The 72,089-nt window shown below is 42.6% G+C and overlaps 1 long non-coding RNA gene across 1 annotated transcript; it reads left to right on the top strand.

The window, feature by feature from the left end:
* The first annotated feature begins 18,135 nt into the window (after positions 1-18,135).
* Positions 18,136-64,265, top strand: LOC138674268 (uncharacterized). The gene is made up of 3 exons (XR_011320561.1): positions 18,136-18,242; positions 47,471-47,633; positions 63,931-64,265. It is a non-coding gene; the product is annotated as an uncharacterized lncRNA (long non-coding RNA).
* Positions 64,266-72,089: the final 7,824 nt, after the last annotated feature.

The following is a 72,089-nucleotide window of genomic DNA, read 5'->3' as shown; positions in this document are numbered from 1 at the left end:
TGACACCCCTGCTCCAAAAACACATCCCCAAAGACAGGCAGGTGTTTAGGCATAGACTGGGTATTCATTCACCCTTGCAAGCTGGATGCCCAAGCAGCACCCTTGACAATACTCACTCCACTTTACCACCTCCCGAGTCTGTCAATGTACCACAGAGTTGTGCAGAGTGAGCCAAGGCAGTACAAGAACCGCAGGAGAGGGCATTCCCTCTAGCACATAACAGTCAATATCTTCTTCGTGCATGGCCCCTACCTGTAGATGTAACCCTCAGACTACTTGAGTAAAATACCCCTGTCTTTGGTGCGGAGTTGATGGAGATTATGGGTATAGGTCTGGACAGTGTATGTGGTTTGAGGCCCTGGACAAACCTAGTGTCGGTCAAGTTAAACCCCACCTCACTTTATTTTTGCCCAGATGGATTTCAGAAAAACATGTGTCCTATTCATGGAGGAGATATGTACACCTGGATTGCTAACCTCCCCGCAACCTGGGCTCCTTAGTTTTCCGGCAGCTGCTTACAGTGAGATAGGGAAGGACACATGCCCACGAAATGGCCCTTTCTATGACACTAAAAACATTCTCCCCCCTTTGCACCAAACAACGAACTGCTTTCCAGAACAAGTTTCCCCACCCAACTGCATAGGTTCCTCAGATGACTCAAACCAGGTTTCCCTTGGTCCCGGATCTCCCGCAAATTGAGGTGTCTCTTTATGTCTCTGGCAAAGACGATGATCCACCCGGATAGCCAAAGACTTGGCCGCCTCAAGGTAACTGGAGTCTCATGCAGGGCTAAGGCATCTTTCACCCTTACTGACAGCCCCTTCACAGAACTGGCTACGGAACGCGGGGTCATGCCACTTAGTGTCAGTGTAAGTAGTGTGGCTAATGTAATGTATTATGGTGATGTACGGTATGTAAAGTGTTAATGCATAAGTGTGAGTATAGCATAAGACATGGAATAAGGATAATAGGTTTAGTGTATAAAAAAGGAAATTGTTAAGGATAAGGCTAGCCCATAGGGTGGACACTAGTGCTGATAAAATGGGGGCAATACCTGGTTAGAGGGAGTACAGTGTCAGTTAGTGAAGTGCCTAGTGAAGGCCAAGTGCAGGTGTGGTGGGCTGCTAGGGGCTGCATGGGCCAATTGTTCAAAGCAGTGGAAGGGCAAACAGAGTTATTATTATTATACATTTTTATAGCTCCATTTATTACATGGCGCTTTACATTTGAAAAGGGGGCAAATATAGACAAATACAATTAAACATGAGCAAAAAACAAGGCACGCAGGTACATAAGGAGGGAGGACCCTGCCCGTGAGGGCTCACAGTCTGCCGGGGGATGGGTGAGGATACACTAGGAGAGGGTAGAGCTGGTTGTGTGGCAGTTCAGTAGGTTGAGGATCACTGCAGGCTGTAGGCTTGTCAGAAGAGGTGAGTCTTCAGGTTCTTTTTTAAGGTTTCTATGGTAGGCGAGAGTCTGATGTGTTGTGGTAGAGAGTTCCACAGTATGGGGGAAGCACGAGAGAAGCCTTGGATGCAGTTGTAGGAAGAAGAGATGAGAGGGGAGTAGAGAAGGAGATCTTGAGAACATCGGAGGTTGCGTGTAGGTAAGTACCGGGAGACCATGTCACAGATGTATGGAGGAGACAGGTTGTGGATGGCTTTGTATGTCATTGTAAGGGTTTTGAACTGGAGTCTCTGGGCGATAGGAAGCCAGTGAAGGGCTTGGCATAGGGGAGAGGCTGGGGAATAGGGGGGAGACAGGTAGATTAGTTGGGCAGCAGAGTGTAGAATGGATTGGAGTGGTGCCAGAGTGCTAGAGGGGAGGCCAGAGAGTAGGAGGTTGCAGTAGTCAAGGCGGGAGATGATAAAGGCATGCACTAGTGTTTTTGTGGTGTTGCGGATCCAGGAGATACTTTTGAGTTTGATATTGCAGGAAGAGGCAAGGGCTTAGATATGTGGCTTGAAAGAGAGGGCAGAGTCGAAGAACTCCCTGAGGCACCGGGCGTGTGGGACTGGGGAAAGTGAGCAGCCATTGACATTGATAGATAGGTCTGGTGGTGGGGTAAAATGAGATGGGGGAAAGATGATGAATTCTGTTTTGTCCAAGTTCAGTTTTAGAAAGCGAGCAGAAAAGAAGGCCGAGATAGCAGACAGACAGTGTGGAATTTTCGTAAGTAAGGAGGTGAGGTCAGGTCCGGATAGGTAGATCTGCGTGTCATCGGCATAGAGATGATACTGCATATGTGGGATTCTATGAGCTGTCCCAGGCCGAAGGTGTAGATGGAGAAGAGTAGGGGTGCTAGAACAGAGCCTTGAGGAACACCGACAGACAAGGGGCGGAGTGAGGAGGTGGTGTGGGGGAGGGAGACACTGAATGTTCGGTCTGTCAGATCTGACGAGATCCAGGATAGGGCCAAGTCTGTGATGCCAAGAGATGAAAGGATCTGTAGCAGAAGGGAGTGGTCCACAGTGTCAAAGGCAGAAGACAGGTCCAGGAGAAGGAGGACAGAGTAGTGTCGCTTACTCTTGGCAGTTAGTAGGTCATTGTTGACTTTAGTTAGGGCAGTTTCAGTTGAGTGATGGGGTCGGAAGCCAGATTGTAACCGGTCAAAGAGGGAGCAGGAGGAAAGGTGGGAGTACAGTTCAAGATGGACATGTTGTTCCAGTAATTTTGAGGCATAAGGTAGAAGAGATATCGGGTGATAGCTAGACACAGAGGATGGGTCGAGCGAGGGCTTTTTGAGGATGGGTGTGATCTTGGCATGTTTGAAGGATAAAGAGAAGACACCTGTTGCGAATGAAAGGTTGAAGAGGTGTGTCAGGGTTGGGATGAAAACCGTGGCAAGGTTAGAGCTGAGGTGGGACGGGATCTGGTCAAGCGTGCAAGTGGTGAGGTGTGATCTTGACAGGAGGGTGGAGAGCTGATCTTCTGCCATGGTGGAGAAGCTGGTTTTGGAGGAACAGGGTTGAGCAGCTAAGAGGGGCTCTGGGCGCTGTGGGACAAAGCTTTCTCTGATTGTATTGATCTTCTGTTTAAATAAAGAGGCAAAGTCTTCAGCAGAAATGAGAGGGGAGGGAGGGGATTCGGGGGGACGGAGTAGAGAATTGAAAGTGTTGAAAAGCTGTTTAGGTTTGTGAGAGAGGGAGGATCTCTCCAAACCAGGGATTCAAGCTTCAGGAGGCTAATTTGCATATTCCAGGTGCCTTCTGGGAGAAGCGAAGTCTCCCTAAGCTAGAAGATCGTTGGGTACAGCCGGGACCAGCTGCTTCGAAAGCATCACCAAACCAGGGATTCAAGCTTCAGGAGGCTAATTTGCATATTCCAGGTGCCTTCTGGGAGAAGCGAAGTCTCCCTAAGCTAGAAGATCGTTGGGTACAGCCGGGACCAGCTGCTTCGAAAGCATCACCAAACCAGGGATTCAAGCTTCAGGAGGCTAATTTGCATATTCCAGGTGCCTTCTGGGAGAAGCGAAGTCTCCCTAAGCTAGAAGATCGTTGGGTACAGCCGGGACCAGCTGCTTCGAAAGCATCACCAAACCAGGGATTCAAGCTTCAGGAGGCTAATTTGCATATTCCAGGTGCCTTCTGGGAGAAGCGAAGTCTCCCTAAGCTAGAAGATCGTTGGGTACAGCCGGGACCAGCTGCTTCGAAAGCATCACCAAACCAGGGATTCAAGCTTCAGGAGGCTAATTTGCATATTCCAGGTGCCTTCTGGGAGAAGCGAAGTCTCCCTAAGCTAGAAGATCGTTGGGTACAGCCGGGACCAGCTGCTTCGAATTTTTGCCTGTAGGACATTATTGCAAGAGAGCTTGGCTGAGTAGATTACACAAGAAGGAAAACACACAGCAAGTCAGCAGGATCTAGGAGCAACATGGCAGATGTGACAACCTACATGGTGAGCTGCAGCATGTGCTACATGTTCACAGATCGACCAGAAGAAGAATCCAATTTCACCTGTCAGAAGTGTAGACTAGTGGCCCTTTTAGAAGAAAAGGTGCGGGGTCTGGAAGAAAGAATAGCAACTTTGAAACTCATCAAAGAGAATGAAGACTTTCTAGACAGAACAGAAGCATCTCTACTGGTCACAGAAGGTGCAAAAAGTGTCAGAGAACCTCCAAAAGCAGATGAGTGGAAGCATGTGACCAAAAGAAGCAAGAAGACCATGGAGAAATCACCAACCACACAACTGAAGAACCGATATCAAATCTTTGTAGAGGATGAAGATGGCACACCTAAGAATGAAGCAATACCAGCAAGCAAAAAAGAAAAGGGCACACAGCAACAAGTGACAGCAAAAAGTACAGCCAAGAAGCAACGAAGAGTGGTGGTGGTGGGAGACTCACTACTGAGAGGCACAGAAGCAGCCATCTGCAGACCGGACATAACTGCAAGAGAAGTATGCTGCCTTCCAGGTGCGATGATCAAGGATGTGACCGATAGGATACCAAAGCTCTTCAGCTCCAAGGACGTCCACCCATTTCTTCTGATACATGTTGGCACCAATGACACGGCAAGGAAGGACCTACCGACAATCTGCAAGGACTTTGAAGAGTTGGGGAAGAAAGTAAAGGAACTGGATGCACAGGTAGTTTTTTCTTCTATCCTTCCAGTAGATGGGCATGGCACCAGGAGATGGAACAGGATCCTTGATGCAAACAACTGGCTAAGACGATGGTGCAGACAACAAGGATTCGGATTCCTGGACCACGGTGTGAATTACTTGTACGATGGACTCCTCGCCAGAGACGGACTACACCTCAACAAACCTGGGAAACACACATTCGCCAGAAGACTCGCTACACTCATCAGGAGGGCGTTAAACTAGAAGAAGAGGGGACGGGAAGAAAAACATTAGACTCGAACAAAGACGACCCAGGAAAACATACTCAGAAGGGAGGTAAGAACATTTCTAAAACAATCCACAGTGAGGAGATTGGAACAAAACAAAATCCTCTAAACTGCATGCTCACAAACGCCAGAAGCCTGACAAACAAGATGGAAGAACTAGAAGCAGAAATATCTACAGGTAACTTTGACATAGTGGGAATAACCGAGACATGGTTAGATGAAAGCTATGACTGGGCAGTTAACTTACAGGGTTACAGTCTGTTTAGAAAGGATCGTAAAAATCGGAGAGGAGGAGGGGTTTGTCTCTATGTAAAGTCTTGTCTAAAGTCCACTTTAAGGGAGGATATTAGCGAAGGGAATGAGGATGTCGAGTCCATATGGGTTGAAATTCATGGAGGGAAAAATGGTAACAAAATTCTCATTGGGGTCTGTTACAAACCCCCAAATATAACAGAAACCATGGAAAGTCTACTTCTAAAGCAGATAGATGAAGCTGCAACCCATAATGAGGTCCTGGTTATGGGGGACTTTAACTACCCGGATATTAACTGGGAAACAGAAACCTGTGAAACCCATAAAGGCAACAGGTTTCTGCTAATAACCAAGAAAAATTATCTTTCACAATTGGTGCAGAATCCAACCAGAGGAGCAGCACTTTTGGACCTAATACTATCTAATAGACCTGACAGAATAACAAATCTGCAGGTGGTTGGGCATTTAGGAAATAGCGACCACAATATTGTGCAGTTTCACCTGTCTTTCACTAGGGGGACTTGTCAGGGAGTCACAAAAACATTGAACTTTAGGAAGGCAAAGTTTGAACAGCTTAGAGATGCCCTTAATCTGGTAGACTGGGACAATATCCTCAGAAATGAGAATACAGATAATAAATGGGAAATGTTTAAGAACATCCTAAATAGGCAGTGTAAGCGGTTTATACCTTGTGGGAATAAAAGGACTAGAAATAGGAAAAACCCAATGTGGCTAAACAAAGAAGTAAGGCAGGCAATTAACAGTAAAAAGAAAGCATTTGCACTACTAAAGCAGGATGGCACCACTGAAGCTCTAAAAAACTATAGGGAGAAAAATACTTTATCTAAAAAACTAATTAAAGCTGCCAAAAAGGAAACAGAGAAGCACATTGCTAAGGAGAGTAAAACTAATCCCAAACTGTTCTTCAACTATATCAATAGTAAAAGAATAAAAACTGAAAATGTAGGCCCCTTAAAAAATAGTGAGGAAAGAATGGTTGTAGATGACGAGGAAAAAGCTAACATATTAAACACCTTCTTCTCCACGGTATTCACGGTGGAAAATGAAATGCTAGGTGAAATCCCAAGAAACAATGAAAACCCTATATTAAGAGTCACCAATCTAACCCAAGAAGAGGTGCGAAACCGGCTAAATAAGATTAAAATAGATAAATCTCCAGGTCCGGATGGCATACACCCACGAGTACTAAGAGAACTAAGTAATGTAATAGATAAACCATTATTTCTTATTTTTAGTGACTCTATAGCGACAGGGTCTGTTCCGCAGGACTGGCGCATAGCAAATGTGGTGCCAATATTCAAAAAGGGCTCTAAAAGTGAACCTGGAAATTATAGGCCAGTAAGTCTAACCTCTATTGTTGGTAAAATATTTGAAGGGTTTCTGAGGGATGTTATTCTGGATTATCTCAATGAGAATAACTGTTTAACTCCATATCAGCATGGGTTTATGAGAAATCGCTCCTGTCAAACCAATCTAATCAGTTTTTATGAAGAGGTAAGCTATAGACTGGACCACGGTGAGTCATTGGACGTGGTATATCTCGATTTTTCCAAAGCGTTTGATACCGTGCCGCACAAGAGGTTGGTACACAAAATGAGAATGCTTGGTCTGGGGGAAAATGTGTGTAAATGGGTTAGTAACTGGCTTAGTGATAGAAAGCAGAGGGTGGTTATAAATGGTATAGTCTCTAACTGGGTCGCTGTGACCAGTGGGGTACCGCAGGGGTCAGTATTGGGACCTGTTCTCTTCAACATATTCATTAATGATCTGGTAGAAGGTTTACACAGTAAAATATCGATATTTGCAGATGATACAAAACTATGTAAAGCAGTTAATACAAGAGAAGATAGTATTCTGCTACAGATGGATCTGGATAAGTTGGAAACTTGGGCTGAAAGGTGGCAGATGAGGTTTAACAATGATAAATGTAAGGTTATACACATGGGAAGAGGGAATCAATATCACCATTACACACTGAATGGGAAACCACTGGGTAAATCTGACAGGGAGAAGGACTTGGGGATCCTAGTTAATGATAAACTTACCTGGAGCAGCCAGTGCCAGGCAGCAGCTGCCAAGGCAAACAGGATCATGGGGTGCATTAAAAGAGGTCTGGATACACATGATGAGAGCATTATACTGCCTCTGTACAAATCCCTAGTTAGACCGCACATGGAGTACTGTGTCCAGTTTTGGGCACCGGTGCTCAGGAAGGATATAATGGAACTAGAGAGAGTACAAAGGAGGGCAACAAAATTAATAAAGGGGATGGGAGAACTACAATACCCAGATAGATTAGCGAAATTAGGATTATTTAGTCTAGAAAAAAGACGACTGAGGGGCGATCTAATAACCATGTATAAGTATATAAGGGGACAATACAAATATCTCGCTGAGGATCTGTTTATACCAAGGAAGGTGACGGGCACAAGGGGGCATTCTTTGCGTCTGGAGGAGAGAAGGTTTTTCCACCAACATAGAAGAGGATTCTTTACTGTTAGGGCAGTGAGAATCTGGAATTGCTTGCCTGAGGAGGTGGTGATGGCGAACTCAGTCGAGGGGTTCAAGAGAGGCCTGGATGTCTTCCTGGAGCAGAACAATATTGTATCATACAATTATTAGGTTCTGTAGAAGGACGTAGATCTGGGGATTTATTATGATGGAATATAGGCTGAACTGGATGGACAAATGTCTTTTTTTGGCCTTACTAACTATGTTACTATGTATATGTTACTATGATCTGAGAGATGAGAAGTAAGTTTGTTTGTAAGCTGGCGAGGGTCTGCTTGTATGCAGTGAAGTGTCGGCAGAGTGGGATCGCTTCCATCTCCGCTCAGCGATCCTGGAAGCTCGTCTCAGTTCTTTGGTCAGGCTCGTCAGCCAGGGCTGCCTGTTGAGCGTATGAGTTTTGCTATGCATGAGTGGGGCGGCCAAATCGAGTGTTGCTGTTATTTTGGTGTTATAAAAAGTGGCAGCAGCATCTGTGTCATGAAGGGAGGCTATGTCTGTAAGAGGGAGAAGGGACTCAGAGAGTGTTTGAGGTGTTTGAGATTTCTGCGAGGGTGAGTGAGTTTGTGGAGTGGGGGTTGCGCACTAGGATAGGAGAGGGAAGAGAATGTCAATAGGTTGTGGTCAGACAGGGGGAGGTGTGAGTTAGTGAGATTAGTAAGGGAGCAGAGGCGGGTGAAGATGAGGTCCAGCATGTGGTCATCTTTGTGAGTGGCCTCAGAGGACCATTGAGTGAGGCCAAAGGAGGCAGTCCGTGATAAAAGTTTAGAGGCAGCTGAGGTGGAAGTGTCAATGAGGATATTGAAGTCACCCATGATGATAGTGGGGATGTCAGCAGAGAGGAAATGAAGTCGCCAGGTGGTGATGTGGTCGAGAAAGGTGGAGATGGCTAGTTCTGGGGGGCGGTAGATGATAGCCAGCTGGAAGTTGGAGGGGAAATAGATGCGGACGGAGTGCACCTCAAACGAGGGAAGAGTAGCGGAGGGTGGTAGCGGGATTGGAGTAAAGGAGCAGGTGTTAGACAGGAGCAAGCCAACTCCCCCACCACGTTTGTTGCTGGGGTGAGGGGTGTGAGAGAGGTGGAATCCGCCATAGGAAAGCGCAGCAGGAGAGGCTGAGTCACAGGGGGTGAGCCAGGATTCAGTAATGCCAAGGAAGGAGAGTTTGTTGGTGATGAAGAGGTCATGGATAAATGGCAGTTTGTTGCACACAGAGCATATGTTCCATAGTGCTCCAGTTAGGGGGAGTGGGGGGAGTTGGGGCTGGATGTATGGGTATGAGGTTATCATGATTGGGAAAATGTGCAGAGGATCATGGCAGGGTGTTAGAAATAAGTGTGGGGATGTGTTGAGGAGGGCCGGGATTTGGGGATATGTCACCAGCAATGAGGAGTAGCAGACAGAGCGTTAGAAGGTGAGAGCAGGATAGGACATGATGCGGCCGTGTGTGTCTGGAGAAAGAGGATTGTATGTGGAGGAACAGTTCTGATGAGAAGGTGAGATGGCTGGGGAGTATTGAGGGAGAAATGACTAGTTCTTTACTAGGTGAAGGGATTGCAGGAGATTGTAAGAAGGAAAGTAGTATGGGGGTGAAAGAGAAAAGAATCCGAAACATTGTAGTGGTTTGGTATTCTGTTACCTTCCAGTCAATTCAGTGTAATTCAAAGTAGATAAAAATATGTATTTTGAAACATCGAATTTGAAAGATGCATGGATCAGACTATGTCTGGATCAGACTCCTGGATCTGAATATATGTGCTAGTAAGGGGATTCAGCTGTGAGTGGATGTGGGTGTGTGTGGCCAGAACACATGTTCAGAGTTAAACAAAAGGTCATAAAAGGGGGGGGGGGGGTTAGACTGACCGCTCAGGGGTATGCATGGAAGGCAGCAGAGAAGTGAAATACATTATGGATCCAAAGTGAAGGGTGAGCTGTGCATACCAGAGAAAAAAATGCAGTTCAGATAGACATTCAGGGTCTAGGCAAAGCTGGAGACATTCAGTGCATACCAGAGAAAATGTACATTCCTACAGCATCTGGAGCGTAGGGCTCGGGCCAGGTACCAAGGAGCTGGACTGGTCTTCTGACATCACAAGGTTGGTGGACATGGAATTATGTGGGAGGCAGGTGCCAGGTGCACTGCTGGAGTGGACAACAAATCCCTGAGGCTGATGGAGTCAGCAGGCTTGGGGCTAGTCCAGGATGAAGGGGTGGTAGGATTTTAGAGGAGTTGTAGTAAGTAAAGAACGTGGTGTCCCATGCACTGTGTGCTGTGGCACCTGAGAACGGAAGCCTGGAGGCAGTAGAGGTGTGTGGCCTACAAGTGAGGGTGATGCACCCCATACTCTACAGCACACTGGGGCTGGGACACCCCTTGTCTGTACGTGCCAGCCAGAGCACAGCCGAACAGCAGCCCAGTATCCACTACCGCTTTCAGACACTTTACACATTTATCCTGCACAGAGGCAGTATAAGTGTCTGTAAGTGTCTGCTCTTAACATGATATATCATCACATAGCACATACCATACACAGGGGCTCAAGTTGTAAGGGGGCCACTTCTACTTCCAGAGCAGGTGTAATTGTGCATTATGATGAGCTAGTGGACTGCAAAGGGCCCACATATTGCTCTTGTTGTTGCACAATCTCTTCTCTCTGTGTCCCACCCTGGTATATTCTCAGAAATATATTCTTATAGTAAAGGGTTACAAACTTCAGACAAAAGAAAGGCTCCTAGATTCAGAAACACTTCCCCCACTGTCTAGATCTAAGTGTGTTTATTCAGCAATAAGCACCAGCACATTTTTAATTGTCTGTCTTTTTTTCATTGACTTAATGATCCATATGACTATTTAAAGCCCTTTTAATTTTTATATTTTGATTGGAAAAAAATGTACAGTAATTGCTGTGAGATTTTTGTCAGTGTATTTTACCAGTACTTTCTCTCTATCAGCACCCTCTGTCTCCCGATTCTTCTCTTCCTTAGGCCTCATTCTGATGTCCAAATTTTTTCAAGTACGAGAAAATCAGACTAATTATTCTGATCAGATTCTAATCAGAGTTTGATCACTGTGGTATAAGTATGAATTTCTCATACGTGGAGAAATTTAATAATAGAATGTCTCTTTCTCCATTCTGATGGTCCATGAAAATCAGAGCAAACTTGGTCAGAGGAAAAAAATTGGACATGTGCCCCATGGACTATCACAGGTACAAGTGCTATCCGTGAAAAACACTGATAGCACTCATACTCACAAATCGGATATCTGCCTTAGTATTTACCTATGTCGGTAAAAAATGTCATTACTCAAGATCAGTCACCAGCTCTTTACCAAGCTACTGTACTTGTGTCAACCTAACCAAGACAACCCATTATAAAAGAAAAAATCTGCCTTAGGTTATAGTCACACTATCAGTATTTGGTCGGTATTTTACATTGGTATTTGTAAGCCAAAACCAGGAGAGGAACAATCAGAGGAAAAGTATAATAGAAACATGTCACCACTTCTGTATTTTTCACCCACTCCTGGTTTTGGCTGTAGGACTTATAGGTCGGTCACCATATGGCGGTGTTGGTCTTTGTGTAGATTTTTTTCTGTAACGGCCCAGTCATCTGCTGAGGTTCTACTATACCCATAATTTGGGTGTGCTACCATAGTTGTAATCGGGGTTTATGGTCAGATATTTTTGTCTCCTCCCTCCCCCAGAGCTGAACCCCTATCTATGCCTCTGATTGAACTATAAGTGTGCAAGAGAGGAACAACAGCTGTAGATTGTCTGAAAAAGTCACTTTAGACATATGTGATGTATTGCTTTTCTCCAGCTCTTCATCCCTGAGTAGCATGGACAAGGCAAAGTAGGGGAGGGAGATTGAAGGTCAGACACATAAAGTCTTGATACACCGTCTTGGTAATGTGACTTAATCTACACTTCAGTCAGGAGTAATTTTGGGTTATATTATATAGAAGTTAATATGATGAATGGTATGCTGAATAAAAATAGATGAAGATGTTTCATACAAATTTATACATTGGTATTGTGGGACCTCATGGTGTTCTGACTACATTTGGCAAAATACCGGTAACAACCTTTTGGCATACCTTTGCCCATTCAATTTTATGGGTACATCAATGTACAGTTTAACTAAATTTTATTTTTAATCCATTGTCACATGCTACTGTTAGTTCTGTAAACGTGATTGACTGCTGTTGCATTCATGCAACAGAAGACACCAATTTCGTTATGTAAAGTGTTATGTGAATTGTTTCTTGCATCTTATGTAAATATTGTGCAATGTATCGCGTGTAATAATGTAATGTATAATGTAGATAGTTGACTGTATTGCAAGTTGAGACTAGCCCACATTGGGAGGGGCTAGTCTTAAGGAAAGTGACTCCTTCCCGTTAGGAACACAGATAGAGTTTGGAGTGCGAAGTAGCAGTGCTTCAAAAAAAAAAAAGGGTGACCCTGAGTGAGAGGAGATCGAAGAAGGAGGGATAGCATGATTCTAAGAAAAAATGACCGAAGAGACAGAGTGTCCTTCCAGAGAGTGGTCCTAGGAGAGATGTCATGAGTCCTTGAGCTTGTAATGCAGAAGGTAAAGAGCCTTAGGAGAACTGAGATACTGAAACTAGAGAAGTGTCCCGCGTGGTAGATCCAAAGAGCCAGTAGTAGAAGAAATAGAATGCGGAACCACTGAACAAGAATATGAATACTTGTGAATCAGGACTGTAGCATTGAAGCTGGGTTGTGGCGAAGCAGGGAGAAACAGTGTGCCTTGAAACCTCCTGGATTATACTACAGAGGACGGAAACTGTGTGGAATAATGCTTCATACTGTAAAGGAAACGTCCATAAGACTTTGTACTCGCTATCCCTTGTATATAACCCTTACCGAGTTACCATTCAGTAAAGAGTTTCTTTTGCAACAATGGTCTTTATCATTGAACTGTGAAACATCTAGTCCTGGCAAGTTCATCACACTGGCTACATGCAGCCTGCAAGGGCAGAAGGCCCTCACAGCACAAGTCCACAGAGCCAGCCAGGACCCACACTTTCATGTAATGTTGCGGGGCACTGAAGACAAGTGCATCACCCATGGTTACCACCCAGGGCCGGCTCCAGGATTTTGTGGGCCCCGGGCAAAAGAGTCTCAGTGGGCCCACATACCACGATTCATGATGCACAGATACGTCGGAGAAATATAGATATACAGGTCCTTCTCAAAAAATTAGCATATAGTGTTAAATTTCATTATTTACCATAATGTAATGATTACAATTAAACTTTCATATATTATAGATTCATTATCCACCAACTGAAATTTGTCAGGTCTTTTATTGTTTTAATACTGATGATTTTGGCATACAACTCCTGATAACCCAAAAAACCTGTCTCAATAAATTAGCATATCAAGAAAAGGTTCTCTAAACGACCTATTACCCTAATCTTCTGAATCAACTAATTAACTCTAAACACATGCAAAAGATACCTGAGGCTTTTATAAACTCCCTGCCTGGTTCATTACTCAAAACCCCCATCATGGGTAAGACTAGCGACCTGACAGATGTCAAGAAGGCCATCATTGACACCCTCAAGCAAGAGGGTAAGACCCAGAAAGAAATTTCTCAACAAATAGGCTGTTCCCAGAGTGCTGTATCAAGGCACCTCAATGGTAAGTCTGTTGGAAGGAAACAATGTGGCAGAAAACGCTGTACAACGAGAAGAGGAGACCGGACCCTGAGGAAGATTGTGGAGAAGGACCGATTCCAGACCTTGGGGAACCTGAGGAAGCAGTGGACTGAGTCTGGTGTGGAAACATCCAGAGCCACCGTGCACAGGCGTGTGCAGGAAATGGGCTACAGGTGCCGCATTCCCCAGGTAAAGCCACTTTTGAACCATAAACAGCGGCAGAGGCGCCTGACCTGGGCTACAGAGAAGCAGCACTGGACTGTTGCTAAGTGGTCCCAAGTACTTTTTTCTGATGAAAGCAAATTTTGCATGTCATTCGGAAATCAAGGTGCCAGAGTCTGGAGGAAGACTGGGGAGAAGGAAATGCCAAAATGCCTGAAGTCCAGTGTCAAGTACCCACAGTCAGTGATGGTGTGGGGTGCCATGTCAGCTGCTGGTGTTGGTCCACTGTGTTTCATCAAGGGCAGGGTCAATGCAGCTAGCTATCAGGAGATTTTGGAGCACTTCATGCTTCCATCGGCTGAAATGCTTTATGGAGATGAAGATTTCATTTTTCAGCACGACCTGGCACCTGCTCACAGTGCCAAAACCACTGGTAAATGGTTTACTGACCATGGTATTACTGTGCTCAATTGGCCTGCCAACTCTCCTGACCTGAACCCCATAGAGAATCTGTGGGATATTGTGAAGAGAAAGTTGAGAGACGCAAGACCCAACACTCTGGATGAGCTTAAGGCCGCTATTGAAGCATCCTGGGCCTCCATAACATCTCAGCAGTGTCACAGGCTGATTGCCTCCATGCCACGCCGCATTGAAGCAGTCATTTCTGCCAAAGGATTCCCGACCAAGTATTGAGTGCATAACTGAACATTATTATTTGATGGTTTTTTTGTTTGTTATTAAAAAACACTTTTATTTGATTGGATGGGTGAAATATGCTAATTTATTGAGACAGGTTTTTTGGGTTATCAGGAGTTGTATGCCAAAATCATCAGTATTAAAACAATAAAAGACCTGACAAATTTCAGTTGGTGGATAATGAATCTATAATATATGAAAGTTTAATTGTAATCATTACATTATGGTAAATAATGAAATTTAACACTATATGCTAATTTTTTGAGAAGGACCTGTACTACACAGGGCCTAGCCTTCCCCCTCATCCTTCTCATAGACAGATATGCACACACACAATACGCAGACATGCACACACACACACAATACGCAGACATGCACACACACAATACGCAGACATGCACACACACACACACAATACGCAGACATACACATACAGTACGCAGACATGCACACACACACAATACGCAGACATGCACACATGCACACACACAATACGCAGACATGCACACACACAATACACATGCATGCACGCATACAATGCGCAGATATTTACATACATATATTTGAAGACAAATTCACAAAAATACATAAATATGTACAGTCAAACTCACTGATATACACAGATATGCACATCATACAGGCATACCCAGACATACAGACAGACACAAGCCTCACTCACCTTCCCCAGGCTTGTCACCCATCAGGCTCCTCTGGCATGTGGCTGTGGAGGGAGCGCTGCTTGATCGATGGCCCTCACTTAAACAGACATGGCCACCCACAGTGCACGCTGCAGCTGTGTCTGCTGTTAATGATGCGGTCAGGCAGACACTGTGCCTTTAACTTTGCTTGTGTGTCCGCCCGGCTGCGTCATTACTAGCAGAGACATCGCTGCACACTGCACTGTGCGCGGCCATGTTTATTTAAGTGACAGCTGAGCTCAAGTAGTGCCGAAGCTGCTGGGGGAGCGGCCCGGGCCCCCTGGTATGCCGGCCACGAGTGGGCCCCCCAATTTGTTCAGGGCCCCGGCACTTGCCCCGGTACGCCGGGTGCTGACGCCTGCCCTGCTACATGGGGTGTGTTATATGCTACATGGGCTGTGTTATATGTTACGTGGCTGTGCTATATACTACGTAGCTGTGCTATATGCTACATGGCTGTGCTACATGCTACGTGGGCTGGGTTATATACTATGTGGCTGTGCTATATGCTACATGGAGTGTTATATGCTACGTGGCTGTGCTATATACTATTTGAGCTGTGTTATATGCTACGTGACTGTGCTATATGCTACGTCGGCTGTGTTATATACTACATAGCTGTGTTATATACTATGTGGCTGTGTTATGTACTACGTGGCTGTGCTATGTACTATGTGGGCTGTGTTATATGCTACGTGGCTGTATAAGATACTACATGGCTGTACTATATGCTATGTGGGCTGTGTTATATGCTACGTGGGCTGTGTTATATACTATGTGGCTGTGTTATATACTAAGTGGGCTGTGTTATATACTAAGTGGGCTGTGTTATATACTACGTGGCTGTGCTATATGCTGTGTGGGCTGTGTTATATGCTATGTGGCTGTGCTATGTGCTAAGAGGGCTGTGTTATATGCTACGTGGGCTGTGTTATATACTACGCGACTGTGCTATATACTACTTGGGCTGTGTTATATGCTACGTGGCTGTGCTGTATACTACTGGGGCTGTGTTATATGCTACGTGGCTGTGTTATATGCTATGTGGCTGTACTATATACTACGTGGGCTGTGCTATATACTATGTGGCTGTGCTATATTCTATGTGGCTGTGCTATATACTACGTGCCTGTGCTATATACTACTTGGGTTGTGTTATATGCTACGTGGCTGTGCTATATACTACGTGGTTGTGCTATATACTATGTGGCTGTGCTATATGCTATGTGGCTGTGCTATATACTATGTGGGCTGTGCTATATGATACGTGTGCTGTGTTATATGCTACGTGGCTGTATTATATACTACATGTCTGTGCTATATGCTACACATTTTGCACTTTTACAAATGTTTTAAGTTAATACTTTCTAATGATTACTTTAAAAAGTTTTCCATTTAAAAAATTGTCATATTCAATGTATGCAGTTTTTTCTTTGCAGCAAGTTCAGCTAACAATAAAATGCCTACTTGTAACTGAGGAAGAGGGAGTAGGTCACAAAAATTGGCATATAAGGGGTTGACTTATATAAAGCCCCTCTGCTGTATGGTGTTGTAGAATTTACAATAGCTATCACTCATGTAAGAAGTGAAATCTGGCATTATACTATACTATACTATTTCTCTGCTGTATCTGTGCATCATGAATCGTGGTATGTGTTAATGGGGGGGGGGCACTGAGACTCTTTCGCCCAGGGCCCTCAAAAACCTGGAGCCGGCCCTGCCATGTAGTATATAGCACAGCCCATGTAGTATATAGCACAGCCCACGTAGCATACAACACAGCCCATGTAGTATATAGCGCAGCCACGTAGTATATAGCACAGCCATGTAGTATATAGCAGCCACGTAGTATATAACACAGCCATGTAGTATATAGCACAGCCCACCTAGTATATAGCACAGCCACATAGCATATAACAGCCCACGTAGCATATAGCACAGCCACGTAGCATATAACACAGCAAAAGTAGTATATAGCACAGCCACGTAGCATATAACAGCCCACGTAGCATATAGCACAGCCACGTAGTATATAACACAGCCCATGTAGCATATAGCACAGCTATGTAGCATATAGCACAGCCATGTAGCATATAACACAGCCCATGTAGTATATAATGCAGCCCACATAGCATATACCACAGCCTCGTAGTATATAGCACAGCCACTTAGCATATAGCACAGCCCACGTAGTATATAACACAGCCCACGTAGCATATAACACAGCCCATGTAGTATATAGCACAGCCCACGTAGTATATAGCACAGCCCACGTAGTATATAGCACAGCCATGTAGTATATAGCAGCCACGTAGTATATAGCACTGTGGGCACCATATCCCTGTTAAAAAAAGAATTAAAATAAAAAATAGTTATATATTCACCTTCTGGCGGCCCCCAGATCCAGCCCAGGCCTTAGCGATGCTCCCGGCAGCTCCCGTTCCCAGTAATGCCTTGCGAGCCAATGACCTGTGATGACGCAGCGGTCTTGCATCATCCTACGTCATCTGGGGTCATTTTGCAAGGCATCACTGGGAACAGGAGCTGCTGGGCGCATCACGAGGATCGTGAAGGCTGCGGGGGCCGCCAGAAGGTAAGAATAGCACGATTTTTTTTTAAAATTATTTTTAACATTATATCTTTTTACTATTGATGCTGCATAGGCATCATCAATAGTAAAAAGTTGGTCACACTTGTCAAAATGGGCCCCCCCATCTCGCTAGGGCCCCGGCACTTGCCCGGGTGCGCTGGGTGCTGACGCCGGTCCTGAGTCCAGTGCTGTAGCTCACTCATCTTGAGGTAATAAAGATGCTCCTGGCTATGATTACTGCTTCTATGATTACAGCAATCGCTTCCCAGAGAGAACTGATCTATTTAGCTTGTCTGATTTCAGTCTGACTGGAGACTCACACACCTTTCTTTTGGATGTCCAGGACACAACTTTACCAATATCCCCTGGGGCTGAGCTAACCACTCTCTGTCTGCTATAACCATTTTAACCCCTATAGATGCTTGATGATTCTAAATCAACAGTGCAGCTTCTGCCACACTTGACTAGGTAGTAAGCTAGGTTCTGCTCCCATATTTCTGTAGTAAGCTAGGTTCTGTTTGTTTCCTTATCTCTATAGTAAGCTCTCCTATGCTCCCTTATCTTTGACCTTTTGCAGCACCTGCGCACTACAGTACTTTGCTCTGCCCTCAACAGGGCAGAGAAATACGCCTGTGCAGGAGCGCGGTGTGGGGAGCCTGTGTATATGATGCAGGGTCGCGTCATCCACAAGAAGCAAGCAGGAGGGGGGCGATCTTAAGAAGATGGGAGGTGCCGGACCAAGACCAGCAACAACCATCGGACCGGACCGCCCCACAGGTGGGTATAGTAAAACTTAATTTTCAGTTCTTCCGGGTCGAGTTGGGGGCTTATATACAGCATTATAGAATGCTGTATATAAGCGCTGAAAGGTGATGGCCGTCTCTTACATTGGCCAAAACTGCTGACAGGTTCCCGGTAAGTATAAAATATAAATATGGAAATCACTATGCAAGGTAGGGGCAGTATAGCAAAAGTTTGGGCATTTTCGCACCCGTTATTTGAGCTTCACCGAAAAGGGTGGAGCTGGGGTGGGACAAGGGCGATGCAGGTCTTGACACCTCAACTCATCTAGTTGATGACGAGACTGTTCACTACGTTCACATTTGCGTTGTGCGCCGCTGCGTCGGCGACGCAACGCACAACGCAAATAAAACGCACCAAAACGCACGCAAAAACACTGCGTTTTGTGACGCATGCGTAGTTTTTTGCCGAAATTTGGACGCAAGAAAAATGCAACTTGTTGCGTTTTCTGCGCCCGACGCTTGCGGCAAAAAAAACGCATGCGTCACACAACGCAGCACAACGTATGTCCATGCGTCCCCCATGTTAAGTATAGGGGCGCATGATGCATGAATCACCGCAGCGTTTCCCGACGCTGCGTTGGGAAACGCTAATGTGAACGTAGCCGTATTCTGTAGTCCAGAAATTTCACTCCGGTCTGTGACTGAAATCAGATTTCTAGTGTAGCGCACAGACGCGTACTTCAGTCGGCAGATGCGCCAGATTTTTGATAAGTCATGCCCCATCTCATGAATCGGTAGCATCTTAGTAAATTGCCAGTGTTGATGAATCGGGGCCTTCATGTCTATAGTTTTGTCCACATTGTGCATTTGCTGTCTTTCACAGGCTCAGTCACACACAGTAGTAGTCTGATGGTCCACAATTCAATGTTGCCTCGTTGGTTTGTTGTGTTTTAATACAACCCTAAAACGCTTCCAGAAAATCTATTTCGTTTTTGAGCATTGTTCATAGTTCACTTAAAAGCTCATAATGGGGTGCTTTGTACCTAACTGCAAAATACACTGTAAACATTAGTAATTTGCTGACTGCATCAATTGAACACACATTTAAATATGCATACTGACAGTAAAAGAGATATAAATCACACATTTTGCAAGACTTTGATTAAACTTCTATCGAACGCCTAGCTGAGTAAAATGCCATATCAAAGTCAAGATCTCCCTCAAGTGGCCAGATGCAGTACTGCATGAATCTTGTCTTCATTAGTCTTAAAAGCTGTTCTTTATCAGAAAGCTCTGATGATTGTATTGTTTTAGTGTTATACTCTTTATTTTGTAAATAGTTTGTCCCCAAAAAAATCTATAATAACATCTAGTTAAAATTAAAGACAGTATTGCAATAAGTATTCAATAGTTTGGTGAAATTGGCAAGGCTTGTAAAGCCAATAGAGGGCAACTGTTCTGGAAGGTCAGTAAGTAGACTTACCATTAAAATGACAGTAAGTTGTAAAACGTTATTTTTTATATCAATATTCTATTTGTAATAGAAACCGTTTTTGCATGTATTTCTACAAAGATGATTACCAATGGGTGTATTAATTACACTACATTAAATTAATTTAATTAAATTAAACTAATTAAACTACAGCAGCTCAGTCTGGATGCAGTTAATATAAAATAGGAAAGAAATTGTTTTTAAAGGGTTTCTTCAGTTGTAAATAGAAAGTAATGAGGAGATCTGCAAAGCAATCAAACAAACCAACAGTGCTTCTGCTTCCAAGATATCATTTCAGGAAGGATAAATAATACATATATGCTATTAGGACTGCAGAATGATTTCTTTTTTTATAACCTAAAAATAATATACAGTTGAAACCAGAATTTTACATACACTATATAAAAAGACACATCTGCATGTTTTTCTCAATATCTTGACATGAAATCAGAATAACCCTTTCCCGTATTAGGGCAATTAGGATTACCATAATTATTAATATTTGCCAAATGCCAGAATAATGAGACAGAGAGAGAATGTTTTAAGGCATTTTTATTATTTACTGCAAAGTCAAAAGTTTACACACATTTCATTAGTATTTGGTACCATTGCCCTTAAACTGAATGACTTGGGTCAAACGTTTGGGATATCCTTCCACAAGCTTCCTGACAAAACTGGTGTAACTGATCCAGGTTTGTAGGTCGCCTTGCTCGCACCGGCCTTTTCAGCTTTGCCCATAAATTTTCAATAGGATTGAGATCAGGGCTTTGTGATGGCCGCTCCAAAACATTGACTTTGTTATCCTTAAGCCACTTTGTTAGCATTTTGGCAGTATGCTTCGGGTCATTGTCCATTTGGAAGACCCATTTCCGCCCAAGCTTCAACTTCCTGGCTGATGTCTTGAGATGTTGTTTCAGTAATGGCACATAATCTTCTTTTCTCATGATGCCATCTATTTTGTGAAGTGCACCAGTCCCTCCTGCAGCAAAACAACCCCACAACATGATGTTGCCACCCCCATGTTTCACAGTTGGGATGGTGTTCTTAGGCTTCCAAGCATCTTCTTTTTCCTCCAAACGTAACAATGGTCACTCATTATGCTCAAAAGGTTCAGTTTTAGTTTCATCAGACCACAGGACATGTCTCCAAAAATTAAGGTCTTTGTTCCTGTGTGCATTTGCAAACATTAATCTGCCATTTTTTATGTTTCTTTTGGAGAAATTGCTTCTTTCAGCCCATGTTGATGCAGTACTCGTTTCACTGTGGATATTGACACAATCTTACCAGCTTCCACCATCATCTTCACAAGGTCTTTTGCTTTTGTCCTTGGGTTGATTATGCACCTGTTGGACCAAAGCACGTTCATCTCTTGGACACAGAACTCGTCTCCTTCCTGAGCGGTGTGATGGTTGGACATTCTCATCTTGTTTGTACTTGCGTATAATTGTTTGTACAGATAAACGAGGCACCTTCAGTTATCTTGAAATTGTACCCAAGGATGAGCCAGCAAGTCCACAATTCTCTTCCTGATATCTTGGCTGATTTCTTTAGATTTTCCCATGATGCTACACAAAGAAGCAGTGTGTTTCAGGTGTGCATTAAAATACATCCACAGGTGTGCCACTAATTAACTCAGATGTTGCCAAAAAACAGAAGCTTCCAAACACATGACATCATCGTATGGGCAATCCTGAATTGTTTAAAGGCATAGTAATCTTAGTGTATGTAAACTTTTGACTTTGCAGTAAGTAATAAAAATGTCTTAAAACATTCTCTCTCATTATGCTGGCATTAGGCAAATAATAATTATATTATTATATTATTATAACAGGAAAGGTTTATTCTGATTTCATGCCAGATATTGAGAAAAACATGTATATGTTTCGTTTTATATAGTGTATGTAAACTTTTGGTTTCAACTGTATATACTGTACATATAGATACTATAAAATCCTAAATGAGAAGGGAACAAAACTGAGCAGGGGCTATGCATTTCTAAAAAGCCTGGATGACTATGATTATATGAAAAGTTAGATCTACATTTTTTATTATCAATGGTATTGAGTCACTGCAGACAACTTCAAGAGGAAGAAAGGCTCAGAGTGATAACTAGCTGATATAATGAACGCACCGAGACAAGGAAGGTCTGAGCAAAACTGGGGGCTTTTTAGCACAAATGTGCGTTAAGTGAACCGCTCAATCAACAATTGTCCCAATTTGTACAAATGACAAATATCGTGAATATGATATTTATAACAATGTTTGTAGCGTCAGCACTGGAAACTTTATTCCATTTAAAAATGTTCAGAAAAATAGCATTAGATTTTGCATTGCAAATAAAAAACATAAAACCAGAGGCACCAAATCGCAAATAGAAAAAAATACTTGGATCATAAGAAAACTGCCCTTCCATCAAGCATCTGTAAGTATAAAATGCTGTATTGCCACCAAATCCTGGTACTTAATTATCCAATGAATAAACAAGTCAGCCAAACTTAATAATGATATCTGCACGAGGCATGTAAATTACGTCCCTTTATCAGAATTTGGGGGGAAAAACAATCCCTTTAAAAGCATCAGGGCAGTTTTATTACTGTGTTCATTATTAAATATAGTTAAAATTGCAATTTATTTCCTTAGAATAATGCAGATTTTTTATTACAGTAATTATTGTGTAATTGTGGTTAATTCGTTATTTTTATAACCTTTAAGTTATTTTTACAGTCACTGAATTACTGTGTATGTAAATGGATTTACCCTGCCCATGATGTTCTTTTTTTTTTTTTGCTTATTTCAGCCGTTCATATATTTACTGAAGCAGCAGTCGTTTAATGACTCCCATATTCTTCTAATTAATCTGTGGACAGTCTTCTTATTTTCGCTTGACTTAAACTAGGACTGGACAATCTCACACTGACCATTTAAAAGTACAGGATAACATTGCTCATCTGTATTACAGTTTTGTTTAAATATGCTTTCCAGACATTAATCTATTCTCTGTGCATTCTGGGGCTTTTTGGTTTTTAATTATATATATACTAGATGGTGGCCCGCTTCTAACGCATCGTGTATTTTAGAGTATGTATGTATGTACGTCGCTCTTGGCAAAGCCACGTAGTATATAGCACAGCCACGTAGTATATAACACAGCCACGTAGTATATAACACAGCCACGTAGCATATAACGCAAACAGCCACGTAGTATATAGAACAGCCAAGTAGTATATAACACAGCCACGTAGTATAAAACACAGCCATGTAGTATATAGCACAGCCACGTAGTATATAACACAGCCACATAGTATATAACACAGCCACGTAGTATATAACACAGCCACGTAGTATAAAACACAGCCATGTAGTATATAGCACAGCCACGTAGTATATAACACAGCCACGTAGAATATAACACAGCCACGTAGTATATAACACAGCTAGGCAGCATATAACACAGACAGCCACGTAGTATATAACACAGCCACGTAGTATAAAACACAGCCATGTAGTATATAGCACAGCCACATAGTATATAGCAGCCACATAGTATATAGCACAGCCCACGTAACACAGACAGCCACATAGTATATAGCACAGCCACGTAGTATATAGTAGCGACATAGTATATAGCCACCACATAGTATATAGCACAGCCCTCGTAACACAGACAGCCACATAGTATATAGCACAGCCATGTAGTATATAGCAGCCACGTAGTATATTACACAGCCCGCGTAGTATATAGCAGCCACATAGTATATAACACAGCCCACATAATATATAGCACGGGCCACGTAATATATAGCACAGGCCACGCAGTATATAACACAGGCCACATAGTATATAACAGCCCACGCAGAATATAACACAGCCCTCATAGTATATAGCAGTGTGGCACCATATCCCTGTAAAAAAAAAATTAAAATAAAAAATAGTTATATACTCACTCTTCGAAGCTGTCCCGATGCGCGCGATGCTGCCGCCAGCTTCAGTTCGCAGTGATGCATTGCAAAATTACCCAGATGACTTAGCTGTCTCGCGAGTAATTCCGCAATGCATCACTGGGAACGGAAGCTGGCGGCAGAATCGCGCGCATTGGTGGACGGCGGAAGGTTACATTAGCACAATTTTTTATTTTTTTATCATTTTTAACATTATATCTTTTTACTATTGATGCTGCATAGTAAAAATAGTAAAAAGTTGGTCCGGGATGGGGCAACACACTGCCACTGACTGGAGGGGAGTAGGGAGAGGGCACTCACTTGAGGAGAGTAGGGAGGGGCCAATTCACGGCCGGACTGTGCCCGTCGCTGATTGGTCACGGCCGGCCGGCCGCGACCAATCAGCGAAACGGGATTTCCGTGACAGACAAACAGACAGAAGTGATCCTTAGACGATGATATAGATAGATGCATATTGGCAGCTTACTGTGTACTCTGTAATTGTCAACAACCTGCCAATCAGTGGTGGGGAAGGGTTATTCATTTTAGCCTGACTGCCTGCACATGCAACCTAGTCAGGCAGAGATAATCTCCTGCTGATAAAACTTTGATTATATTGAAACTACAGCACACAGCCTAATTAATGATAAATCCCTGAAATCAAAGTGGGCATCTTCAGATTGTCAAGCTATGTAAATGGGTTGTCCGCTACTAGGACAACTTCTTCTTAAACTAAATGTTCTCCCCTGATAATCTTAATAAACTTATACTCACCTCCAAACGTGTTCCGTTCCATTGGTGTCGGCACTAATGTTCCTGTGATGTGGTGAAATGAGACGTGAAGCCTGGCGACCAATCAGCCCTGGCATCACAGTCTCCTGTCAAAATAAACATGAAGAAGTCCGAGATCAGCTGATTGCATGCCGGGCATCATGTGTCATTTCACCACATCACAGTCCCAGGACCACGAGTGCCGACACTGCTGGAATGGAGCTGGCACAGGGGGTTAGTATAGGTTTATTTTATCGGGCCCGAATATTTAGTTTAAGAAGGAGTTGGAAAACCCCTTTAAGGGTCTACCATTTAGATAATTTCCATCATTTGCGGACATATGCATTCTGTACAGCTGCATAAGGACCCAAGAGGTAAGGGGCCCACTTCTACCTCCAAAGCAGTAATCAGCTTCTGTCACTAACACATTATTGGACTGGTCCATATACTGTTCTTGCACAAAGGCCCTCTCCTATCTGTGTCCACATCTGATTTACACGCAAAGAGAGAAAAGTTGTGTGCAAAAGCTGGAGAACCACAAATGCTGGGCTAAGTCACAAGAAATGCCTTGTTCTGTAGCATGCATGCCACAGGCTGTTCACCAAATAGACCATTGCAGGGAAGCAGGGGCGTAACTAGACTCCAGTGGGCCCCAATGCAAAATTAGACCTGGGACCCCACCTGGATGTTGGTCAGATGTATGGTCCCTTGTAGCATTCTAGATCCTATAAAGACATGCATGTTCATCCCTTATGTAATAATGTCTTGTCCTGGCTCCTTTTTTTTAATAATCTCTCACAACCTGGGCCCTTTCAAGTAATAATGCCCCCCACCCTGTCCCCCTTCTGGTATAATGTCCCCCTTCTGGTATAATGTCCCCCTTCTGGTATAATGTCCCCCTTCTGGTATAATGTCCCCCTTCTGGTATAATGTCCCCATTTTGGTATAATGACATCTATTGTGGTATAATGTCCCCATCCTGGTATAATGTCCTCATTCTGGTATAATGTCCTCATTCTGGTATAATGTCCCCATTCTGGTATAATGTCCTCATTCTGGTTTAATGTCCTCATTCTGGTATAATGTTTCTCATTCTGGTATAATGTCCCCCTTCTGGTATAATGTCCCCCTTCTGGTATAATGTCCCCCTTCTGGTATAATGTCCCCATTTTGGTATAATGACATCTATTGTGGTATAATGTCCCCATCCTGGTATAATGTCCTCATTCTGGTATAATGTCCTCATTCTGGTATAATGTCCCCATTCTGGTATAATGTCCTCATTCTGGTTTAATGTCCCCATTCTGGTATAATGTTTCTCATTCTGGTATTGGGTCCTCATTCTGGTATAATGTCCTCATTCTGGTATAATATCTCTCATTCTGGTATAATGTCCCCATTCTGGTATAATATCTCCATTCTGGTATAATGTCCTCATTCTTGTATAATGTCCCCCATCCTGGTATAATGTCCTCATTCTGGTATAATGTCCCCATTCTGGTATAATGTCCTCATTCTGGTATAATGTCCTCATTCTGGTATAATGTATCTCATTCTGGTATAGTGTCCTCATTCTGGTATAATGTCCTCATTCTGGTATAATGTATCTCATTCTGGTATATTGTCCTCATTCTGGTATAATGTCCCCCATCCTGGTATAATGTCCCCATTCTGGTATAATGCCCTCATTCTGGTATAATGTCCCCCATCCCGGTATAATGTCTCTCATTCTGGTATAATGTCCCCAATCTGGTATAATGTCTCCATTCTGGTATAATATATCTCATTCTGGTATAATGTCTTCATTCTGGTATAATGTCTCTCATTCTGGTATAATTTCCCCATTCTGGTATAATGTCTCTCATTCTAGTATTATGTCCCCATTCTGGTGTAATGTCCTCATTCTGGAATAATGTCATCACTCTGGTATAATGTCCTAATTCTGGAATAATGTCATCACTCTGGTATAATGTCTCTCATTCTGGTATAATGTCACCCATTCTGGTATAATGTCATCCATTCTGTTATAATTTCTCCCATTCTAGTATTATGTCCCCATTCTGGTATTATGTCCTCATTCTGGTATAATGTCTCTCATTCTAGTATAATGTCCCCATTCTGGTATAATGTCCCCATTCTGGTATAATGTCCCCATTCTGGTATAATGTCCTCATACTGGTATAATGTATCTCATTCTGGTATAATGTCTCTCATTCTGGTAAAATTTCTCCCATTCTAGTATTATGTTCCCATTCTGGTATAATGTCTCCCATTCTAGTATTATGTCCCCATTCTGGTATAATGTCCTCATTCTCGTATAATGTCTCTCATTCTGGTATAATGTCTCTCATTCTGGGATAATGTCTCTCATTCTGGTATAATGTCCCCATTCTGGTATAATGTCTCTCATTCTGGTATAATGTCCTCATTCTGGTATAATGTCTCTCATTCTGGTATAATGTCTCTCATTCTGGTATAATGTCTCTCATTCTGGTATATTGTCCTCATTCTGGTATAATGTCCTCATTCTGGTATAATGTCTCTCATTCTGGTATTATGTCCCCATTCTGGTATAATGTCTCTCATTCTGGTATAATGTCCTCATTCTGGTATAATGTCTCTCATTCTGGTATAATGTCCTCATTCTAGTATAATGTCTCTCATTCTGGTATAATGTCTCTCATTCTGGTATAATGTCTCTCATTCTGGTATATTGTCCTCATTCTGGTATAATGTCCTCATTCTGGTATAATGTCTCTCATTCTGGTATATTGTCCTCATTCTGGTATAATGTCTCTCATTCTGGTATAATGTCCTCATTCTGGTATAATGTCCTCATTCTGGTATAATGTCTCTCATTCTGGTATAATGTCTCTCATTCTGGTATAATGTCTCTCATTCTGGTATATTGTCCTCATTCTGGTATAATGTCTCTCATTCTGGTATTATGTCCCCATTCTGGTATAATGTCTTTCATTCTGGTATTATGTCCTCATTCTGGTATAATGTCCTCATTCTAGTATAATGTCTCTCATTCTGGTATAATGTCCCCATTCTGGTATAATGTCTCTCATTCTGGTATAATGTCCTCATTCTGGTATAATGTCCTCATTCTGGTATAATGTCTCTCATTCTGGTATAATGTCTCTCATTCTGGTATAATGTCTCTCATTCTGGTATAATGTCTCTCATTCTGGTATAATGTCTCTCATTCTGGTATAATGTCTCTCATTCTGGTATAATGTCTCTCATTCTGGTATATTGTCCTCATTCTGGTATTATGTCCCCATTCTGGTATAATGTCTCTCATTCTGGTATAATGTCTTTCATTCTGGTATAATGTCTCTCATTCTGGTATATTGTCCTCATTCTGGTATTATGTCCCCATTCTGGTATAATGTCTCTCATTCTGGTATAATGTCTTTCATTCTGGTATAATGTCTCTCATTCTGGGATAATGTCTTTCATTCTGGTATAATGTCTCTCATTCTGGTATAATGTCTTTCATTCTGGGATAATGTCTTTCATTCTGGTATAATGTCTCTCATTCTGGTATAATGTCTCTCATTCTGGGATAATGTCTTTCATTCTGTTATAATGTCTCTCATTCTGTTATAATGTCTATCATTCTGTTATAATGTCCTCATTCTGGTATAATGTCCCCATTCTGGTATAATGTCTCTCATTCTGGTATTATGTCCCCATTCTGGTATAATGTCTCTCATTCTGGTATTATGTCCTCATTCTAGTATAATGTCTCTCATTCTGGTATAATGTCTCTCATTCTGGTATATTGTCCTCATTCTGGTATAATGTCTCTCATTCTGGTATTATGTCCCCATTCTGGTATAATGTCTTTCATTCTGGTATTATGTCCTCATTCTGGTATAATGTCCTCATTCTAGTATAATGTCTCTCATTCTGGTATAATGTCCCCATTCTGGTATAATGTCTCTCATTCTGGTATAATGTCCTCATTCTGGTATAATGTCCTCATTCTGGTATAATGTCTCTCATTCTGGTATAATGTCTCTCATTCTGGTATAATGTCTCTCATTCTGGTATAATGTCTCTCATTCTGGTATAATGTCTCTCATTCTGGTATAATGTCTCTCATTCTGGTATAATGTCTCTCATTCTGGTATAATGTCTCTCATTCTGGTATAATGTCTCTCATTCTGGTATAATGTCTCTCATTCTGGTATAATGTCTCTCATTCTGGTATAATGTCTCTCATTCTGGTATAATGTCTCTCATTCTGGTATAATGTCTCTCATTCTGGTATAATGTCTTTCATTCTGGTATAATGTCTCTCATTCTGGGATAATGTCTTTCATTCTGGTATAATGTCTCTCATTCTGGTATAATGTCTTTCATTCTGGGATAATGTCTTTCATTCTGGTATAATGTCTCTCATTCTGGTATAATGTCTCTCATTCTGGGATAATGTCTTTCATTCTGTTATAATGTCTCTCATTCTGTTATAATGTCTATCATTCTGTTATAATGTCCTCATTCTGGTATAATGTCTCTCATTCTGGTATAATGTCCTCATTCTGGTATAATGTCTCTCATTCTGGGATAATGTCTCTCATTCTGGTATAATGTCTCTCATTCTGGTATAATGTCCTCATTCTGGTATAATGTCCTCATTCTGGTATAATGTCTCTCATTCTGGTATTATGTCCCCATTCTGGTATAATGTCTCTCATTCTGGTATAATGTCTTTCATTCTGGTATAATGTCCTCATTCTGGGATAATGTCCCCATTCTGGTATAATGTCTCTCATTCTGGTATAATGTCTTTCATTCTGTTATAATATCTCTCATTCTGTTATAATGTCCTCATTCTGGTATTATGTCCCCATTCTGGTATAATGTCTCTCTTTCTGGTATAATGTCACTCATTCTGGTATAATGTCCCCAATCAGGTATAATGTCCCCCATTCTGGGCCCCTCCGTTCTTCTTCCACACAAAGAAACAAATGATTATTCTTACCTAACCCTGCTCCCACGCCGTGCTGAGTCGTTTTCTGTAGCCGATGCAGGAGTCAGCAGCTGACATTGACGTGCCGGCATGGACAGCGCATGACGTCACTGCCACAAGCCGCATATCACTGGTAAGCCGACGTGAGCTGCCAACCCGTGGTTGGCCAGTGGCGTGTATTGTAGCGCAGGAAGCTGGTAGGTCTCTGCGCCGCAAGACATTTCACCTGAATGTGCATCCGAGGACTCACGCCCAGGTGAAATTGGCTTTGGCGGCCCCCCTCTCACACAGGACCCTATGTGACTATGATCATTACGCCTATGCACGGAGGTGCATGGTTGATTGATTGCCAAAAGCTCTACATAGAGTAGAGAAAATAGCAAGTTGCATTGAGTAGATTTGATACCAACAGGAAACTGGACAGAATTAAGGTGCATTTACACCAGCTGACTGTGACCATTAAAAGACTATATACAAACTGATTGGCCGTCGTTTAAGACAGGATGAGCAAAGTTGTATCCACATAGAATGATCTTTAATATGATTGTTTCATTAATTTAGAATATAATTGCTATTGGCCACAAACCTCCTGTTTACACAAGGCAATGTGGTGGCAACAAAGATGATTTTAATGCAAGGATGATCCAATCACCCAATGAACAAGCACTTTCTTCATTCATGGGGGTGTTGCCGGAATGTTTATACCTGTAATTGGGAAACTATTATTCTAACCAACACTGATTCCAGATTATTGTCTCATCTAATGTCTGGATTTGTTTTGAAGAGGCATATTGTCACTCCGTTAATGGCGATAAAGGGGCAGGTCGGCGTACTGGGACCCGCACCTGTCCCTGCCACTATAATGGGGCCCTGGCTTTCCCTTATCTCAGGGGTACCTATAATGGTTAGGAGGCCTGAGCCGCCAGCATATCCCTGTCTCCTGTGCAGGCCTTATCAGTGGCCCCCTCTCCCCCCAAGGGAGGTGGACTGCACCAGTGTATAAATACGACAATTAAACAGGGTATACAGACAAGGTAACTAAAAGTCTCAAACTCGCCAAATGCTCACACAACCACAGAGGAAACACAGAGAAGGGAAGAGAAGGAAAAAACTAGGAAGGAAAACAGGTTTAACATGCAACCAAAACATCAGACACCAATCTCTGTAAATAAACCTCCAAGCTCCTAATACCACGCTCCTTCTCACTCCAAGCCAGGCAGCAGAACTGATCACTGACGACAGTTGTAGACAAAGCTGAGTCTATATAGAAGCGGAGATTACCAAAACCAAATCAGCTGAGAGACATAGCTCTCAGTAACTTCAGTAACAATATTTAACTCCTGCCCTGCTGGCACAAGACAGCCAGGTCAGAATTCAGGAGAAGAGCTTCTGTTCATCGTGTGTGAAGGGGGCCCAGAGTGCTGCGGTTCTCTGGAACCTCTCTGTCGCGGTAGCCCTGTGACACATATGGAGATAAAGAAGACAATGCTTTAGTCCTGTTACCAATAATCTTCACTTAATGCTTTCAATTAAAGTTTCATTTTTTCCTTGTGTTGAAATATAACACATTTCAGTTTTGAACAAGGACGTTCATCAGATAAAAACACAATTTTTGGGGATATATTATCATTACATCTATAGTGGCTTTGCAGCACTGGGGTCCTGGGTTCAAATCCTACCAAGGACAACATTTGTAAGGAGTTTGTATGTTCTCCCAGTGGGTTTTCTCCGGGTTCTTCGTTTTTCTCCTACACTCCAAAGACAGACTGATAGGTAATTTTAATTGTGAGCCCCAATGGGGACAGTGATGATGCCTGTAAAGTGCTGTGGAATATGCTGGCGCTATATAGGAAAGCATAATAAGCATCTATTTATTATAGATATAAGGTACAAGCACAATATGTGTCTATATACTGAATCATATATTGTAGCAGCAGAGCTTCTAATAGGCAGGATTATGTCAAAGAGTGTGTTATGCATAATGCATTTCAATAGAGGAAATGTTCTGTCTTTAGTGTAAGTAAAACTGAAAATAGGGCCTTGTTCTTGGGGTGGAGGGAGAAGGGAAAACGCTAATCAACTCCACTCTTGCTTATGAGGCTCATTATAAAATCTCCAAGGGAATCTCCCAAAATACTTAGAGAGCACCATCACCATCATAAAAATGGTATGGAGGAGCTGGGGTTGGTTGGTAAGCCTCTGCTAGGATAACTTACTGATTTCTGGTGTCTGACCACTGGGAACACTTAGCAATCCTGACAATGGGGTTTTGCAGAACCATGTTTGAACTGAGCAAAGATCATACATGAGTACTTTCTATGGGACTGCTGGAGAAGTTTTGAATACTTTGTACAAACCTTTTAGGTTTTGTTTGGAAATGTGACCTGCTTTGCCACATATGAGAGAAGAAATTTGGTTGTGGCAGAGTTTCAATTTTATCCACATATATTCAACAGCACCATGGCTCAGTGCTTAGCACTGCAGAGCTGGGGTCCTGGGTTCAAATCCCACCAAATCCCTGCAAGGAGTTTGTATATTCTCCCTGGGTTTGCATGGGTTTCCTCCGGGTTCTCCGGTTTCCTCCCACAATCCAAAGACATACTGATAGGGAATCTAGATTTTGAGCCTCAATGGAAACAGTGATGATAATGTGTGCAAACTGTAAAGCGCTGCGGAATATGTTAGCGCTATATAAAACTAAAGATTATTTATTATGATGATCAAATATATATATACATATTTAAATAAAAAAAATATATATACTTTATACGTGTGTGTGTGTATAATGTATAGAACAGCAGACTACAGAGGAGAAGCGTGACATAATGCAAGGTATTTTAACTCATCTGAGCCAAGTTTACACTGTGCTGATTGTGCATCTAAAAAGCATAAAAAAATCTGCACTGAGCGCAGGAAAGAAATGACAATTTGTTCTAGCCCTAAAGGGATTTAAACAAGCTTGGATAAACACAGGTAGATCCTGAGAATGAGCCATTAATGAGAAATATGTGCAAACAGATGAATAGACTGTTTTTTATTTAACATCAACGTTTTGGATTTGCAGCCATTAGGCCCAGGAGCTTACACTTCAATGCCATCTCCCTGTATCATTTTATAGACAATAGAAGCGGGCAGAGCAGCCTGGCATTGTGAGGGTTACTGTTTTTCCTCTCCATGCCCCCAAACCATTCTGCAGGCAGACCCTTTTATGATTTCAGCTACAGTGAAATAGCATTTTGTTCTATCCAATTAATCTAATGTTATGTTAAATGGCATTTAATTAAAAAAGATACAAATACAGTTAGGAAAACATCCCCATAAATCTTTAGTTATCTTGGAAAGTTTTATTCAACAAAGGCCATTAAACAGCAGACGCTCAACTGAATCAATGAGAGCGGCTTTATATACAGTAATTTTTGTATGTACTTTTTTTTTCCTTTGCCTATTTCCTGTTGTGCCACAGGCTCCAGCATCAACGCCACAGACAAGACCAAAGAGACAACTTGATAAAATGTACCCCAAAAGTCTACACCAGATTTACTGCACAAAATGTTTGATCCCTGGATGTAAATCTTAAAGGTGTTTTGGTGGAATAAGTTACTTTATGTCAATTTATATTTATATTTCTTATAATTAATATTAGTATTATATGGTTTAATATTAACCCCTTCATGACCCAGCCTATTTTGACCTTAAAGACCTTGCCGTTTTTTGCAATTCTGACCAGTGTCCCTTTATGAGGTAATAACTCAGGAACACTTCAATGGATCCTAGCGGTTCTGAGATTGTTTTTTCATTACATATTGGGCTTCGTGTTAGTGGTAAATTTAGGACAATAAATTCTGTGTTTATTTGTGATAAAAACGGAAATTTGGCGAAAATTTTGAAAATTTTGCAATTTTCACATTTTGAATTTTTATTCTGTTAAACCAGAGAGTCATGTGACACAAAATAGTTAATAAATAACATTTCCCACACGTCTACTTTACATCAGCACAATTTTGGAAACAAAATTTTTTTTTGCTAGGAAGTTATAAGGGTTAAAATTTGACCAGCGATTTCTCATTTTTACAACGAAATTTACAAAACCATTTTTTTTAGGGACCACCTCACATTTGAAGTCAGTTTGAGGGGTCTATATGGCTGAAAATACCCAAAAGTGACACCATTCTAAAAACTGCACCCCTCAAGGTGCACAAAACCACATTCAAGAAGTTTATTAACCCTTCAGGTGCTTCACAGCAGCAGAAGCAACATGGAAGGAAAAAATGAACATTTAACTTTTTAGTCACAAAAATGATCTTTTAGCAACAATTTTTTTATTTTCCCAATGGTAAAAGGAGAAACTGAACAACGAAAGTTGTTGTCCAAATTGTCCTGAGTACGCTGATACCTCATATGTGGGGGTAAACCACTGTTTGGGCGCACGGCAGGGCTTGGAAGGGAAGGAGCGCCATTTGACTTTTTGACTGAAAAATTGGCTGCACTCTTTAGCGGACACCATGTCACGTTTGGAGAGCACCCGTGTGCCTAAAAATTGGAGCTCCCCCACAAGTGACCCCATTTTAGAAACTAGACGCCCCAAGGAACTTATCTAGATGCATAGTGAGCCCTTTAAACCCCCAGGTGCTTCACAAATTGATCCGTAAAAATGAAAAAGTACTTTTTTTTTCACAAAAAAATTCTTTTAGCCTCAATTTTTTCATTTTCACATGGACAAAAGGATAAAATGGATCCTAAAATTTGTTGGGCAATTTCTCCTGAGTACACCGATACCTCACATGTGGGGGTAAACCACTGTTTGGGCACATGGTAAGGCTCGGAAGGGAAGGAGCGCCATTTGACTTTTTGAATGAAAAATTATCTCCATCGTTAGCGGACACCATGTCGCGTTTGGAGAGCCCCTGTGTGCCTATGCATTGGAGCTCCCCCACAAGTGACCCCATTTTGGAAACTAGACCCCCCAAGGAACTTATCTAGATGCATACTGAGCACTTTAAACCCCCAGGTGCTTCACAGAAGTTTATAATGCAGAGCCATGAAAATAAAAATAATTTTTTTTTCTCAAAAATAATTTTTTAGCCTGGAATTTCCTATTTTGCCAATGGTAATAGGACAAACTGGACAACAACATTTGTGGTCCAATTTCTCCTGAGTACGCAGATACCCCATATGTGGGGGTAAACCACTGTTTGGGCGCACGGCAGGGCTCAGAAGGGAAGGCACGCCATTTGGCTTTTTAAATGGAAAATTAGCTCCAATCATTAGCGGACACCATGTCGCGTTTGGAGAGCCCCTGATGTGGCTTAACAGTAGAAACCCCCCACAAGTGACCCCATTTTGGAAACTAGACCCCCCAAGGAACTTATCTAGATGTGAGGTGAGCACTTTGAACCCCCAAGTGCTTCACAGAAGTTTATAACGCAGAGCCGTGAAAATAATAAATACGTTTTCTTTCCTCAAAAATAATTTTTTAGCCCAGAATTTTTTATTTTCCCAAGGGTTACAGGAGAAATTGGACCCCAAAAGTTGTTGTCCAGTTTCTCCTGAGTACGCTGATACCCCATGTGTGGGGGTAAACCACTGTTAGGGCACACGTCGGGGCTCAGAAGGGAAGTAGTGACTTTTGAAATGCAGACTTTGATGGAATGGTCTGCGGGCGTCACGTTGCGTTTGCAGAGCCCCTGGTGTGCCTAAACACTAGAAACCCCCCACAAGTGACCCCATTTTGGAAACTAGACCCCCAAAGGAACTTATCTACATATGTGGTGAGCACTTTCAACCCCCAAGTGCTTTACAGAAGTTTATAACGCAGAGCCGTGAAAATAATAAATACGTTTTCTTTCCTCAAAAATAATTTTTTAGCCCAGAATTTTTTATTTTCCCAAGGGTTACAGGAGAAATTGGACCCCAAAAGTTGTTGTCCAGTTTCTCCTGAGTACGCTGATACCCCATGTATGGGGGTAAACCACTGTTTGGGCACACGTCGGGGCTCAGAAGTGAGGGAGCACCATTTGACTTTTTGAATTCAAGATTGGCTGGAATCAATGGTGGCGCCATGTTGCGTTTGGAGACCCCCTGATGTGCCTAAACAGTGGAAACCCCTCAATTCTAACTCCAACACTAACCCCAACACACCCCTAACTCTAATCCCAACTGTAGCCATAACCCTAATCACAACCCTAACCCCAACACACCCCTAACCACAACCCTAACCCCAACACACCCCTAACCCTACCCACAATCCTAATTCCAACCCAACCCTAACCCTAAGGCTATGTGCCAACGTTGCGGATTTGTATGAGATTTTTCAGCACCATTTTTGAAAAATCTGCGGGTAAAAGGCACTGCGTTTTACCTGCGGATTTACCGCGGATTGCCAGTGTTTTTTGTGCGGATTTCACCTGTGGATTCCTATTGAGGAACAGGTGTAAAACGCTGCGGAATCCGCACAAAGAATTGACATGCTGCGGAAAATACAACGCAGCGTTTCCGCGTGGTATTTTCCGCACCATGGGCACAGCGGATTTGGTTTTCCATATGTTTACATGGTACTGTAAACCTGATGGAACACTGCTGCGGATCCGCAGCCAAATCCGCACCGTGTGCACATAGCCTAATTCTAAAGGTATGTGCACACGCTGCGGAAAACGCTGCGGATCCGCAGCAGTTTCCCATGAGTTTACAGTTCAATGTAAACCAAAAATCGCTGTACACATGCTGCAGAAAAACTGCACGGAAACGCAGCGGTTTACATTCCGCAGCATGTCACTTCTTTCTGCGGATTCCGCAGCGGTTTTACAACTGCTCCAATAGAAAATCGCAGTTGTAAAACTGCAGTGAAATGCGCAGAAAAACTGCGGTAAATCCGCGATAAATCCACAGCGGTTTAGCCCTGCGGATTTATCAACTCCTCTGCGGAAAAATCCGCAGAGGACCAGAATACGTGTGCACATCCCGAACCCTAACCCTACCCCTACCCCTACCCCTACCCCTACCCCTAACCCTACCCCTAACCCTACCCCTAACCCTACCCCTACCCCTAACCCTAGTTCTTACCCCAACATTAGTGAAAAAAAAAAATTCTTTATTTTTTTTTATTGTCCCTACCTATGGGGGTGACAAAGGGGGGGCGGGGGCATTTCCTATTTTTTTTATTTTGATCACTGAGAGAGGTTATATCTCAGTGATCAAAACTCACTTTGGAACGAATCTGCCGGCCGGCAGATTCGGCGGGCGCACTGCACATGCGCCCGCCATTTTGGAAGATGGCGGCGCCCGGGAAAGAAGACAGACGGACCCCGGGAGGCCGGGTAAGTATAAGGGGGGGGGAGATCAGGGCACGGGGTGGGGACGTCGGAGCATGGGGGGGTGGATCGGAGCACGGGGGGGTGGATCAGAACACGGGGGGGTGGATTGCAGCATGGGTGGGGGATCGCTGTGCGGGGGGATGGATCGGAGCACGGGGGGGATCGCTGTGCGGGGGGGGTGATCGGAGTGCGGGGGGGTTTGATTGGAGCACGGGGGGTGTGATTGGAGCACGGGGGGAGCAGACAGGAGGACGGGGGAGCGGAGCACAGGACGGAGGGGAGCGGACCACAGATCGGGGGGCTGGGGGGGCGATCGGTGGGGTGGGGTGGGGGCACATCAGTGTTTCCAGCCATGGCCGATGATATTGCAGCATCGGCCATGGCTGGATTGTAATATTTCACCAGTTTTTTAGGTGAAATATTACAAATCGCTCTGATTGGCAGTTTCACTTTCAACAGCCAATCAGAGCGATCGTAGCCACGGGGGGGTGAAGCCAACCCCCCTGGGCTAAACTACCACTCCCCCTGTCCCTGCAGATCGGGTGAAATGGGAGTTAACCCTTTCACCCGGCCTGCAGGGACGCGATCTTTCTGTGACACAGCATATGCGTCACAGGTCGGATTGGCACCGACTTTCATGACGCATACGCTGTGTCACAGGTCGGGAAGGGGTTAATATATTTATTTTTTTAGTGTCCTTCGGCTCACTCTTGAGCCATGGCAACTTGATGGATGAACGATCTGAAGATCGATTTGGTGCAACCCTAGATAGGGTCTTCTCTGACGTTATCTTGATTGTATCAAGCCATCAGATTGCTGGTCTTCCTCTTCGTCTTGTTCCTCATATTCTTCCCACCATGATGTCCTTCTCCAGTGATTGCTCTCTTCACATGATGTGTCTAAGTAGGCAAGTCATAGCTTGGTGATCCTTGCTTTGAGTGACGTGTCTGGCTTTTCACCCACCACTTTTCAAAGGCGTCAATTCTTCCATTTGTTTCTTTATTGTCTAGGTTTCACATCCATACCACAGAAAAGACCACACTATGTACGAGTCGTATCTCCATCGCTAGTAATATGTTCCTCAATTTAAAGACTTTTGCTATATATGTATATATATATATATACAGTGGGGCAAAAAAGTATTTAGTCAGTCAGCAATAGTGCAAGTTCCACCACTTAAAAAGATGAGAGGCGTCTGTAATTTACATCATAGGTAGACGTCAACTATGGGAGACAAACTGAGAAAAAAAAATCCAGAAAATCACATTGTCTGTTTTTTTAACAATTTATTTGCATATTATGGTGGAAAATAAGTATTTGGTCAGAAACAAACAATCAAGATTTCTGGCTCTCACAGACCTGTAACTTCTTCTTTAAGAGTCTCCTCTTTCCTCCACTCATTACCTGTAGTAATGGCACCTGTTTAAACTTGTTATCAGTATAAAAAGACACCTGTGCACACCCTCAAACAGTCTGACTCCAAACTCCACTATGGTGAAGACCAAAGAGCTGTCAAAGGACACCAGAAACAAAATTGTAGCCCTGCACCAGGCTGGGAAGACTGAATCTGCAATAGCCAACCAGCTTGGAGTAAAGAAATCAACAGTGGGAGCAATAATTAGAAAATGGAAGACATACAAGACCACTGATAATCTCCCTCGATCTGGGGCTCCACGCAAAATCCCACCCCGTGGGGTCAGAATGATCACAAGAACGGTGAGCAAAAATCCCAGAACCACGCGGGGGGACCTAGTGAATGAACTGCAGAGAGCTGGGACCAATGTAACAAGGCCTACCATAAGTAACACACTACGCCACCATGGACTCAGATCCTGCAGTGCCAGACGTGTCCCACTGCTTAAGCCAGTACATGTCCGGGCCCGTCTGAAGTTTGCTAGAGAGCATTTGGATGATCCAGAGGAGTTTTGGGAGAATGTCCTATGGTCTGATGAAACCAAACTGGAACTGTTTGGTAGAAACACAGCTTGTCGTGTTTGGAGGAAAAAGAATACTGAGTTGCATCCATCAAACACCATACCTATTGTAAAGCATGGTGGTGGAAACATCATGCTTTGGGGCTGTTTCTCTGCAAAGGGGCCAGGACAACTGATCCGGGTACATGAAAGAATGAATGGGGCCATGTATCGTGAGATTTTGAGTGCAAACCTCCTTCCATCAGCAAGAGCATTGAAGATGAAACGTGGCTGGGTCTTTCAACATGACAATGATCCAAAGCACACCGCCAGGGTAACGAAGGAGTGGCTTCGTAAGAAGCATTTCAAGGTCCTGGAGTGGCCTAGCCAGTCTCCAGATCTCAAGACTATAGAAAACCTTTGGAGGGAGTTGAAAGTCCATGTTGCCAAGCGAAAAGCAAAAAACATCACTGCTCTAGAGGAGATCTGCATGGAGGAATGGGCCAACATACCAACAACAGTGTGTGGCAACCTTGTGAAGACTTACAGAAAATGTTTGACCTCTGTCATTGCCAACAAAGGATATATTACAAAGTATTGAGATTAAATTTAGTTTCTGACCAAATACTTATTTTCCACCATAATATGCAAATAAAATGTTAAAAAAACAGACAATGTGATTTTCTGGATTTTTTTTTCTCAGTTTGTCTCCCATAGTTGAGGTCTACCTATGATGTAAATTACAGACGCCTCTCATCTTTTTAAGTGGTGGAACTTGCACTATTGCTGACTGACTAAATACTTTTTTGCCCCACTGTATATATATATATATATATATATATATATATATATATATATATATATATATTTGCTATATACAGCAGGTAAAATATGTATTGAACACGTCACCAACTATATACAACTAAATATATATATATATATATATATATATATATATATATATATATATATATATTTCTAATGGTGCTATTGACAAGAATTTCTCAGCAGATGTCGGTAACATCTCATCCAATCCATACAGGCAAATAATTGGGTTGTCATTATGATTAAAAAAGAGAAAACAGTAGTTTGACAATAAATGGCTTCACCCAACCACTAACCATGAGTGGAGAAAAAGTTTTTGTTATCATATATATTCTCTGAAAAAAGGTCAAGAAAGCAAAAATTCTGCCGAGGTATGTAAACTTTTGAACACAACTGTAGAAATATGAATATATATTTAAATTTAGTTACCTATTACACTTTTAAGGGTACTTGTACAGATAGGGGTTGTGCCACGGTAATTCCTGCAGCCAAGAACTGCAAGCAGTTTTACACCAGATGCAGAAGCAAACCACAGAAATGAACCACGAGAGTCTTGTCTGCGAGACAGTTACTGATGCTTAACCACAAGCAAAAGGAATATTAATAACTGGCTTTGTACACTTGATTATCACGTAAGTAACCAATTTTTACTATGTTTCTCATTTACTTACATTCTGATATATATTATTGTTATGTAGAGATGGTCATCTCTACTTAAACGGGATGCACTGCGGAGAGTCACAGTCGGGAGTCTTTTGCAATTATCTATTTTCATTCAACAAAGTATAGATGGAATAATAGAAGGTATCTATTAAAACTAGCACAAAATCAATATAAGTAATTGCAAGGGTTCCTCTGTGTGAAGGGGGCTCAGAAGCTGAGATCGCTCCATTATGCATATCACCAAGCACATGGCTATTCAAGTGGTTGCCCGGTACCTTTATTTTGAGGACCTATCCTTAGGATAGGTCATCAGTACCAGATTGGTTGAGTGTGGCACCCAGTACTCCCTCCAAGTAGTTGTTTCCAGTGCTGGTGGCAGCCGAATGCACTTCATCAACTGTATAGCGCCACTTCCGGGTACTGAACATTCAGCCCTTTTCAAATGAATAGAGGTGGACCTGCAGTACCGCACTGCGGCCACTATATGGTTGACGGAGTCGTGCTGTTCCGTTCCACAACTGAGCACATCTGGCCGGCACCTGGAACAGCTGATCGGAGGGGTGCGGGGTTGTCGTACCCTCAGTGAATTGATATTGATAACCTACTCTAAAGATAAGCCCTCGATATAAAAGTAGCGGGCAACCCCTTTAACCCTAGAATGCGTGACGTCACAAATCTACACTTTTGCGTAATGGGGGCCATTTAGGCCCCCGTGCAAATCATATGGAGAAACTCACATAAATAACTTTTACAAGTTTATTGCAAAATTGCAAAAAAAAAAAAATATGAATAATGCACCATATTTTAATTAGAATTTTTTGCAAAAAAAAAATATTTTTTTTCCAAATTTCAAACAAAGATATCAAAAACACACAAAGGTATATAAATCTAGAGTAAACTAGCTGCAGCTACATTTCTGTTCTAACTTTTTCTTTTCGATTTTATTGGTCTTCCAAACAATTTTCATATGTTATCTTTTCTGAAGAATGTTCTTTGCAGACATTTTCCCCACAAGTAGTACAATATCGCTCAGTTTTCCGATCTAAATTTCTTGGACGAATGAAACAACGCTTTTGTTTTCTTTCTCTTGGCCCTGGAGCAGCTCTTATCTTTTATACTTTTTTTAGGTGGCGTACAATGCTCTGGATTTTTGTAGCGCACAAGCTCTACCCTTTGCAAGCTTCTTATAGAAGCAAAGAGAAAATGAGTCAGACTTCCTCCCAACATCATATCATCACAGGTCCTTTAGCAATTAGCTCACAGTGTATACTGTCCTTGTTACTCTCTACACAGCTCATTACTGTGTTCAGAAGAACCTGAGATGATGTCATGGCCTTATCACTCCCTCCCAAACTCATGTGACATCCTCACATGGCATGATCCAACCCCTGGCTCCTTCACCAGCAACCCTGACTACAAATAAAGTAACTGGAGACACACACACTGCTGAGTACATCATAAAAATAGCAGGGGTCTAAAAGGCCCCCCTCGTTCCGTACAGATGTGGCGTTCACCAAAAAAGCATTGTTATACCAAAATGCCTATCAAATAAATTATATGAACAACTGGATATTACAAACATCGACATACTTGAGGAATACCTAGAGCGTCAAAATTCTGACTAAAGTAATTTTGCAGATAACAGCAAAAAAGTAAGCACCGGGGCCTAAAAGGCCCCTGATCCGCATTCTAGGGTTAACCATTTAAATGCTATCAATTTCTAAATAGAAAGTGCACAGGCGCTCGTGTACACCAGCTCCTATTGACCCCCTGGGGTACTAATGGGTTGCTATGGCAGAAGGGGCCAACTGATCGCCATGGTTGCTGCCATATTGGTACTCCCATAAAACGAATCCACATGCTGAGCTTCAAATGAGACCTGAGGCTTTTACTACATACTTCGGGATTGCTGAATATAGTATAAAGGATTGGACAATCGCAGGTTCAAGGGATTAAAAAATAAAGCAAATATGGAGAAAAAAATATTCAAAAAAAATATAAAAATTCAAATCACCTCTCTTTTCCCCCATAAAAAAGAAGAAAGAAAGTACAAAAATAAAAACAACACATCTTTGGTATCACCATGTCCACAAAAGTCTGGTCTTTTAAAATATAATAAACGACGTTATGAGAAAAAAAATCAAAATGACAGAATAGACGTTTTGTGGTCTCCACTCCTCCCTAAAAAATTGCCTGGTCTTTAAGGGGTTAAACTCAATGGGAATCAAAGACTGTTTTCTTAATCTGTAAAGTAGTAATTACCAACCGAATTTGCCATTCGGTGATCACCTCTCTATTACCCACATATAACCTAATAGATTTTATGCAAAGTTGATATCACCTTTAAACTCTATTTTTGCGCTTTAGTATTTTTTACTCCCCTTCCTCAAAGAGCCACAAATAATTTATTTTTCCATTGACATAGCCATGTGGGAGCTTGTTTTTTTTGCTGGGCAAGATGTAGTTCTGATTAACACCATTCATTTTACCATTTAATGTACTGAGAAATGGGAAAAAATGCAGAGTGATGAGAAATTATGAAAAAATGCAAATTCATCATCAATTTTTGGGTTTTGTTTTTATAGTTTTTTTTTGGTAAAAAAAAAACCTGGCTGCATGATTCTCTACATCAGTACAAATATGATTATACCAAACATGGATAGTTTTTGTTTTATTATTTTAGTGTCCTAAAAAAAAATTATGAACTTTGTAAAAAAAAAATTCAGTTCCTGGTGTCATTTTGTTAGACTTGTAAATATATTTTTCTGATGATGGAGCTGTATGAAGAGTTTTTTTTTTGTATGCCGGATGGTAGATTTTATTGTTAAAATTGACGTACTATGTTTTGCTTGCTGTTTGTTGTTTTTACTGTTTTGTGATGCATTGATAAAAAAAATAGCAATTTTAACATATTAAGGTTTTATTTTACTTTACAACATTTCCCATACAAGCTAAATAATTCTATATTTTGATATTTGTTAAATTCCTTTATTAAATAGTGTGGAAAAGGGGATGGTCATATTTTTATGGGTTTGTGCTTTTTACAAGTGTTTTTTTTTTTACTATTCACTTTTTTATAGTTCAATTGCCTTGTCTATACAGTTATATGAAAAAGTTTGGGCACCCCTATTAATCTTAAGCTTAATGTTTTAAAAAAATTGTTTTGTTTTTTTTGCAACAGCTATTTCAGTTTCACATATCTAATAAGTGTTGGACACAGTAATGTTTCTGCCTTGAAATGAGGTTTATTGTACTAACAGAAAATGTGCAATCTGCATTCAAACAAAATTTGACAGGTGCAGAAGTATGGGCACCCTTATCATTTTCTTGTTTTAAATACTCCTACCTACTTTTTACTGACTTACTAAAGCCCTTTTTTATTGGTTTTCTAACCTCATTGCGCTTTGAACTTCATAGCCAGGTGTATGCAATCATGAGAAAAGCTACTTAAAGTGGCCACTTGCAAGTTGTTCTCCTGTTTGAATCTCCTCTGAGGAGTAGCATCATGGGCTCCAAAAAACAACTGTCTAATGATCTGAAAACAAAGATTATTCAACATAGTTGTTCAGGGGAAGGATACAAAAAGCTGTCTCAGAGATTTAACCTGTCAATTTCCACTGCGAGGAACATAGTAAGGAAATGGAAGAACACAGGTACAGTTCTTGTTAAGGCCAGAAGTGGCAGGCCAAGAAAAACATCAGAAAGGCAGAGAAGAAGAATGGTGAGATCAGTCAAGGACAATCCTCAGACCACCTCCAGAGAGCTGCAGCATCAACTTGCTGCAGATGGTGTCACTGTGTATCGGTCAACTATACCACGCACTTTGCACAAGGAGAAGCTGTATGGGAGAGTGATGCGAAAGAAGCCGCTTCTGCAAGCACGCCACAAACAGAGTCGGCTGAGGTATGCAAAAGCACATTTGGAGAAGCCAATTTCTTTTTGGAAGAAGGTCTTGTGGACTGATGAAACCAAGATTGAGTTGTTTGGTCATACAAAAAGGCGTTATGCATGGCGGCCAAAAAACACAGCATTCCAAGAAAAACACTTGCTACCCACAGTAAAATTTGGTGGAGGTTCCATTATGCTTTGGGGCTGTGTGGCCAATGCCGGCACGGGGAATCTTGTTAAAGTTGAGGGACGCATGGATTCCTCTCAGTATCAGCAGATTCTTGACAATAATGTTCATGAATTAGTGACAAAGTTGAAGTTACGCAGGGGATGGATCTTTCAGCAAGACACCGAGCCAAAACACCGCTCCAAATCTACTCAGGCATTCATGCAGAGGAACAATTACACTGTTCTGGAATGGCCATCCCAGTCCCCAGACCTGAATATCATTGAACATCTGTGGGATCATTTGAAGAGGGCTGTCCATGCTCGGCGACCATCAAACTTAACTGAACTGGAATCGTTTTGTAAAGAGGAATGGTCAAAAATACCTTCATCCAGGATCCAGGAACTCATTAAAAGCTACAGGACTAGAGGCTGTTATTTTTGCAAAAGGAGGATCTACTAAATATTAATGTCACTTTTCTGGTGGGGTGCCTATACTTATGCACCTGTCAAATTTTGTTTGAATGCAGATTGCACATTTTCTGTTAGTACAATAAACCTCATTTCAAGGCAGAAACATTACTGTGTCCAACAGTTATTAGATATATGAAACTGGAATAGCTGTTGCAAAAAAAAAACAATTTTTATAAAACATTAAGCTTAAGATTAATAGGGGTGCCCAAACTTTTTCATATAACTGTATACTGCTACATCGCAATATTCCAGTGTATAGTTCTAATAATGGTTTCCTATGAAGCCCAGCCACAGGCTGCTCTTCACACGAGTACCAACATGGCACTGTGGCACTACTGGGGACCTTAGGCCACATTCAGTATTTGGTCAGTAATTTACATCAGTATTTGTAAGCCAAAACCAGGAGTGATATAGTCAGAGGAAACGTATAATATAAACAAGTCAACACTTCTGTATTTATCACACACTCCTGGTTTGACTTACAAATACTGAGGTAATATACTGACCAAATGCTGAACTTGTGAACATGGCCTTAAGAAGGCTCTCGGCTGCCATGGCAACTGATCTGCACAATGCAATCGTGTCTATGGGTGCCAGGAATGGACATTCGGTCAGAATTGTATGGCTTATATGCTACTGTTAGTGTTTGACAGCAACATTAAGAGGTTAACAGCAGCAATCAGAGCTTAGCCCCAATCGCTTCTGTTAGAGCTCAGCTCCAAACCACGCTGCATACACACGCAACCTTGCCAATGAGAGCTACAATGGGTTAAAGCAGTGTTTCCCAACTCCGGTCCTCAAGAGCCACCAACAGGTCAGATTTTCAGGATTTCCTTAGTATTGCTCAGGTGATAATTGCAGAACCTGCACAGGCAACAAGTCCATCACCTGGGCAATACTAAGCAAATCCTGAAAACATGACCTGTTGGCGGCTCTTGAGGACTTGAGTTGGGGAACACTGGGTTAAAGGGAGTGCCCATTTTTATATGATAATACATATATAGTTTTCACGTTAAAGCTCAAACATTTTCTGTTTTTCTCAGTTTATTTGTCAGCTTTGCTGTGTAGACTGGGACATAGGCACTGCAAAAAAAATTAAAAATGAATATTTAAATAAAATATAAACACTATTTCTATTCTAAATATTTACATTCAATTAATAAAAGTAAAATAAAATACATGAGATATTCTATATAAGTAATCAGTAGCACTGGCTTTTAAATAAAAGAGGAAGCAAGAGGGACACGAGTCTGCTTACATTCATGTCCTCCTATGACCTGAAGAAGGCTAATATTCCGTTATTTGTAAAGTAATTGCATTTTTTTCATGCAATATTAGGTAAGAAATCCCATCTATATTCTTAAGAACGTACAAGCACAGCCACATAATAAAAAATGTAAAACAGAGCATTTTTTAGGAGTCAGCACAAAGATTAATTATATTTCAATGTATAAACATATTAAGCCTTTATTTGCGTTTCATGTTAAACAATATTTCTAAAAGCCTCAATTTCATCTAATTTAATTCTGAAAATGAAGTGCAGAAGAAGAATGCATTGGTTTAAGGCAAGTTCTTTATAAATGGTATCTAGCTGTGACTAATCATTCTGGAGAATGCAATGCGACGGCATGCAATTATATATGATTAGTCACATGCAATTTTTTTTGCCCTGCTAATGTCTTCTGTTATGTTTTTCTTGCTCAATAGTTGTGCGACAAAAGCAATTAAGATTCATGAGAATGGATGCAATTAATCTTATGGAATGTATACAAGCAGATACATTTGCATCATATGAGAATTTTGCCACATGGTCAAACTCCTATGCAGCCTCCTTCTTCATTAGCTAAACACTTTATCTGATGCAAGGAATCATAAACACATTGCATGGTCATTAGTGTCCATCCACTGGATGCAGCTTTGTGGACAACATTGGCTTGGTTCACATTTGCACCTATTTGGAATATTATTTTTTAGTTTGCAAATCCAAACAGACACATTGGATTTTCCATCTCAATCGTTTGCCTCATTTGTCCAATCTGTTGGTATCTGTCTTTGGAACCAACAATGAAGAATCTCTATGGAATGATTAGGAAAATAGCAATCTTCAAACTCTTCTTAGGCCATGTTCACACTAGCAGTATTTGGTCAGTATTTTACCTCAGTATTTGTAGCCAAAACCAGGAGTGGGTAATAAATACAGAAGAGGTGACATGTTTCTATTACACTTTTCCTGTCCTGGTTTTGGCTTAGGCCAGGATCACACGGAAATACGGCCGAGTCTCGCATGGTAATCCCCGGCCCTGCATCCGACACTCAGGAGCGGAGCGTGCGGCCGCATAGCAATACATGGAGCTGCACGCTCCGCTCCTGAGTATCGGATGCATAGCCGGGGATTACCATGCGAGACTTGGCCGTATTTCTCGCAAGTGTGATCCCGGCCTAAGCCAAAACCAGGAGAGGAACAATCAGAGGAAAAGTATAATAGAAACACATCACCTCTTCTGTATTTATTACCCACTCCTGGTTTTGGCTACAAATACTGAGGTAAAAGTGTGATCCCGGCCTAACAACTACTGAGATAAAATACTGACCAAATACTAAACATGTGAATGTGGCCATATTGAATTAAAGTGGTGGTGGCTGTGAATTGCAGGGGTAGCATGGTCTCTGACTATTCAGTAATGTCTGTTTATATCAATTAATCAAAGTTTTTATCCACTTAATATATTACAGTCATCATATTATATACCACTGTGTACTTTTTTTTGCCTTTCTACCCAGCGAATTCTTCCTCATTTTGCCTTTCTACCCAGCGAATTCTTCTGTTTTCCATTAGGTCTATGGCATCATGTTAATAAAAACAGACTAGCTGAATCTTTAGAAGATGGGAAGAAAAACGTGTGAATGCTCCAGCTCCTTAAAATTCGAAAAGTCTTTATTAATCCATATAAAATTTAAAAATGGAAAGAAGAATCCTTGCGTACAATGAATGTGAACAGGTAGGATGACGGCTTAAAGCGACGCGTTTCGATCTAAAAAGATCTTAATCATGGCTTACTACATGTCGGCACTGACAGATTATTTATAATGTTCATTGACCTATCATAGCAATATCACTAGTCACATGATTTTTTCAAAGGTCCTGAAAGCACACAGCACCATAAAAAAGTACTTAATTACATACCAAATAAAACAAACATGTGAACAATACACAATTAAAACATTTAACAGTAATGATACATAATTTCGTTTTACTTATTAAGACCAAAAGGCGATCTAGTTTGCAGATTATAAATCCAAAACGCCTCTCTCGTTAGGAGGCGTCTCTTTATATCCCCCCCGCGATTTGAACATTTAACCTGTTCAATACCCTGAATAGACATTGCTGAAATGTTCCCTCCATGACAGGTAAAATGTTTAGCAACCATTCTTATTCCCGATGTTAAAATTGCCAATGTCCCTTAAATGTTCAGATACTCTAGTTTTCAACTTTCTTGTGGTGCATCAGATATATGAAAGTCTGCAATCCAAACAATTAATTTTGTACACCACATTTTTAGAGTGACAATTAATAAACTCTTTCATATAATAATTTTTAGAGTTGTCCGAGTTTGTAAATGTTTTACCCACCTGGCTGGATGCGCAGATACTGCAAGCGGTAGTATCGCATTTATAGAACCCCTTGCACTCCAGCCAAGTTTTGGATGCGGGTTTGGTTTATCCAAATGTCTGTTTGTCTTTGCAGTCTGTACTCTGTACTATTTTTTTTCTGTTCCTTGTAGATTGATTGCTGCTCCTGTCCTGGTGCTGCCATCCTGGTGCTGCCGTCCTGGTGCTGCTTACCTGGTGCTGCCTTCCTGGTGCTGCCTGACTGCTGTGCTGTTGGACAACTGCCTGTAACGTAAGTATTGGTGTCCATTGTTTTGTTTTTTGGGGGGCTACATTGTGTTTGGCTCTTAACAAGTTAAATTTTTCTCATCTGTTCTTTTCTCTAGCGTTTCACTTGACTGCTGTCTGCTATTCCAACATGTCCTCCACTGAAGCTTCCGAAAGTGGACATGACACTGATTATGTAATCACATTTGATTTACTGATTGGTATGTATTGACTGGCATTGCTATACATGTGGTAAATCGTGTATTTTCTTACAGGTACCTTCCAGTGTGGAAGAGCAGGAGCAGTCAAGTGGAAATGATTCTTCCCAGGGTCGTCGGCCTTGAGTTTCTGAGGAGGAAAGATGGGGTGTAAGTAGCCTTTATCACAGTTGTAATTGAATTTATTTTCACTTTTACTTACAAATTATTCTTTTGTATTTCATCTCCCACATTTCCCACAACATAAGGAAGGACAACGTGACATAGATAACGCCCAGCTTATTCAAACTATGCAAGAGCAAGCAGCATTGTGGGATCCTGTTATAATGCGGTGGTTTAGGAGCAACATGGAACGAGCTCTGAAGGAAGTGGTATCTGTACTGACCGCAGTCCCTAAGCTCAACACAACACTAGAAGTAGCCGTGGGATGCGCCTAACTCTCCCTAGGCACCTCGTCACAGCCTAAGAGCTAACTACCCCTAAAGATAGAAGCAGGAAAACTATCTTGCCTCAGAGAAAATCCCCAAAGGATAGATTAGCCCCCCACAAATAATGACTGTGAGTGGAGAGGGAAAAGACATACACAGAATGAAACCAGAATGAGCACAGGAGGCAAGTCTAGCTAGATAGATAGGACAGGATGGAATACTGTGCGGTCAGTATTAAACACTACAAAAATCCACGCAGAGTTTACAAAAAACTCCACACCTGACTAAAGGTGTGGAGGGTAAATCTGCTTCCCAGAGCTTCCAGCAAGACAGAATTAATTCATACTGATAAGCTGGACAAACATAGAAAACACAGAACGGATAAGTCCACAATCTGTGGACAGAAAAGAGCAAGCAAGAACTTAGCTTTGCTGAACTGGTCAGGATAACAGGGAAATCCAAAGAGATGTGAATCCAACCAGAAACCATTTACAAGTGGCACTGGCTGAAGGAAAAGCCAGGCATAAATAGCCGAGCAGAAAAGACGATCAGTGGACGCAGCTGATGACAGCTAAATCCAAGGAGCAGCCATACCACTTGAAACCACCAGAGGGAGCCCAAGAGCAGAACTCACAAAAGTGCCACTTACAACCACCGGAGGGAGCCCAAGAGCGGAATTCACAACAATACCCCCCCCTTGAGGAGGGGTCACCGAACTTTCACCAGAGCCCCCAGGCCGATCAGGACGAGCCAAGTGAAAAGCACAAACCAAATCGGTGGCATGGACATCGGAGGCAACAACCCAAGAATTATCCTCCTGGCCATAACCCTTCCACTTGACAAGATACTGAAGCCTCCGCCTCGAAAAACGAGAATCCAAAATCTTCTCAACCTCATATTCCAACTCTCCCTCAACCAACACCGGGGCAGGAGGGTCAACCGAGGGAACAACGGGCACCACATATCTCCGCAACAAAGATCTATGGAAAACATTATGAATGGCAAAAGAGGCTGGAAGAGCCAAACGAAAAGACACCGGATTAATAATTTCAGAAATTTTATAAGGACCAATAAACCGAGGCTTAAACTTAGGGGAAGAAACCTTCATAGGAACATGACGAGAAGACAACCAAACCAAATCCCCCACACGAAGCCGGGGACCAACACACCGACGGCAGTTAGCAAAACGTTGAGCCCTTTCCTGAGACAACATCAAATTGTCCACCACATGAGTCCAAATCTGCTGCAGCCTGTCCACCACAGAATCAACACCAGGACAATCAGAAGGCTCAACCTGCCCAGAAGAAAAACGAGGATGAAAACCAAAATTACAAAAGAAAGGTGAAACAAAAGTAGCCGAACTAGCCCGATTATTAAGGGCAAACTCGGCCAACGGCAAGAAGGACACCCAATCATCCTGATCAGCAGACACAAAGCATCTCAAATAGGTCTCCAAGGTCTGATTAGTTCGCTCAGTTTGGCCATTAGTCTGAGGATGAAACGCCGAAGAAAAAGACAAATCAATGCCCATCCTAGCACAAAAGGCCCGCCAAAACCTAGAGACAAACTGAGAACCTCTGTCAGACACAATATTCTCCGGAATGCCATGCAAACGAACCATATGCTGAAAAAACAATGGAACCAGATTTGAGGAGGAAGGCAATTAAGGCAAAGGTACCAGATGGACCATTTTAGAGAACCGGTCACAAACAACCCAAATAACAGACATCTTCTGGGAAACAGGAAGATCCGAAATAAAATCCATGGAAATATGCGTCCAGGGCCTCTCAGGGACTGGCAAAGGCAAAAGCAACCCACTAGCGCGGGAACAGCAAGGCTTGGCTCGGGCGCAAGTCCCACAGGACTGCACAAAAGCACGCACATCCCGTGACAAGGAAGGCCACCAAAAGGACCTAGCAACCAAATCTCTGGTACCAAAAATCCCAGGATGACCAGCCAACACTGAACAATGAACCTCAGAAATCACCTTACTTGTCCATCCATCAGGAACAAACAGCTTCCCCACAGGACAGCGGTCAGGCCTATCAGCCTGAAATTCCTGAAGCACCCGCCGCAAATCAGGGGAGATGGCAGAAAGAATCACCCCTTCCTTAAGAATGCCAACCGGCTCAAGGACTCCAGGAGAATCAGGCGAAAAACTCCTAGAGAGGGCATCAGCCTTAACATTCTTAGATCCCGGAAGATACGAGACCACAAAATCAAAACGGGAGAAAAACAGGGACCATCGAGCCTGTCTAGGATTCAGCCGCTTAGCCGACTCGAGGTAAATCAGATTCTTATGATTTGATAGGACCACAACGCGGTGCTTAGCTCCCTCAAGCCAATGTCGCCACTCCTCAAACGCCCACTTCATAGCCAACAACTCCCGATTGCCGACATCATAATTGCGTTCCGCAGGCGAAAACTTTCTGGAAAAAAAAGCACACGGTTTCATCAAAGAACCATCAGACTCCCTCTGAGACAAAACGGCCCCTGCCCCAATCTCAGAAGCGTCGACCTCAACCTGAAAAGGAAGAGAAACATCCGGCTGACGCAACACAGGGGCAGAAGTAAATCGGCGTTTAAGCTCCTGAAAGGCCTCAACAGCCGCAGAGGACCAATTCGTCACATCAGCGCCTTTCTTCGTCAAATCAGTAAGGGGCTTAACCACACTGGAAAAGTTGGCAATGAAACGGCGATAGAAATTAGCAAAGCCCAAAAATTTTTGAAGGCCCTTCACAGATGTGGGTTGAATCCAGTCATGAATAGCTTGGACCTTAACAGGATCCATTTCTATAGACGAGGGAGAAAAAATAAAACCCAAAAAAGAGACCTTCTGAACTCCGAATAGGCACTTAGACCCCTTCACAAACAAAGCATTATCACGAAGGATCTGGAACACCATCCTGATCTGCTTCACATGAGACTCCCAATCATCGGAAAAAATCAAAATATCATCCAAATATACGACCATGAATTTATCAAGATAATTGCGGAAAATATCATGCATGAAGGACTGGAACACAGATGGAGCATTAGAGAGCCCAAATGGCATCACAAGGTATTCAAAATGGCCTTCGGGCGTATTGAATGCAGTTTTCCATTCGTCACCCTGTTTAATACGAACAAGATTATATGCCCCTCGGATGTCAATCTTAGTAAACCAACTAGCCCCCTTAATCTGAGCAAACAAATCAGTAAGCAAAGGCAAGGGGTATTGGAATTTGACCGTGATCTTATTAAGAAGATGATAATCTATACAGGGTCTCAAGGAGCCATCCTTCTTAGCAACAAAAAAGAAACCCGCTCCCAATGGTGACGAAGAGGGCCGAATATGCCCCTTCTCCAAAGATTCCTTAACATAACTCCGCATGGCGGCATGCTCTGGCACAGACAGATTGAAAAGTCGGCCCTTAGGGAACTTGCAACCAGGAATCAAGTTAATAGCATAATCACAGTCCCTGTGCGGTGGAAGGGAACTGGACTTGGGCTCATTAAATACATCCTGGAAATCCGACAAAAACTCAGGGACCTCAGAAGAGGGGAAAGAGGAAATTGACATCAAAGGAACGTCACTATGTACCCCTTGACAACCCCAACTAGTCACAGACATAGTTTTCCAATCCAGCACCGGATTATGTTCCTGTAACCATGGAAAACCCAGTACAACAACATCATGCAGATTATGCAACACCAGAAAACGGCACTCTTCCTGATGTGCTGGAGCCATGTACATAGTCATCTGCGTCCAGTACTGGGGTTTATTCTTGGCCAAGGGTGTAGCATCAATACCCCTCAAAGGAATAGGGCTCTGCAAAGGCTGCAAGGAAAAACCACAGCGCCTGGCGAATTCTAAGTCCATTAAGTTCAGGGCAGCACCTGAATCCACAAATGCCATGACAGAAAAGGACGAGCAAATCAGGGTCACAGATAAGAGAAATTTAGGCTGTATAGTACTAATGGTAACAGACCTAGCGACTCTCTTAGTACGCTTAGGGCAATCAGAGATAACGTGAGCAGAATCACCACAGTAAAAACACAGCCTATACTGACGTCTGAATTCCTGCCGTTCTGTTCTAGTCAAAGTCCTATCACATTGCATAGGTTCAAGACTCTGCTCAGAGGACACTGCCATATGGTGCACAGCTTTGCGCTCGCGCAGACGCCGATCAATCTGAATGGCTAGAGACATAGATTCGCTCAAACCATTAGGCGTAGGGAAGCCCACCATTACATCTTTAAGGGCTTCAGAAAGACCCTTTCTGAAAATAGCAGCCAGAGCATCCTCATTCCATTTAGTAAGCACAGACCATTTCCTAAATTTCTGGCAGTATAATTCTGCCGCTTCCTGACCTTGACACAAGGCCAACAGGGTTTTTTCTGCATGATCCACAGAATTAGGTTCGTCATACAATAATCCAAGCGCTTGAAAAAATGCGTCTACATTCAATAATGCCGGATCCCCTGGTTCAAGAGAAAAAGCCCAGTCTTGAGGGTCACTATGCAGCAAGGATATGATGATTTTTACTTGCTGAATGGGATCACCAGAAGAACGGGGTTTGAAAGCAAAAAACAATTTGCAGCTATTTTAAGTTCAAAAACTTGGATCTGTCCCCAAAAACAAATCAGGAGTAGGAATTCTAGGCTCTAAAGCCGGAGTCTGGACAACATAATCTTGGATACTCTGTACTCTTGCAGCAAGTTGATCCACACGAGAAAACAAACCCTGAACATCCATGCCAGAGCATATATCCTGAACCACCCAGATATCAAGAGGAAAAAAGAGGCAAACCAGAGCATAGAAAAAAAAATGGTTCAGAACTTTCTTTTCCTTCTTTTGAGATGCGTTTAATTCATTTTTGGCCACTTGTACTGTTATGATGCGGTGGTTTAGGAGCAACATGGAACGAGCTCTGAAGGAAGTGGTATCTGTACTGACCGCAGTCCCTAAGCTCAACACAACACTAGAAGTAGCCGTGGGATGCTCCTAACTCTCCCTAGGCACCTCGTCACAGCCTAAGAGCTAACTACCCCTAAAGATAGAAGCAGGAAAACTATCTTGCCTCAGAGAAAATCCCCAAAGGATAGATTAGCCCCCCACAAATAATGACTGTGAGTGGAGAGGGAAAAGACATACACAGAATGAAACCAGAATGAGCACAGGAGGCCAGTCTAGCTAGATAAATAGGACAGGATGGAATACTGTGCGGTCAGTATTAAACACTACAAAAATCCACGCAGAGTTTACAAAAAACTCCACACCTGACTAAAGGTGTGGAGGGTAAATCTGCTTCCCAGAGCTTCCAGCAAGACAGAATTAATTCATACTGATAAGCTGGACAAACATAGAAAACACAGAACGGATAAGTCCACAATCTGTGGACAGAAAAGAGCAAGCAAGAACTTAGCTTAGCTGAACTGGTCAGGATAACAGGGAAATCCAAAGAGATGTGAATCCAACCAGAAACCATTTACAAGTGGCACTGGCTGAAGGAAAAGCCAGGCATAAATAGCCGAGCAGAAAAGACGATCAGTGGAAGCAGCTGATGACAGCTAAATCCAAGGAGCAGCCATACCACTTGAAACCACCAGAGGGAGCCCAAGAGCAGAACTCACAAAAGTGCCACTTACAACCACCGGAGGGAGCCCAAGAGCGGAATTCACAACAGGATCCCCGTGATCGGAATTATTCCAACTCAGCCTTGATCCGACGACTCTGGGAAGAAGTGCCAACATCGCTGATAGCTGATTGGGACCGTGCCACGCCACATGCCAGAAAGGATTTTTGTAAGTATTGCAATGTTGTCTGACGTGGCAGTGAACCTGTTAATGTAGGCCTTTTCTAAGGCCTGTGGTTGCTCAGCGAACATGAGTATCTTTGGTGCTATCTTACTATTATTTAAACATTTTTTTTTTTACTAATGTTTTTCATTTATTTTCCACACAGAACCTGGAGCAACACCACACATCCTGGATCGTCCTCTGTTGGAGCGGCCCCTCATCGACCAGCCAACAAATAGGCACAATCCCAATCATCCACCAGTGATGGAGCAACCAGGCAGGCTTCGCAGGCTGGGGAACAGGAAGCCGATCCATCTGGTTTTCCCCTCTCTCAGCCCTCTGCCACTACTTTACTTGGGTCTGCTCGCCAGCGGCAGAGGGCCTGTGAGAGGTCAGTCATGCCCGAGTTTTTTCTTTTAAGCTCGGTCTTCCAGGCTGGGATGAAGGCGGTTGTAGAAAGACTGGATAGTGGGTTCACTCAGGTGAACACACTTTTGCAGGAAGTCCACAGACACCTTGACCGCCTGGAAGCCGACCTTAATAGACCGGCACAACATTATTTTTCCACTATAGAACGGCGCGTGATGGAAAACCTTAGTCCTGATCTCCAGCTGTATGTGATGAAGGCCTGTCAGGCTGCTTACACCGAGGCCATGCAACAGTCCCAATATCAGTAGCAGGCACAAACTTCATTCCCTAAAGGGAAACAAGCTCCAGGACAGCATCAGTGGCAGAATCCGCCAGCACCTTTCCTAACATCACAAGGACTTGGATACCAGACTGGTCACCAAGTGACCTCTCCACCACCACAACCGCTACCTCTGGACATTAGGACTGTTCCGCCAGTACCCAGCTACACCATGCAGCCGAGTGCAGCAGCCCAGTCCTCCCCTTCCACCACGCAGCAGAGTGCAGCAGCAAAGCCTTCCTTTTCAACCACGCAGCCGAGTGCAGTAACCCAGCCTTCCACTCCCACCAGGGAAAAGGAAAGAGACATTACCCACCCCTGTACCCTCACCTCAAAATGTGTCTTTATTTTCAAGTTTGTCCACACCTTCCCTTAGTTCATTCCCTTATGTGTCAATCCTTTCCTTCTTGTTTTCCACTCCTAATGTGTCCTCATCCCCCAATGTCTCCTCTGCCAATGTTTCTGACCCAATCCTCCAATTCACTGCCACTTCCCCTATAACAACTTCCCCAACCATTCCTAGCCTACCATCACTGCCCAACACCCCCCAGGTTCACCATGTAACTCCCTCCTGCAGACCCCGAAAGTAAATCACATTTTTTCAAATTGTTTTTATGTTTGTTAGTAAAAATTATTTTGTTTCACAATTTCTGTCTCCCTGTGTTTTCTTTATTTCTTTATTTAAAAAAGTGTGTATTGTTGAGTGAAGTATTAACGGGTGTTACAGTTAAGGTGTTTATTATTATTAAAGTTACAGTCAAGTTATTAGTATTACAGTCAGAAAACAGTACAGGTACATAACATTACAGGTACATTACAGCTTAAACCATTTCATCTTGCCATGCCACAAGTCCAATATCAGAAGCAAAGTAGGCAGCCAATTTATCCCTCATTTGGGCAACTTCCACTGTAGTCCTCAGAGGGCGAGCATGGTTATCCTGCAATGTGGTATTAACAGGTTCCTCAAGTTCAAAGTTGGGTTGCTCTTTTGACAGGATGTAATTATGCAGAACAACACACGCTTTCACAACCTCATCAATTGTCTCAATTTTAAGATTGATAGCTGTACCCAAAATGTGCCATTTAGCTGTCAGCAAACCAAATGCACACTCCACAGTTCTTCATGCCCTTGTCAATCTGTAGTTGAAAATCCTTTTTGTGTGAATCAAGTCCCGACTCGAGTACGGTTTTATAAGGTTGGCACACATTTGAAACGCCTCATCCCCAACAACAACAAATGGCATTAGTGGTCCTTCAGTGTTCGCAAGAGGTTGTGGCGGTGGATAATTAAAATGATTACATACAAACATTGGCCCGTGTCAGTGAAAGTCCGCCAGTCATTTCCTCATCCAAATGAGCCAAAGTTAACGGTGACAAATCGACACTCAGCATCTGCAATCGCCATGAGAACAATGGAAAATTATTTTTTATAACTGAAGTACTTGGATCCATGTCCAGCAGGTTTCAGAATCCGAATGTGTTTGCCGTCCACAGCCTCCACAGCCCCCACACAGTTTGGAAAATCGCAAATTTCCTTGAATTTTTCAGCCAGAGTTCAGCTGTGGGTTAGGTGAGGAATTCTGCACACAGAATATCACACAATACACGGCAGGTGTCTCCCACAATCCCAGAAATGGTGGACAATCCAATCCGGAATTGAAAATGTAGAGATCTAAAGGTCTCTCCGGTAGCCAGGAATCTGTGGAAAAGAAAATGGGAAAAAAAATCAGTACATGGCTTTTAGAACAATAATATTAATGACAGGTGTTTCTTTTTCAAAATTACGTAGCTTAGGATCACCAACAGACGTTCCTCAGCAGGAACTGCTCTACGCAGCTCTGTGTCCTGCCTGGCGATGGATCCTTTGACACGTAGCAGCAATTCTTGGAAGCTCTGTTCAGACATTCTTGTGTACTCGAAAAACTTTTGCGGGTTTTCATGAAGCACAGTGTACAATGAGTGGTAGGCTCCAAGGCAAATTTGACTATCTCTAGTGTGATGCTTCTAACCTAAGTACCCTGCCCCAACCTCTAGTGTTTCATGGAGCAAGCCGGAGGACACATCTCAATACAAGTCTATGAGAGCTTGTTCTGGCTTCATTCTGGCTCTCATAGACTTACACTGAGAGCTTGTGACTTAGCTTCTGACATCCAGCCAGTCAGAAATTGCAATTACAAGTTGGTGTCTCGGGACCGGAGTGGCGTCAAAAAAAGGTTAAGAGGGTGAGTATAAGAGTAGGTGCAGGGACCATATAGTAGAAGCAGAAACTTTGATGGAGTGGTACTTTAAATGCTTTTGTAAATTTTTTTTAACCGTTTCCCTCATTCGTCGTAATTACCTCCGCACTTTATCATGATAATGGGGTTATCCAATGTTAATCACTTTTTTATGGGTGGTAAGTGGCACTGCTGACATTGTGTTGACTGCAGCTAGTCATGTTTCTTGCATAACTGGTATATATTAGGTATGCATCCTATTCTAACCAATAGTACAGATGCGCAATACCTGCCGAGCATACACCATACCTGGCAAGATTCCTTTCTTTCTCATTTCCAGCTAGATAAGCCCTTTAAGAGGAGTCTTGAGTGAAGTACTTCCATTTATGATTTCCAAGTACCCTAATAGGCCCCTTTAAGACTCCCTATCTAACCCTTAATATCAGTGACATATGTATCTGGGAAGAAGACAAAAATAAGGGAGAGGTGAGAAGATTACTACATAAATATAGGCCAGAAAGTAAATAACAAAACTTCAGGTACCTGTTGTGTGTATAAATATTTGGCCACCGAGGAGCGTCAGTGCTGTGAGATGGATAATATCATATTAATGTGTAATATACTCCAGGACAGCAGGGAGAGCAGACTAATCGGTGGAATAAATACTTGCAAAGTGAGACTAAAATATTGCTCGATGTGTCGCTTCCACCGTGTGTTGTGTTTTTTTAATATGAGACATATACCATAAATAACTGCACCAACGTGTATGTGAGATTTCAGCGGAGAGTTAAATTGCCACATATGCCCAGGAATTCATTTTCCTCATTTTGGTTTATTAAAATTACTCTCATGGATCTTCCCTTTTAAATATTTTATTTTTCTTATTAATGGCAGCAATTTGTGGCGCCGTTCTCACTGTCATTAACACAGCACAAAGTTAACGTCATTAGCAGTTTTTTCCTTTAATTATGTGACTAGGAAACAGAAACATTGAAAGTTTCTGGGAAAATTGGAACACGGTTCGAAACGGCCTCATGTTTATTAAAACAATAACAGTAAATGAAGTGGATGGATCTGATGTTATGAGATGCAGACGTTATATCCCTGGTAGCACTGTGATCTCAATATCTTCAGCGCTGGAATTGTAGGGAAGCGGCAAAAGCAGCACAAAGCACACAGGGTTCATCATTTGTTTTTGTTTTTTCCATGTCACTTTTTTAATCTTGTGGTTTTTGCTCACATTCTTATAACAAGTTTATCAAAACGGTGCGGATGGTCTGTGAATTTTGCACAAAGTAAAAAAAAAGGTCTTTTCTGATTTTAACCAGTTCTGCAACTTTTTAGAGCAAAAAGTCGCAATTTTATTAACAAAAAACCTTCTCAAAATGGTGTGCATAAAATCAATACATGGGGGGACTGGAGTACATTTGCGACAGATTTTTCAACTATGCCAGTGGCTTCTGGGAAGAATACAATTCATTTTCTCCTTTCAATAATGCTGCCGGACAGCATTGAAATGATATTAGCCTGCAGATTAACAGATTATCTGCAGGTTTATAGCATTGGCAGACATGACAGATTACTTTTTTAATTCTGGTATCAATACAATCGCCCAAATTTACAGTGAAAATTGATTTTTTTAAAGAGGTAGTCTTCTCAAAGGACAAAATACAAAGGATGTGAAAGGACAAAATACATAGGACGTGAGGTGAAGTGTAATCATAAAATATATCTATACTCTATGAATACTGCCTATAATCATGTTCAATTAACATCAACTATATAATAATATTATGTAGCATTATTCATGACTTTTCTAGAGTTTATGAAGCTCCAGATCTTATAAGCCAGAGACTTAAATAATATTGCAAAGTTATAGTTTTACACCTGTTGTTCCCTATTGCACAGTCTTTATGTAAGAAATAGTACCAGAACCACCATCAATACATGAATAAATCAAAGGGACCACCATCAGTACATGAATAGGACTCAATAATCATCTTCAGTACAGGAATAAAGCATCAAAACCAACATTAGTACGTGAATACAGCAATAGAACCACCATCAATTCATCCATCGATTTTTCCAAAGCGTTTGATACCGTGCCGCACAAGAGGTTGGTACACAAAATGAGAATGCTTGGTCTGGGGGAAAATGTGTGTAAATGGGTTAGTAACTGGCTTAGTGATAGAAAGCAGAGGGTGGTTATAAATGGTATAGTCTCTAACTGGGTCGCTGTGACCAGTGGGGTACCGCAGGGGTCGGTATTGGGACCTGTTCTCTTCAACATATTCATTAATGATCTGGTAGAAGGTTTACACAGTAAAATATCGATATTTGCAGATGATACAAAACTATGTAAAGCAGTTAATACAAGAGAAGATAGTATTCTGCTACAGATGGATCTGGATAAGTTGGAAACTTGGGCTGAAAGGTGGCAGATGAGGTTTAACAATGATAAATGTAAGGTTATACACATGGGAAGAAGGAATCAATATCACCATTACACACTGAACGGGAAACCACTGGGTAAATCTGACAGGGAGAAGGACTTGGGGATCCTAGTTAATGATGAACTTACCTGGAACAGCCAGTGCCAGGCAGCAGCTGCCAAGGCAAACAGGATCATGGGGTGCATTAAAAGAGGTCTGGATACACATGATGAGAGCATTATACTGCCTCTGTACAAATCCCTAGTTAGACCGCACATGGAGTACTGTGTCCAGTTTTGAGCACCGGTGCTCAGGAAGGATATAATGGAACTAGAGAGACTACAAAGGAGGGCAACAAAATTAATAAAGGGGATGGGAGAACTACAATACCCAGATAGATTAGCGAAATTAGGATTATTTAGTCTAGAAAAAAGATGACTGAGGGGCGATCTAATAACCATGTGTAAGTATATAAGGGGACAATACAAATATCTCGCTGAGGATCTGTTTATACCAAGGAAGGTGACGGGCACAAGGGGGCATTCTTTGCGTCTGGAGGAGAGAAGGTTTTTCCACCAACATAGAAGAGGATTCTTTACTGTTAGGGCAGTGAGAATCTGGAATTGCTTGCCTGAGGAGGTGGTGATGACGAACTCAGTCGAGGGGTTCAAGAGAGGCCTGGATGTCTTCCTGGAGCAGAACAATATTGTATCATACAATTATTAGGTTCTGTAGAAGGACGTAGATCTGGAGATTTATTATGATGGAATATAGGCTGAACTGGATGGACAAATGTCTTTTTTCGGCCTCACTAACTATGTTACTATGTTACTATGAATACATCACCAGAACTACCATCAGTACATGAATACACCATCAGAACCACCATCAATATATGAATATATCACCAAAACAACCAATAGTACATGAATACATCACAAACCTTAGTACATCGATCAATGTCAGGTAAGCCCCATATATGATTGTATTTCATGAACCTACAACTTCCAATATGCCCTTAACAATTGTAGGAAGATACCATCAGTTCATAACTACATCACCAGAACTACCATCAGTACATGAATACACCATCAGAACCACCATCAATACATGAATAGGGCAGCACGGTAGCTTAGTGATTAGCACAGCAGCCTTGCAGCACTTGAGTCCTGGGTTCAAATCCCACCAAGGACAACATCTGCAAAGTGTTTGTATGTTCTCTCCATGTTTGCGTGAGTTTCCTCCGGGCACTCCGGTTTCCTCCCACATTCCAAAAAATACTGATAGGAAATTTAGATTGTGAGCCCCATTGGGGACAACAATGATAATATCTGTAAAGCGCTGTGGGATATGTTAGCACTATATAAAAAAAAATATTTTTTATTAAAAAAAAAGAAAAGATACTTGTGAGTTGTTGTTAGCAGCCAGCCTGCTCCACCATTACATTCAGCTGTTCAGCTGAATCTGTGTTCTTAGTACACAGAATTGAAGGCAAGACATGGGAGACCCCTCAGAACACTACATGAGGTGAGACGCTAACCTCGCCTCATGGCATTTGAGGATTGATGGCACCTCCCTGCTGACTGCCCCTCCCCTAGTTGAATAAAGTCCCCATTTAGCTCTAATTGGAGACTCATATTTCTGTAACATTTACATAGTAACATAGTAACATAGTTAGTAAGGCCGAAAAAAGACATTTGTCCATCCAGTTCAGCCTATATTCCATCATAATAAATACCCAGATCTACGTCCTTCTACAGAACCTAATAATTGTATGATACAATATTGTTCTGCTCCAGGAAGACATCCAGGCCTCTCTTGAACCCCTCGACTGAGTTCGCCATCACCACCTCCTCAGGCAAGCAATTCCAGATTCTCACTGCCCTAACAGTAAAGAATCCTCTTCTATGTTGGTGGAAAAACCTTCTCTCCTCCAGACGCAAAGAATGCCCCCTTGTGCCCGTCACCTTCCTTGGTATAAACAGATCCTCAGCGAGATATTTGTATTGTCCCCTTATATACTTATGCATGGTTATTAGATCGCCCCTCAGTCGTCTTTTTTCTAGACTAAATAATCCTAATTTCGCTAATCTATCTGGGTATTGTAGTTCTCCCATCCCCTTTATTAATTTTGTTGCCCTCCTTTGTACTCTCTCTAGTTCCATTATATCCTTCCTGAGCACCGGTGCCCAAAACTGGACACAGTACTCCATGTGCGGTCTAACTAGGGATTTGTACAGAGGCAGTATAATGCTCTCATCATGTGTATCCAGACCTCTTTTAATGCACCCCATGATCCTGTTTGCCTTGGCAGCTGCTGCCTGGCACTGGCTGTTCCAGGTAAGTTTATCATTAACTAGGATCCCCAAGTCCTTCTCCCTGTCAGATTTACCCAGTGGTTTCCCGTTCAGTGTGTAATGGTGATATTGATTCCCTCTTCCCATGTGTATAACCTTACATTTATCATTGTTAAACCTCATCTGCCACCTTTCAGCCCAAGTTTCCAACTTATCCAGATCCATCTGTAGCAGAATACTATCTTCTCTTGTATTAACTGCTTTACATAGTTTTGTATCATCTGCAAATATCGATATTTTACTGTGTAAACCTTCTACCAGATCATTAATGAATATGTTGAAGAGAACAGGTCCCAATACCGACCCCTGCGGTACCCCACTGGTCACAGCGACCCAGTTAGAGACTATACCATTTATAACCACCCTCTGCTTTCTATCACTAAGCCAGTTACTAACCCATTTACACACATTTTCCCCCAGACCAAGCATTCTCATTTTGTGTACCAACCTCTTGTGCGGCACGGTATCAAACGCTTTGGAAAAATCGAGATATACCACGTCCAATGACTCACCGTGGTCCAGCCTATAGCTTACCTCTTCATAAAAACTGATTAGATTGGTTTGACAGGAGCGATTTCTCATAAACCCATGCTGATATGGAGTTAAACAGTTATTCTCATTGAGATAATCCAGAATAACATCCCTCAGAAACCCTTCAAATATTTTACCAACAATAGAGGTTAGACTTACTGGCCTATAATTTCCAGGTTCACTTTTAGAGCCCTTTTTGAATATTGGCACCACATTTGCTATGCGCCAGTCCTGCGGAACAGACCCTGTCGCTATAGAGTCCCTAAAAATAAGAAATAATGGTTATATTTGACAGTAAGAAAAGTCAATTGAAAACAATGGACAGCAAAACAGAACCCTGACATATCCAATAGTAAGGCAATGAGGTATTCCGGGCTCCACAGGAATGTGCTGTGTGTTAAACCCGGTCCGGTTCCTGTACCTTCACGGGGTCCCCATCGGATCTCGCTCTGTGCCGGCTCCACACTGTCCGGACAGGGCCTCTGCTTCCCCTCCCTCCTCTGCTTCCTAGCATGCAGCCAGCAGGTACTCGGGCTGTGTGCTTAGGTCGTGTGCGCTCATTCCCAGTCTCTTAAAGAGCCAGCAATCATTTTCCAAAAGGTGCTTCTGACCAATGGCGTGTTAATGATTACTATTTCTAGCCTCTCCACCATAAGGAGGGTGCTGGAGCAACAAGTATCCTCAGTTGCTAACTTCCGTTTCCTGCTAGCATGTGCTTCTGTTTCTGAAGTCTCTGTCAGTGCTCCGCTTACATTGTTTGTCTCCACAGACTATCTGCTACCTGTTACCTGGCTTTCCTGGATGATCTCCAATCTGCCTACTCCAGTTCCGTCTCGTCCCGCCATTCAGTCACCTGAACTTCAGGACAACATCAGTACCACTGGAACCAGCTTCTACCTGTACCCCCATACCCACCGGTTAGCTCTACGTCACCCGCTAACCCTGCTTGTCTCTCTGTCCCGCTGGGTTAGCTACCACGATTCTAACTGGAGGTAGCACCTGTGTCCCCCCCTGGTATCCCACTCTGACCTTATTCAAGGGGTCTTACCATGGGTGTCTGGGGCTCACGTAGTCACGCCCCCTTCGGAGCACCCGGACCGTGTTCCAGAGGTTCCACGTTTAATTTCAATAAAGACGAATGTGAACTTCACCATCTGTGCCTCCGTTTCCATTCGTTACACTGTGCATTTGAATTTGCGATGTGATGGAAAGAGGGAGGTTTTACGAGTTGTAAATTATGCACCAAGGGTGTTGTTCCAGATACAGCAGAATCACCGACTGGAAAAGAACCAATTTCACACAGTCCACTTTCTGAGAGAAGCTGGTTTTATTAAAGGGAACCTGTCACCCCCAAATCGAAGATGAGCTAAGCCTACCGGCATCAGGAGCTTATCTATCCCGCTGTGGTCCGGTCCGATGGGCGTCGCGGTCTGGTCCAGGGCCTCCCATCTTCTTACGATGACGTCCTCCTCTTGTCTTCACGCTGCAGCTCCAGCGCAGGCGTACTTTGTCTGCCCTGTTGAGGGAAGAGCAAAGTACTGCAGTGCGCAGGCACTGGGAAAGGTCAGAGAGGCCCAGCGCCTTTCGCACTGCAGTACTTTGCTCTGCCCTCAACAAGGCAGACAAAGTAAGCCGGAGCCGCAGCGTGAAGACAAGAAGAGGACGTCATCGTAAGAAGATGGGAGACCCCGGACCGGACCGTTATGCCCACCGCAGCGGGACCGCCCCTGGGTGAGTATAATCTAACCTCTTTTTCTCATCTTTCAGGACACATTGGGGGCTTATCTACAGCATTATAGAATGCTGTAGATAAGCCCCTGATGTCGGTGGGCTTAGCTTATCTTCGATTTTGGGGGTGACAAAAATGACTTTAAATGAGTGCAAAGTTCAGGCTGGCCTGCGGTTCAGCACAGTGATTCACAATCCTAAGAATATATACTTCTATACCTATTTCTCAATCAAATATTCCCCAAAAACTAGAGAAAAAGTCCATGCTCGACGATATTAAGAATATTCCAGATTTAACTACTGTATGCATATATATATATATATATATATATATATATACATATATATCAGCAAAGGTGCCATGGACAAAGTCTGTTGGAGCTGAACCACTGCTATATTTTATATTGTTCCACAGAGACTCCTTCTAGCAGGCAAATAGGAAACACAAGTCTTGTCTGGAGTTCACTGCGTGCAGTGTCAGCACCAAAGAGTAGCATAGAACCGCTACCGCTTCAGTCACTGAACCGCAAAAGAACATGGTCCGTAAAGTCAATATACCTAACTAACTAACTATAGGCCTTGTATCTCTTGGTGCCAAAAATATAATGTGATGCGTGGACATTTACTTACTGCGGCGTTGCAGTAGGCTTTAAAGTCCTTTAGGGGGGTCTGCTCTGAACAAAATAATCAGCTCCTCCAGCTGGTGAGCAATACCGAGGATGCTTGTGGTGTGACTCTCTCACGGGAGAAGCACCTCTCTCTCCAGGTCTCAGTCCCTTTTGTTCCTTAACAGCTTTTACAGCAGGAATTCCCTTGCATCAGAACAGGTTCGAATACCAGACCAGCTCAGCTCCAATCTGCCGCTGCTTCTAACTGAGAGTGGTGCTGTGACGAGAGGATATAATCGGATCCTTCTCCTGCACAGCCTCACTCACCCCTCATTCCAAAGGACCCTGCACAAGATGGCCACACTTCCTTTTCCAGTGTTTCATTTTATATAACCCTTCTAAAACAGCTTATGGGCATAACATAGGCTCTTAACCCCTTCACCCTTGGAGCTTTTTCGGTTTTGCGTTTTTGTTTTTTGCTCTCCCTCTTCCCAGAGCCATAACTTTTTTATTTTTCCAATATATAACAAAGACTTGGCACTCAAATAAGTTATGAAGTGGTAATTCGTTGATTTTTATTGTACGTCCAGACACAGATTCAACAGATGCTGTTAAACGTTTTCGGTCCCAATGGACCTTCCTCAGAACAATTCCATTTTATCTGGTGTTGCTGAGTAAAACAAAGTAGAAGGCGAAGAGACACCTTACTGGAGTATTGCTGTGGGACGATACAATATGCTGGTGCGAGGGCTCCTAGGCAAACTCGGTTTGCTATGGAAGGCTGTGGCCCAAATTCGGTCTGAAGGGAGGCAGCGAAAGCGGCGGTACTCTGCCAGAGAGACAGACGCACTGACCTGACATATTGATTCGTAGGTTGGACACCCTACTTGAGCACCAGCCTCTCACCTATTGACAGAGTGCCGTGTCTATGTACTATATTTTTTATTTTTCCGTCAATATAGTCATATGAGGGCTCGTTTTTTGCAGGACGATTTGTACTTTTGAACAACACCATTGGTTTTACCATGTCGTATACTAGAAAACAGTAAAAAAAAATCCAAGTGCGGTGAAATTACAAAAAAGTGCAATCCCACACTTGTTTTTTGTTTGGCTTTTTTACTAGGTTCCCTAAATGCTAAAACTGACCTGCCATTATGATTCTCCAGGTCATTACAAGTTCATAAACACCAAACATGTCTAGGTTCTTTTTGATAAAAAAAAACAAACAAACAAAAAAAAAACAACAAAACCTGGGTGTGGATAGCGATGGAAATATTATATAACAACAAATGCAAATGATGTGTGAAAAAAATGGAGGGGAGAATAGTTTAAGTACTTTGTAATCATTGTATTACATATTTTAATTGCTACTTTTTAGTCTTTTAATCACTTTTTTGGACTATTGGGACTATTATATTTTAGATTTAATAATCAAGTGGCACACGAGTGATTCAGTCATTGTGATACATTTCTCCCTTGTTTCTTATTTCAGTCCTTTCCCACAGCTAACCCCTGATTTGATACACATGTCTAAGGCCGCCGTCACACATGCGAGTTTTACGGACGTAAGAGCGCAGAATCTACGTCCGTAAAACTCGCAAAAAATACGGCACAATTATTCTCTATGCCCCTGCTCCTATTTGCCGTATTTTACTGATCAGTATTATACGGCTTTCTACGGCCGTACAAAATCGCAGCATGCTGCGTTTGTCACCGTACTGCGCAAGAAATACGCCAATGAAAGTCTATGGAAGCGTGAAAAATACGGATTACACACGGACAAGCAGTGTGACTTGCGAGAAATACGCAGCGCTGTTAGAGAGAAAAGCCGGTAATTCAGTGCGGTGTACAGTAAAATCACACTGACAGCTTACAGTCCAATAGATATAATAAATGTGTACACATAGAATAGGTATATATATATATATGTCAGTGAGACACATATATGTATATATATTAATATTTATTCCAGCGCTATACAGCTTGAAAGCCGGTAATTCAATTACCGGCTTTTTCCTTCTCCTTCATAAAACCCGACATGATTTGAGACATGGTTTACATACAGTAAACCATGTCTTCTCTCCATTTTTTTTGCAGATTCCACACTACTAATGTCAGTAGTGTGTATCTGCAAAATTTGGCCGTTCTAGCTCTTAAAATAAAGGGTTAACTGGCGGAAAAAATTGGCGTGGGCTCCCGCGCAATTTTCTCCGCCAGAGTAGTAAAGCCAGTGACTGAGGGCAGATATTAATAGCCTGGAGAGGATCCACGGTTATTGGCCCCCCCCTGGCTAAAAATATCTGCCCCCAGCCACCCCAGAACAGGCACATCTGGAAGAGGCGCCTATTCTGGCACTTGGCCACTCTCTTCCCATTCCCGTGTAGCGGTGGGATATGGGGTAATGAAGGGTTAATGCCACCTTGCTATTGTAAGGTGACATTAAGCCTAATTAATAATGGAGAGGCGTCAATTATGACACCTATCCATTATTAATCCAATTGTAGTGAAGGGTTAAATAAAACACAAACACATTCTTTAAAATTATTTTAATGAAATAAAAACAATGGTTGTTGTAGTATTTTATTCAACGCCCAATCCAGTCACTGAAGACCCTCGTTCTGTGAGTAAAGAAACATAATAAACCAACAATATACTTACCCTCCGCAGATCTGTAACGTCCAACGATGTAAATCCTTCTGAAGGGGTTAAAACATTTTGCAGCAAGGAGCTGTGCTAATGCAGGCTGCTCCTCGCTGCAAAACCCCAGGGAATGAGGCTAAAAATAGATCAATGATCTATATTTAGCATCATTTGCGGTGAGGCGCCCTCTGCTGGCTGTTCATAGATCGTGGGAAATTACCTAGAAAGCCAGGGAGCCAGGGAGCTTTCTAGGTAATTTCCCACGATCTATGAACAGCCAGCAGAGGGCGCCTCACCGCAAATGATGCTAAATATAGATCATTGATCTATTTTTAGCCTCATTCCCTGGGGTTTTGCAGCGAGGAGCAGCCTGCATTAGCACAGCTCCTTGCTGCAAAATGTTTTAACCCCTTCAGAAGGATTTACATCGTTGGACGTTACAGATCTGCGGAGGGTAAGTATATTGTTGGTTTATTATGTTTCTTTACTCACAGAACGAGGGTCTTCAGTGACTGGATTGGGCGTTGAATAAAATACTACAACAACCATTGTTTTTATTTCATTAAAATAATTTTAAAGAATGTGTTTGTGTTTTATTTAACCCTTCACTACAATTGGATTAATAATGGATAGGTGTCATAATTGACGCCTCTCCATTATTAATTAGGCTTAATGTCACCTTACAATAGCAAGGTGGCATTAACCCTTCATTACCCCATATCCCACCGCTACACGGGAATGGGAAGAGAGTGGCCAAGTGCCAGAATAGGCGCATCTTCCAGATGTGCCTGTTCTGGGGTGGCTGGGGGCAGATATTTTTAGCCGGGGGGGGCCAATAACCGTGGACCCTCTCCAGGCTATTAATATCTGCCCTCAGTCACTGTCTTTACTACTCTGGCGGAGAAAATTGCGCGGGAGCCCACGCCAATTTTTTCCGCCAGTTAACCCTTTATTTTAAGAGCTAGAACGGCCAAATTTTGCAGATACACACTACTGACATTAGTAGTGTGGAATCTGCAAAAAAAATGGAGAGAAGACATGGTTTACTGTATGTAAACCATGTCTCAAATCATGTCGGGTTTTATGAAGGAGAAAGAAAAAGCCGGTAATTGAATTACCGGCTTTCAAGCTGTATAGCGCTGGAATAAGTATTAATATATATACATATATGTGTCTACTGACATATATATATATATATATATATATTCTTTTCTTTTTGGGACACATGGATCACTTCTATAGCGGTATGTTGGTTTTGCAAGCCTGCGAGAAAACCACGCAGTACGGATGCCATACGGATTACATACGGAGGATGCCATGCGCAAAAAACGCTGACACAGCCTGCCTACGGAGGAGCAACGGACCATTTTTTGGGGGACTTTTCAGCGTATTACGGCCGTAATATACGGACCGTATTGTTTTACGCTGTGTGTGACGCCGGCCTAATAGAGAAATTTGAGCACCCTCCCCACCAAACAGGTAACTACTCATTGTGGAAATTTGACTAGTGTATTTTATAGTTTAGCGCAGGTAAAAATATTTATATAAATATTTTATTTTTATTGCTTATAGTTTTCCATTCCCTTGTGTGGTAGGGGATATTACCCGCAGCTACTCTTGTCCATCTTACGAGCGCCGCTAGCCTACAAAACCTTTACATCCTGTTATGCATGCAACTCATGGCATGGCTGTGATTGGCTGCTGAAATGATGTCATGTTGCACTATAAAAGCCACCGCCGCCATTTTGGGTTCACTCTGCTGTGAATTCAGTTAGGGACAGGACACTGCTGTTCTGACTGAGGGACAGTTTAAGATAGCGATTTGCTTCATTGTGCTTTACCCAGGCTACTTTAGCAACCACTGGGTGAGAAGCTTTTTTTTGCCTTACAGCGCTGTTCACGGCTGTCTGTGAGGTCTCTGTGTGTGAGTGCAGCTCACGCGGTAGTGGGTTCTGCAGCCACATCTGGTTATAGTCCGCTCAGCGTGCATCACTGCCTCATACTGTTACATTGTCCTTTTTTGCATTAGTGCTGCTGTACATTTTTCCTGATTTCTCCTATTAATGTGTTTCCATCCGTATCCAGCTAGATTGCGTGCAAACACTAAATAGGAGTAGATAGAGGAGCTTTTCTGCAGCCTTGCAGCGCTGTTCATGGCTGTTTGAGAGGTCTGTGTGTATGAGTGCAGCTCACGTTGTAGTTGTGTTGTGCAGCCACCTCCGGTTGTAGTCTGCTCAGCGTGTGTCACTGCCTCATACATTGTCCTTTTTTTCATTAGAGCAGCTCATTTTTCCTGATTTCTCCTATTAGTGTGGTTCCATCCGTATACAGCTAGATTGCTTTTAAACACTATATAGGAGTAGATAGAGGAGCCTTTTTGCTGGCTTGTGCCCTGCAGCCCCAGCCAGATTAGTATTAGCCTATTTTTTGGAGCCTCATCTATTGCATTGTAGGTTACCTTCCTGCATTGTAATAGCTACAAAAAGTTTGTGATACTATCGGTTTTACATCTTTGGGCACATCCAGTGTCGTTTTGTGAAAAAAAACAAAAAGTTAATAAAGTTCACCAAACACTCCACTTTACAATTGTGTAGGCCACATTAGCTCATATTAAAGTTTAGTCCACACTTTATAAAATTAGCGTTTCTTCTACCTGTTAGCAGCTGTTCAGGAATAAGCACACTAAGCCCTTAGTACTTTTCAGCCTATCTTTATCAGTCTACCAAGATGAAGAAGACAGGGAGTAAGGCACGTGGTCGTGGGCGTGGAGTTTCTGCAGGGAGAGGATGTGGGGATTCTGTGCCTGCTGTGGGCACCAGTGACTCAGCATCCCCCAGTTTTACCAGGGAACAGTCCTATATGCGCAGCTTTGTAGGAGCTCGCCATACCCCACTGCTGCGGGACGAACAAATTGAAGCCGTTGTCGGATGGATGACAGCTAACGCATCGACTTCAATTAGTGCCACATCCTCTCAGGTCCAGAGCACTGAAGAGCACCCATCTGTCTCTTCACCACCTGACAAATTGCCCAGGCAGTCAGAGAGCCCTGGACAGGAGCCATCCCTACTTCTGTTCTCTGAATCTCTTGGCTTGGAAAGAGGGTGCTAGCCAAGCAGCATTCGAGAAATTGAAGAAGAGGCAGTATGCAGTGATGCGCAACTGCTTTGTCTCTCTGAATCTGAAGAAGGGGGAGGGCCATTGCCTATGGTCAGCACACCTCAGTACGCATCTGATGATGAGACTCAGGTGCCACTTTCTGGTGTGTACTGTGCTGCCGAGACTACCCAGGAGAAGCAGTTGTTGGAAGAGGGTAGTGTAGATGATGAGGTCCTTGACCCATCATGGCGTGAGGTACAGGAAGATGGTAGGAGCAGCTCTGAGGAAGAGATTCCCCGAATGGCCCAAAAAGGGAGGGGGAGGGGGCAGACTGGGTTGTCTGTAGCCTCCACTTCGGCACCCATTAGGAGCATGCCTCTTCCAAAACCCAAAACGGAGTGCTCCCAAGACTTGCAGTGCCTGGTCCTTTTTTGTCACAGTTGCAGATGACATTTGCTTTGTCAAATGCAAGCTGTGTAATCAGAAAGTGAAAAGAGGGAAACGTGTCAGCAGCCTCAATGCCACAAATATGTGGAAACATGTGCAGACCAAGCACGTGGTGGAGTTACAAAGACACACTGAAGACCTAGGCCAACCTACAGCGCCACCTACCACCTCTTCAGCTTGTGTTGTAGCCTCTTCCTCCAGCTCACACACAGCTGGTTCGGCTTCCTCACAGGATCACCATGGAAGAACCTCTGGCACTGTTGGACAGAGACCCAGTGTAATTCCACCCACAGCACCACGTTCCCTGTCATCCTCACACTCCCAGCTCAGTGTACAGCCATCGGTAGCACAAGCATGGGAGAAAAGGCGCTTATACTCGGCAAACCACCTCCGAGCACAGGCTCTGAAT

This window comes from Ranitomeya imitator, chromosome 4, assembly GCF_032444005.1.
Source record: "Ranitomeya imitator isolate aRanImi1 chromosome 4, aRanImi1.pri, whole genome shotgun sequence".
In the NCBI taxonomy this organism is placed as follows: domain Eukaryota; kingdom Metazoa; phylum Chordata; class Amphibia; order Anura; family Dendrobatidae; genus Ranitomeya; species Ranitomeya imitator.
Note: the sequence above shows the minus strand (reverse complement) of the source record. Positions and strands in the feature narration are given on the sequence as shown.